Genomic DNA, 72089 nt, shown 5'->3' with positions numbered 1-72089 from the left:
CCCTATTCGGGCGCCATTCATGTGGTAAATAATTTAATTACCGGGACTTAATTTGATACAGAACATAATAAAAATAGCTCAATAAATAAGAGGCAGAATCCGTGGTATTAGAGGTTAGGAACGGGCTTTATTCCAATGGACGATTTCGAAATCGTGGACTCCAGGTTCCATCACCACGGAGGCTCAGGAAGTGAAGTACATACATTATTGATAATTAATCACTTTTATACAATAGGCATTACAGTGAAGCAAATGCGAGAGGCGTAACAATTGATAAGGAAGATAACATTATACATGCGTAATGAAAAATGGGCGTGATTGAGCGTAACAAAGGAACGTCATCAGGCATGATGTCATAATGGGGTGGTTCCATGAAAGAATTTCGCAATGTCAGCAGAAATACTTGGCAGAAATGCGCGCACAGCAGCATGACGTGTGATTGACGTGCGACTAGGGGGTGAAGGGGACTTGACGTTTAGCTCTACATGTGGCGACAGATGTCTGGAGGGTCAAGTCAACCTAATCCCAAATCATATCTAACATCCTATGTTTAAAGAACTATGTTATCCAAAAGAGAGGTCTCTTAGAGTAGAATCTTATTCTATACTGACTATACTGACTGTTAGTGCGTGTACAAGCGTCTAAGTGTCTACACTAGATGCGAGGGCAGAAGTCTTCCATGGTAATAGGGCTATGAATTACTTGTATAAAGACAGAGAAGCCGGGCCTCTGCTCGGTAGCTGGCAGAATGTTTACTTAAACTACTAGACAGGAATGCATTGGGCAGGGAACGGAGCAGATAATTTCGAAGGTGAAATACAGTTCTTGGCAGGCAGCAAGCTGATGTCAGGCACTGTGAGCCGCGCAGAGGATGAGACAAAGTTCATGGTCACAGATGCGAGTTCAGACTGGAGCTTTCAGAGGCAGAAGGCAGAAAAGCTTGATGACAGAATCAGGGCCTACTTGCCTGGACTGAAAAATGGCATAAGTGAACCATATAAAGGCGGTGGCCTTTCGTACTTAGGAATGGAATATCCGGCCCATTCATGGCAGATCTGAAAGAGGACATGTTAACGGTGGACGCACATGTATTTGCGTCTTCATAACTGGAACTGGAGGGAACATACATGTACTTGTAACATGCGCATAGAACCGTTGGGGTCCAAGATAGGGGACATAACTGACCAGAAAAATCCATATTTCCACACTAGTGTAGTTTCAGATTCAACATTTAGAATCATGAGGTTAAGTGTAAAATTACCTAATCCATATACTTCATTTTCTAGATCAGTTCCTGTTCTTTTGGGAAGTCCCTCCTTGTTAGGATAACAGGCTTTAAGCAAAACTAAATTCAGGTTTCCCCATACCCAGTTGCTCTGGTATACTACAGTGTTTGAATCTAGAGAGTTAATCAAACTAAACCATGCTCCACAGGAACCATTGTGTGTAAATGGATATGGAAAGAGAGGCAGAACTCCTTTGTATTTCTGATAGGGAGGGAGTCGGCCACATATCCAACAATTTGTAGCATTGCTGGTCTGATGGGAATGATGTAACATACTAATGAATGTGTTGTTGCGCAGCGCAAATCTATAGGAAAACTCATGTGGAGGTAGTTCACTAAAAGAATGTTCGGCAGTAACATTGTAAGCACGCTTGAAAATAGGATAGTACATATGTAACAGTATACTTGCAGCAATAATAAAAAGACTTAGGAAAAACATAATCAACAATGTCACTATACAGTGACTATGAAGTGATTTGCAGTATGCATGTTTCTTGAGCTGTTTCTGTCTATTTTTCTCTTTCATTCGGTCTAGAGGATACATGTCAAAGACTTAATTCAACCGATTCACCTTGGAGAGGACTTAAACAATCGAATTGTCTGACTTGCTAGACCTTAGTTTCAGTTTATAGTTCTCTTTTTCTGACTTTTCAACCAGGGGGAGTTTTGAGTCAGTCGGTGAGGGAATGCAGGGCTGAACGTTTAAATCCGATGGTAGTCCATGAAATTTCTTGATATGACTCGAGTGTAACCACCCTTTGCGACCCTCAATCTTCACGGCTGTCCTTGTGGTGAGAAGAACGAGCTTGGGTGACTGCCAACGAGGCTCCAGCGGGCTCCTCCTGTCGAAGTTTCTCACGAGAACCAGGTCTCCAGGAACCACTTCATGGGGCTTTACCTCGGTGTTGTCGGGAAAGGCTGCAGCTACCTGTGAACGGCAAGATTGTAGTGCAGACATCAAGGAAGCAAGGTAATCTGTCAGCATATTACAATCAACATCAGTTATTTTACGAGGTATAGGCGTCCCCCACATATTTGGTGGCCTACCGAAGACCACCTCGTACGGGGATAGCCCTGTGCGAGAATGTGCTACCATTCTCATGTAAAATAGTGCAACTGGTAAGGCTACTATCCAGTCGACGCCTTTCTCTCTACATATTTTGGAAAGTCGTATTTTCAGGGTTTGATTATGACGTTCCACGAGACCTGCTGCCTCGGGATGTCGGACACAGTGGAATTTCCATTGATAGCCTAACAAGAGTGAAATGTGTTTCATTAGCTCGGATGAGAACGGCTGGCCATTATCTGAGTACACGATACGGGGCAAACCATACCGTGGGAAGAATTCACGAACTAATTGTTTGGCAGTAGTCGGGGCAGTGTAATCTGAAACGGGATACGCCTCTGTCCAACGGGAGAGAGCGCATACAACTACGAGGACATATTTGAATCCTCGACATCGTTCCATCTGGATATAATCCATCTGGAGGACTTCAAAAGGGTGATCGGGAGGTTGAAATCCACCCTGCTCTACAGGTACGCCTTTACCTGGATTAAACTGACAACATATCATACAAGTTCGGACTTTCTGTTTGGCTGCAGCTCGTAAGTGTTTGTTGAACCAAATGTGTTGAATACTGTCTATCATAGCTTTTTCTCCTAGATGTGCTGGACTATGTATTGTGTTAATGATAACTTGAACCATTGAGTCGGGGAGAAACCATATAGATTTTCCCTTCGTCATCCATCCCTGATCTGTTTGGATCCCTCCTAATTCAGTCCATTTCTTTATTTCCTCTGGTGTAGCATGTGTCTGTATGTCAATTACATCAAGGGCGGGATCCTTAACTGTCATGCAGTGTGTCGGCGTCGGAACTATTGTCTTTGTCAAGTCAGTTGCATGAGTCTGATTTTGTGCTGTTTGCTTAGCTGTTCGGTCTGCTAGGTCGTTACCCTGGGAAATAATATCGGTGACTTTTGTATGAGCTTTACACTTCATGATAGATATTGAAATAGGTAGATGTATTGCATCTAATAGAGCTTGAATAAGGGAACCGTGTTGAATGTTGGCACCGTGAGAAGTCAAATAACCTCTCTCTCGCCAAAGGACTCCGAGAACCAGGTCTCCAGGAACCACTTCATGGGGCTTTACCTCGGTGTTGTCGGGAAAGGCTGCAGCTACCTGTGAACGGCAAGATTGTAGTGCAGACATCAAGGAAGCAAGGTAATCTGTCAGCATATTACAATCAACATCAGTTATTTTACGAGGTATAGGCGTCCCCCACATATTTGGTGGCCTACCGAAGACCACCTCGTACGGGGATAGCCCTGTGCGAGAATGTGCTACCATTCTCATGTAAAATAGTGCAACTGGTAAGGCTACTATCCAGTCGACGCCTTTCTCTCTACATATTTTGGAAAGTCGTATTTTCAGGGTTTGATTATGACGTTCCACGAGACCTGCTGCCTCGGGATGTCGGACACAGTGGAATTTCCATTGATAGCCTAACAAGAGTGAAATGTGTTTCATTAGCTCGGATGAGAACGGCTGGCCATTATCTGAGTACACGATACGGGGCAAACCATACCGTGGGAAGAATTCACGAACTAATTGTTTGGCAGTAGTCGGGGCAGTGTAATCTGAAACGGGATACGCCTCTGTCCAACGGGAGAGAGCGCATACAACTACGAGGACATATTTGAATCCTCGACATCGTTCCATCTGGATATAATCCATCTGGAGGACTTCAAAAGGGTGATCGGGAGGTTGAAAATCCACCCTGCTCTACAGGTACGCCTTTACCTGGATTAAACTGACAACATATCATACAAGTTCGGACTTTCTGTTTGGCTGCAGCTCGTAAGTGTTTGTTGAACCAAATGTGTTGAATACTGTCTATCATAGCTTTTTCTCCTAGATGTGCTGGACTATGTATTGTGTTAATGATAACTTGAACCATTGAGTCGGGGAGAAACCATATAGATTTTCCCTTCGTCATCCATCCCTGATCTGTTTGGATCCCTCCTAATTCAGTCCATTTCTTTATTTCCTCTGGTGTAGCATGTGTCTGTATGTCAATTACATCAAGGGCGGGATCCTTAACTGTCATGCAGTGTGTCGGCGTCGGAACTATTGTCTTTGTCAAGTCAGTTGCATGAGTCTGATTTTGTGCTGTTTGCTTAGCTGTTCGGTCTGCTAGGTCGTTACCCTGGGAAATAATATCGGTGACTTTTGTATGAGCTTTACACTTCATGATAGATATTGAAATAGGTAGATGTATTGCATCTAATAGAGCTTGAATAAGGGAACCGTGTTGAATGTTGGCACCGTGAGAAGTCAAATAACCTCTCTCTCGCCAAAGGACTCCGAAGTTGTGTACAACTCCGAATGCATAACGTGAATCTGTGTATATGTTAACTTTTCTATTCTTGGCTTGAATACAGGCTTGTGTCAGAGCAATAAGTTCTGCTGCTTGAGCTGATAATGTGTCAATACAATTTGTTTCAATGACTTCGGTGTCTGTCGTGACTGCATAAGCGGCCACTAACTTTCCTGTACTTGTTCTCATACATGAACCATCTACATAAAGTGTCAGGTCTGGATCTGGCAATGGGACATCTGTCAAATCTTGTCTGGGTTTCGTCGTAATAGTAATGACTTCAATACAATCATGTGCCAGTGGGTCTGTTCCACTTAATGGCAAAAGTGTGGCAGGATTTAATGTACTACAACGTCTGATTTCTATGTGTGGCTGAAACAATGTGAGTTCGTAACCTGTCAGTCGTGCTATAGTCAAGTGTTGTGTCTGTGTCCGGTTCAAGGGAACCTCTACTGCGTGTGGTACTTGTACTGTCAATTGATGTCCTAATACTATGGAATCGCTTTGCCTAATCGCTAGAGCTGTTGCTGCGACTGATTTCAGGCACGCAGGAAGAGCTTGAGCTACGGGATCTAATGTGCTAGAAAAGTAAGCACACGGCTTGTGTGATCCTGCTTGTTCCTGAGTGAGCACTGACAGGGCAGTGCCTTCACGTTCTGTAACAAAGAGTGTAAAAGGCTTACTGTAACATGGTGTCGCTAAAACAGGTGCTTGGCATAAGGCTTTCTTTAAGTCTTCAAATGCTTGTGTATGTTCTGGAGTCCAAGGGAGGTCTGTCGATGTCGCTGCCTCCTGGGTTGTCAACTGAATGAGTGGTTTTGCTAAAAATGCATATTGGGGGATCCACTGCCTGCAGTACGAAGTGAGGCCTATGAAGGCCCGTAACTCCTTTTGGGTCTTGGGTGGTGGCATGTTTACAATTAACTGGATGCGATCAGGTGTGAGCTGTCTCCCCTATTTGGACAGCAAGTGCCCTAGGTACACAACTTGCTGGGCACAAAATTGCAGCTTCGAAGGGGACACCTTGTGCCCCTTGTCGGCTAAGAAATGTAAAACCGTCAGTGATGCTTTTTCACATTCGGGTTCGCTTCGGGCGGTGATCAGCAGATCATCGACATACTGAAGCAGTGCAGTGTTAACAGGCATGTGGATACTGTCAAGTTGTCTTTTCAGTGCTTGGCTGTAGATGCTAGGACTTTCTGTAAATCCCTGAGGTGCACGTGCGAATTTAAAACTTCGTCCATTTAAACTAAATCCGAACAAATATTGGCTTTCCGGATCGATTGGGACGCTGAAGAAGGCGTTCTTGAGGTCAATTACGGTAAAGAACGTTGCCTCTGAATCAATAGCTGTCAGTAATGAAGAGATATCTGGGACCACGGGATATTGTGGTACAATGCATTTATTTAATTCGCGTAGATCAATAACTAATCGATATACTGGGGGTGCTTTTGGATCAGTTCGTTTAAGAATCGGAATAATCGGAGAATTACATACATTGGAGTCTGTTTCTACAACCACTCCTTGTGAGATGAGCTCGTCAATGATTTGCAGTAAAGCCACTATAGCATCTGGAGGTAATTTGTATTGTCGCATTCGTGGTAATACCACTCCTGTTTTGAGTGTAACTCGATATGGTGTAATGTGCATACAACCTACATCAGTGGGGCCTTGTGCCCATAAGTGTGCAGGTAGATTCTGTAACCGGTGATCCATGTCTCTAGATACGTAGTGACCTTTAAAGTCACGCAAAAATAGTCGTACTCCGTCCGGAGAACAACATATTATAGCTCCTAGAGCTTTCAATGTTTTTATACCTAGCAAGTTTTCTGGACATGATTTCGTAAGCAATAGATCTGTAGTCCGTGTTAATGGACCAACTGTAAATGCAAGTGGTTGCGATACTTCGTTAATAGTGGGCTTTCCTGAAAAACCAAGGGAAATATTTTGTGAGCCTGAGAGGGGTGCCCCTGGGACTTCATCGTGACTTATAGTTGTTCTGCTTGCCCCTGTATCAAGTAGAAATTTTCTGTCTTTCCCTAATACTTGACTCTGCACATAAGGACCCTCTTGATCTACAGGAACCTCAATAAGGGGTAAGCCAACTTCCCTCTCTAGGCTACTTCATGTGTATCGCTGATACTCTGGATAGTCATTTTGTGCGTACTGGTACATCTGTTGTGTCGTGTTTTGTGTTGCGGCAATAGGCTGTGGCTGTTGTTGTGGTACGGTCTGTTGTGCAGCTTGCATAGGCTGTACATTCTGAGGTGCTTGTTGTTGGATCTGATCCTGTCTAGGCAGACGTGGTCTCTCCTTGGTTTTACCCGTAGCGATATTATGTTTCAGCACTGCACAATCGTTTATATAATGACCTGGCTGTTTACAATAGTTGCATGTCCCTTTAACGGGAACCGCTGAATTACTGGACTGTGTCGCACCCTTTTTATGACCGTCAGCTGGAACTGACTGAGCGACAAGCATTTTCATTTTTGTGTCTTTCATACACCTTGTTTCATGTTCTTGTTCTTCTCTAATTCTATTCTGGTGATACTGTAACATTTGTAACATTTGTGAAGGAGTGTTAGCTTGCCAAGTGCTCTCGACTTTCAATACTCTGTTTTTAACCTGCGGCAGAGAATTCTCGACTAGTTTTGTTACAAAAAGATGTGGATATGACTCACTATTTGCTTTCAGGCCGCTATTAATACCAAAACATTTTTCAAATCGGGAATAAAAATCACTGGTGTCTTCTTCGGGTTTCTGTTTACAGGCTGAGATTGCTCCCCAATCTTCCTTTTTCGTAGTTAATAAACGTGGCAATACTTGTACTAATAGACCTGGCAATGCTTTTGTTTTGTCCCCAAGCCCTACGCCTGCAGTTCGGTTATTTTCTTCATTTTCTAATGCGGTCCAATCAATCTTTTGGTCTCCCACCTCCCATTCTTTTTCCTTGAGTTTCTCATAAATACCGGCAGGCAATAATACTTTCAATATTTTCATAATGTCAGGATAGGTATAATCACCCATGAGTAACATGTCTTTTAGTTCACGGTGGAAACCTGCTGGATCTTTGTCATGGCTGGGCACTAATTTTTTCATTTCTAATAGTTCTATTTTCGTTATGGGCGTGTACACAAACACGCATCTAAACGTATTGTCATCGTTCCTGACTGGGTGTACTTCGCGTAAGGGATTCTGTCTGTCGATGTAATACGGGTTTCTCTCCATGGAAGGAGCTGGATCATGTTCTGGACACAAAAAGGCACTATATCTATGTCGGTATTCTAGAATTTCTTTAATTAGATCGGTACCTAGACCTCTCCATTTATTCGTGAGTAGTTCTACCAATATATCAGGTAGGGGACCAGGATCGGAGTGTTGGCCTTTATATAATGTAAGGAGATATTGTATCATGTATATACTAGCTAAACGCTGTTCGTCTGGGGCGAGATTCAGAAACGTGTGTGCCAGCGCATCATCACTGTATTTTTCAGAGCTGTCAGCCCATTGTACTGCTGACCTAGCTAATTCTTGTTCATCCATAGAATCGAGCACATGGTACCCCCTTCGTTCTCGAAGTAATTTATCGGTAGCCTGGAATAAGTGTTCAGGGCTCCTTGGGTTTGAGATAACTGTTTGAAAATTTCTGTTACATTCTGGACGTACCGAACGTATTGTTTTATTAAAGGATCTTCCTTTTCCTACATAAGCTATCCTTTGTCTAGCTGGTAATTCTAATTGTCCTGTGCCCATTTCTGACTGTTCCTCCTCTTCCTCTGATTCAGTTTTATCTGCTTCTACTCTGTTTTCATGTATTCGCTCTACTTCTTTTCTGATCCTTCGGCACATTGCTTCTATACACTTCTGTTTATCATGTCTCCCGTCTGTTATATTCTGACCCCATCTGGTAAGTGCTTGCATTTCCTCCGAATCTACCTCAGGCCTATCTCTATTTCTGATCAAACAGTTTATAAAAAAGCGTAACAGTAATTTTTGTATGTCTACTTTCTGGTATTCCATGGCTTCGGTAATACTTTCAGGACCTTGCCCTGATTGGATAAAGCGGTATATTTTGTCTAGATGTTCAACCATTCCTGGTAACGTCATTAAATAGTTTGCAGCTCGTCGCAAACGTACTGAAGACAGCAACATTCTGTCGTGTTTTCCTGGTACTGGATCATATCTACAATCGGAAAGAGGCTCGTTTAATATATTGTCTGATATTCTTTGGGGTGTACGTCGATATGCTAAATCTCTATAAGTTAATCTAGTTGTTGGCGGTGGCGTGGAAAAACCTCCTGTCGCACCCCCTGAGGTGCCAAGTCCAAAAGGATTTGTTGGGTGCAGGGTAGAGAGTGTCGGTGCAGGAAGGACTGTAGAAACAGATGGAATTGTTAGAACTTGAGTAGGAGTTTGTTGCTGCGGAGGTGAGTGCAGCTGGTTTTGGGGTTGAGTGTCGTTAACGGGTGGTGTGCGTGGCTGCACACCATTAGCATATTCGGGGGCTGCATCGTCTAAATAGGAAGAAAGGAAAATGTCTTTTGCGGTCTTGGGATGTACTTTAATCGGGAGTAATGGAGGTGGCAGGTCTTTTGGTACCTCCATGGTGGCTTTAGGCAAACCCTCGGCCAGAAGAGGATACATACCATTCATAAGAGTGTTTCGTTGTCTGTCTACTTGTTCTGATTTTACTCGGGTACCTTCGTCAATTAAAATGTGTTCTCGGCCTTTTTCGGAATCTTCCCTACTTCTCTCTTCCTTTCTGAGCGCTTTCTCTGTGCGCCTATGCGATTCTTTACGCCATAGTTCAATGGCATCTTTCTGTGACTGTCTGGCTTTCTTTTTCCATAACGCTTCTTCTATTCTCATGATGCAATCTGCATCCCATGTTCCGGCAGCGGGCTATCTCTGACTCTCTGCTAAATCCTTGGTGTAGTCCACCCATAAATCAAGGTACAATACGGCATCTAGGCCATGTTTATGGTACATAAAGTACCCTGGAGTGTCCCTAGGTGGGATGGGAACAGCTTCCTCGAGTATCCCTTTTCTAGTTTTTATCTGTCTTAATTTTGAAAATAACGGCATCTTGAACCTTGTTACTTAATTCTTACTTGGTCTTGAACACAATAATTACAATAAACACAATAATGGAGATCGAACAATCACTCATACCACGACATTTAAAACATATCAAAACATTTCAGAACGAACAATAATAATTAGAATAAAACTAGTTAACTGCATAATACTAAATATACTATATGTACTGCTAAACAGTACAGATACACTGCTAAAACAGTGCAGACCAGGTCTGTGTACCCAGACCCGTCTTGACCGGCACAAACTAATGTGCACGTCTAGATGCGTCCCCAGCAACGGTACTCACCGGGAAGCACGGAACGGAAGGCCTCGGAAGTCTGGACTGGACTAGACCAAACTGGACTGGACTCGACTCGTGACTTAGATACTTCGGAACTTCGGAATCTGGTGGGCCTCCGTATACCTCGGATCTTGCTCTCTCAGCTAGGCTCTGGTTGGGATTCTCTGCACTCCTCACCGCCTCGTCTGGGTGTTGATCGCAGCCTCAGTCGCCCCCGTTGGCCTGAGGGAGATACAGGAAATCCTGCGGGTACGCGTAATTGTCCGTCCGGCTGTGGCAGGAGACCGGGTCTGCAACGCACCTCCGGCGCGTGGGGTGTGAGAGGTGTCCCTGTTCGGGCGCCAATTATGTGGTAAATTTTAATTACCTAGACTTAATTTATGCGGTAAAATACAATACGAATAACTCAGTAAAAATAAGAGGCAGAATCCGTGGTATTCGAGGGTATAATAGGGTATTTATTCCTTACAAAGGAATGATGGTTCGAACCAGGCAATCGAGTTCCGTCACCACGAAGGTTCAGGAAGGGATCAGCAATACATTATTGACAGGTTAGCATATTTATATTAAAGTGCATTACAGTAAAGACATATGCAGAAGGCGTGACAGCTGATAAGAATATACATACGTAATGAAAAGGGTGTTACAATAGGCGTGCATAGAGGCGTATACTAAAAACGTCATTATGATGATGACACAAATGGGTGGATCCATAAGAGAATCCTGCGAAGTCAGCAAAAATACATGGCAGAGATGCGCGCGCAGCTGCATGACGTGTGATTGATGTGTAACTAGAGGGTGAAGGGAACTTGACATTTAGCCCTACATGAGGAGACAGAAGTCTGGGGTGTCAGGACAACCTAGTCCTAAATCATATCTAATATCTTGTGTTTAAGGAACTATATTATCTGGAAGGGAAGGTCTTCTCGGACAGATCCTATTCTATACTGACTGCTAGTGCGTGTACAAGCGTCTAAGTGTCTACATGAGATGCGAGGGGGCATGGGCCTACCATGGTAACGAAAGTCATGAATTACTTGCATGGAGACAGTAAGGCCGGGCCCTTTGCTCTGCAGCTGGGGGGATGTTTACCTAAGCTACTAGACAGGAATGCATTTCTTGAGGAGCGGGACAGATAACTTGAAGGCTGAATACAGTTTTGGCAGGCAACAGGCCGGGCTAAGCACCGTTAGCCGCGCAGGAAGTAAGACAAAGTTCATGGATACAGATGCCGGTCCAGGCTGGAGCATTCAGAGGCAGAAGCAGAGAAAACTCGATGGCAGGATTCAGGGCCTACCTCGCCAGAGCTGGAAAACGTGAAAAGTATATCATATAAAGACGGTGGCAAGGCATACTTAGGAACGGAATATCTGGCCCATTCATGGCAGATATGAAAGAGTACATATTAACGTTGGACACAATTGTATTTGCGTCTTCATAGCTTGAAGTGGAGGGAACATACATGTACTTGTAGCATGTACATGGAGCCGTTGGGGTCTAGATAGGGGACACAATTGACCATAAAAATTCATATTTCCTCAGTATAAGGGCGGTAAGCCGAAGTAACATTGGCCACAGTGGGAAATGTAACCCAGGAGTAAAAAACCTCGAAGCGGAGCTCAGGGCCCGCTTCAACTACAAAGATAACAGGCATCCCTGCATTGGGGACTCCATGTTGCAACAAATGTTAAGTAACCGCTGCATGGCAATGCCCCAGCATTGCAACGGGCTGAGACATACAGAAAGGAGTCAACCGGTAGCACAATAAAGCATCTGAACCTTTTAAAATTCGACCTTGAAAAATCTACAGCAATAGGATATCCCTACATACTGAGGAGGCAAAGCCCCCACACCACAGACGTTTCTGGTGCGAGGGGATTGTGAACATGCACAAGCGCTACTCAGGCGTCCTGCAAATAAGTACCTGACCAAACGCTGGTGGCGCCATGCTGTAGGGATTCTGCAGAGGCACCAAACTATGCTTGGGACTATAGAACCTTAGTAGGCCTGAGTTATCTTACAACCTTAGTACCCATGAGCCTGGAACCGACTAGCTAGAGTGTCTCACTTGCCCTCTTACTCAGTCACAGAGGAACAAGTGATTAGGACACACCTTTTCACTCTTACACTCGTATTTGTCCTCAATAAGATCTGACAGAGACACAAGTAAAGTTCAAAATATTTATATTAACTATCGTGCTCTAGTATGCAGTATACGTGCCACAATAAGTAAGAAAATACCTAACACAAATACGGTCAGCATAGTAAGTATTCCATAAATCATAAAAGGAGCTGTCATGATATTAGACAGGGTAAACTAATACCTCCCCCCCCCTTTCTACAGAAGTAAGGTGATTATATATCAGAAGATCTCTGGGTGTTTGCATCGGCACCCGTGCCTTAGCATGCACAGATGAAAGTTCTACATCTCAGGTCTAGTCGCGATCTCCTCTCTGAATCTCTCTCCAATTGTGTATCAGCATGTCTAGAAAGAAAAGAACGCTAAAACAACAGCAGGTTCTGTGTGAAAGTACAGTGTTGCATGAAGCAGCATATGTTTGTATAGTAACGTGTGCAAAGCAGAGAGCAGCCTGGTACTTGCTCAGGCTAAAATAAGGGAACCAACAATGGGCCTGCACAGGACACATGACAGTAGACCCAACCTACTGCAGCACCAACCCTTTGGCTGCTGAATTATAGTACCACATTGTGGATCAAGAAAGGGAATGGACTGCATTTAAGGCAATATTTGTGACCATAGCTTAATGCTGTCCGAACTTGTATTTATGGTTCATTAATACAAATCCTTTGTTATTGGGGTGAGGGCTCTAAGGAAATGTTGTTATTTCAGACTGCACTGCTGACAGTAGTTCCAGTATAAAAATGTGTACACACTTTTGTAAAGTTGAATAATATGAAGTTACAAAAATATTGCTTCCAGGAAGCTCTCTGATTAGATACAAATATATGCAAAAGCTTGAAAGCAAGATTGAGGATTGAACTTTCAAAATGAAATATTCTTAAAAAAATGCAAATAGAAACAAAAGGTTTTGCTAAACTACTGTGAAAATTTAGATACCATTTCTTTGAAGCATGATTTAGTAAAATGTGTTAATGCATGCCAGTATTTATCAAAAAATACTCATAATGGAAAATCAGAGTAACCAGTTTCAACAAAATTATAGGAAACGTGAAAATTACAAGCATTGGCAAAGCCAATAGGTATGATAAAAAGAACTCCTCTCTTCTGGCTTTTGTTGCATTAGAGAGGTCTTGAGAGATGAAAATGTTGTGGAAAGACCAAATGAGGCAACACTTTTCCTTGGAGGCTTTCAAGACATGAAAAACATCAGTGAATTCCAAACATAGCATGATGATACCTCTATATCTAGGAGAATGAGGTTGAGGCAGCCGCGGTCCGTGCAGGTAATAGCGGTGGGGCTGTGGGGCCGGGTAAGGGGGGATTTCGAGGGACGATACAGAGGGAAAATTAAATAAATATGGGTTGAGGATGACCAAGACGGTGTGCCTGTTGAATATTAAGAGGAGGAGCATTCAAAAGTCCTAGAAGATCAGGTATAAATTTCTTCAGGAAGACAAAACGGTCAGGACCCTTAACGTTCTCAGGTGATCTGTATAAGTGAATATTATTCCACCTATTTCTGTTTTCACGTCCTCAGTATGCATTTTAAGTTTTTGGATTTCCTGTTTGAGAAAAGGAATTATGGTAGTCACATTTTGAAGATTGCTAACACGTTGCTTCATTTCAAACATTTTACCTTCCATAATGATCCAACGGTCCTCTATTTGTTGGAGTTTTTCATTAGTGGCACGCATGAAAGGTTTTAGACCCCTCAACCTCATTAAGGATAGTGTCCAAGACAGGATAGTGAGAAGACATAATAGGTGATGGAGAATCATGTTTCACCCTTTTAGGTATGGTGCTAGAATAAGTGGGTTTAGCAGTTGCAAGTAGATCACTAGCTGTAGAGAAGTAGGATCTGCTTCTATGGTTACCCCCACTTTTTGCCTGGTGCTAAGCTGTGGTTTGACATGTCAGACTGAGATCCTGCTAATCAGGATCCCAGTTTATCTGCTTTCTCCGTAAATTGTTATGTTCAGTACTTAGGTACACCCCGGATTGGATACTGGAGTACCCCTATAAGTCCCTAGTATATGGTACCCATGTACCCAGGACCCAGAGGTCTCCCACGGGCTAAAGTATGTATTATATCACCTATGAGAGACCATTCAAAATGGAACTACAGCCCTGCCATTGCAGCCTGTGTAAGGTGGTGCTTGCACCACTTACTAAAGATATAGGTTCCCTATATCTAGGGTCACTGCGTGTGAGACCTTGGTTCTAAGTAAGAGGGTATCCTTGCATGAGCAGGACACCCCTACAGCCTACGGAGTCCATTCTCCCGGGTTGTCAGTGAAGCAGCCATATACTATATAGAGGGGCACCGGGTAATTACGTGATGACCATCTCAAAACTGGCTGCAGCGAATCATGTCATGTTTGGTCTCAAACATTTTGGAATCATATCCCCACACTGTAAACAGTGTGGAAGGTATGATTCCAAGGACTGGAAGAGCCTTCCGATAGGCTCGCAGTTTTCCCAGTACCAGCCTTCTTGACCTGGACAGCACAAAATAGTTGCTGCCGACCAGAGACACAATTCTGCCCTCCTGCTACTGAGCCAAGCTTGAGCAGGAGAAGTCAGAACAATAGGCTCATGTCCCAGGGAGGTGTGACCATCTCCCAGACAGGATTTAGTGTATTGGGGTAGGGTGGGTGCGCTTGCCACCGCCACTCAGTCTGCATGAGGACCACATTTGGTGTCCCCATGCATGGTCCAGTTCAAACCAGTCCTGGGAGACGTTGGCTCCCGCCCTGGTGCGAAACTGGACAAAAGACATGGGAGTAACCTCCCCCCCGTCCAGACCCTCCCCTGGGAGGGTCCCCTGAATCATCCCTACACTTTCCCTAGGGTACTTTAGGGCTTATCTGGGTGTAGGTCCCTAGATTCGTCGTGGGACAAGATTCAGATCAGACACCATATCTTCTTCTACCATCTGGGTACTCTGGACTTCGCTGGACGTCGTTTGGGCTCGACTTCGTCTCCCTTCCAGTCTACTGCATCATCTGTGCCTGTGCACCATACAGGAACCTTCCAAGGCATGTGGGCATCAAGGACACCTTAAGGAATCTAAGTCAACCAGTCTGCTGATCCTGAGCTCCTCAGAACTCCGTAGGGTCTGCTACACAAATGGTGGTTTTCCACAGCTCCGGAGGCCTGCCCTCTGACCAAGTTTGAGGCCAGTATCCCTTATGGGGGTTGCAATAACCGAACCCCTGTGCACCGCGGCAATTTGCAGTTGCAAAGGCTTGTTGGCTTCTTTCTAAGAATATCTTTGGGCTTCAAGTAGCCCCAACCTCAAGCACCTCCAGTGACCAGAGTCTTCAGCCACACCGCATCATGTGCACCGTGGCCTGCACATTTTGGTGAGCTGCTCGAAGTCCACTTGCGACTCCAGTGCATCTGGCCCGTGGGTCCATTTAAGGGTCACACTTGTTTCTGTTGGGCTCCCCTGATTGCTCGTGGCCTTCCCTTTCTCTCCTTCTTGTGGTGAGTCCCCTGGACCTGGCTGCTCCCGACGTTGCTCCTTCTTCACTTACTGCGTTGGTTGCATTTGCCAAGGCTTCTTAGTGCTCCTGCCGGACAACGACCCCTCAGCACTAGACATCCTTTGTGGAACAGCTTGTGCACGGCTCCTGGTCCTCTTCAGCATCGCCTGGTCCTCACAGCTGCAGTGTCAAGGTCATCATCACCCATCCTGGAACATCCGACATCGGAGGGCATTCGTCTTCCAAGTCTCCTGGTCACACCTGAGTGTCATACACTCTGTCCCCTCTGCTTGAAGGTACCTCTCATCTAGATACCACCTACATATTCCACTGGACACTTTCTCCTTAGTCAGCAGCTGCGCTTTCCTGAAGTCCTCCATTGGGTTCAGTCTGCGGTTTCCGACACCACTTCACATGTATGCAACCAGCTTCCCTGCTGTAGGTAACGTGGGTACTAGGGCCTCCACTAGTGGGGTGGGTCTCCAACCTTCTGTCTTCCACTGGGTTTTTTCAGGGTCCACTGGGAAGGGTCCTTAATCTTTAAAAATCCAACCACGACTTACATGTAGAGTTGTACGGAGCATGCTGTAGTGTTCCCACACTGCACACACTCTCCGTGGGGTTCCTGGTCATTCACCTTGGGTTGTTCCTTGGGTCACCAGCACTTGATGTCCACTCAACATTGTTTTGACCCGAGTTGTGGTTCTTATACCACTTTCTTAGTATATGGTTTGGTCCTCCCTGGGACCCGCTGTGTATTCTGTGCTATTTACTGTGTTTCTTTGCAAAGAATTGTGTGCATTGTGATTATCTTCGGGGAGGAGATATCTAAACGTGTTAGAGAGTATTATATAATAAATACATATTTGTATAAATACTTGGTGTGTTTTTTTTTCACTTAATCTATACTATAAGATTGCATTCTGGTGAAACAAGCCTGAAGGCTGCTCTCTACAGCTACCACTTGGACAGCTTTCTAAGGTTGATTCAAAGGTTGGTCGCACTCTGCTCGTCACACCAGCAAGTTTCCCCAAGGAACTGTGGTAGATGTAGTGGCGACGGAGAGTACGCCTATGCCACGATGTATGAAGAAAAGTATGTGTTGCATTAGCCATCCCTGGACACGTGTTTCGAGGTAGTTGCCTCTCGTCAGCAGGGAGCAGGTCAGTGTAAAGGGGTGCCGCGTGGACTGCCAAAATGTAATTAAAACAGGTGAAGTACCTCTCATGGCGCGCAGGTGCAGATCCAAGGCTCGTCAGCCCGTTGGCTCAAGGGAGCCGTAATAAATGATTCAAAGGTTGGTCGCACTCTGCTCGTCACACCAGCAAGTTGCCCCAAGGAACTGTGGTAGATGTAGTGGCGACGGCGAGTACGCCTATGCCACGATGTATGAAGAAAAGTATGTGTTGCATTAGCCATCCCTGGACACGTGTTTCGAGGTAGTTGCCTCTCGTCAGCAGGGAGCAGGTCAGTGTAAAGGGGTGCCGCGTGGACTGCCAAAATGTAATTAAAACAGGTGAAGTACCTCTCATGGCGCGCAGGTGCAGATCCAAGGCTCGTCAGCCCGTTGGCTCAAGGGAGCCGTAATAAATGATTCAAAGGTTGGTCGCACTCTGCTCGTCACACCAGCAAGTTCCCCCAAGGAACTGTGGTAGATGTAGTGGCGACGGCGAGTACGCCTATGCCAAGATGTATGAAGAAAAGTATGTGTTGCATTAGCCATCCCTGGACACGTGTTTCGAGGTAGTTGCCTCCCGTCAGCAGGGAGCAGGTCAGTGTAAAGGGGTGCCGCGTGGACTGCCAAAATGTAATTAAAACAGGTGAAGTACCTCTCATGGCGCGCAGGTGCAGATCCAAGGCTCGTCAGCCCGTTGGCTCAAGGGAGCCGTAATAAATGATTCAAAGGTTGGTCGCACTCTGCTCGTCACACCAGCAAGTTGCCCCAAGGAACTGTGGTAGATGTAGTGGCGACGGCGAGTACGCCTATGCCACGATGTATGAAGAAAAGTATGTGTTGCATTAGCCATCCCTGGACACGTGTTTCGAGGTAGTTGCCTCTCGTCAGCAGGGAGCAGGTCAGTGTAAAGGGGTGCCGCGTGGACTGCCAAAATGTAATTAAAACAGGTGAAGTACCTCTCATGGCGCGCAGGTGCAGATCCAAGGCTCGTCAGCCCGTTGGCTCAAGGGAGCCGTAATAAATGACGGTGTGACGAGCAGAGTGCGACCAACTTTTGATTCATTTATTACGGCTCCCTTGAGCCAACGGGCTGACGAGCCTTGGACCTGCACCTGCGCGCCATGAGAGGTACTCTACCTGTTTTAATTACATTTTGGCAGTCCACGCGGCACCTCTTTCACTGACCTGCTCCCTGCTGACGAGAGGCAACTACCTCGAAACACGTGTCCAGGGATGGCTAATGCAACACATACTGTTCTACATACACCGCGGCATAGGCGTACTCGCCGTCGCCACTACATTGACCACAGTTCCTTGGGGCAACTTGCTGGTGTGACGAGCAGAGTGCGACCAACTTTTGATTCATTTATTACGGCTCCCTTGAGCCAATGGGCTGACGAGCCTTGGACCTGCACCTGCGCGCCATGAGAGGTACTCTACCTGTTTTAATTACATTTTGGCAGTCCACGCGGCACCCCTTTCACTGACCTGCTCCCTGCTGAGGAGAGGCAACTACCTCGAAACACGTGTCCAGGGATGGCTAATGCAACACATACTGTTCTACATACTCCGTGGCATAGGCGTACTCGCCGTCGCCACTACATTGACCACAGTTCCTTGGGGCAACTTGCTGGTGTGACGAGCAGAGTGCGACCAACTTTTGATTCATTTATTACGGCTCCCTTGAGCCAACGGGCTGACGAGCCTTGGACCTGCACCTGTGCGCCATGAGAGGTACTCTACCTGTTTTAATTACATTTTGGCAGTCCACGCGGCACCCCTTTCACTGACCTGCTCCCTGCTGACGAGAGGCAACTACCTCGAAACACGTGTCCAGGGATGGCTAATGCAACACATACTGTTCTACATACACCGCGGCATAGGCGTACTCGCCGTCGCCACTACATTGACCACAGTTCCTTGGGGCAACTTGCTGGTGTGACGAGCAGAGTGCGACCAACTTTTGATTCATTTTTTACGGCTCCCTTGAGCCAACGGGCTGAAGAGCCTTGGACCTGCACCTGCGCGCCATGAGAGGTACTCTACCTGTTTTAATTACATTTTGGCAGTCCACGCGGCACCCCTTTCACTGACCTGCTCCCTGCTGACGAGAGGCAACTACCTCGAAACACGTGTCCAGGGATGGCTAATGCAACACATACTGTTCTACATACACCGTGGCATAGGCGTACTCGCCGTCGCCGCTACATTGACCACAGTTCCTTGGGGCAACTTGCTGGTGTGACGAGCAGAGTGCGACCAACTTTTGATTCATTTATTACGGCTCCCTTGAGCCAACGGGCTGACGAGCCTTGGACCTGCACCTGCGCGCCATGAGAGGTACTCTACCTGTTTTAATTACATTTTGGCAGTCCACGCGGCACCCCTTTCACTGACCTGCTCCCTGCTGACGAGAGGCAACTACCTCGAAACACGTGTCCAGGGATGGCTAATGCAACACATACTGTTCCACATACACCGTGGCATAGGCGTACTCGCCTTCGCCACTACATTGACCACAGTTCCTTGGGGCAACTTGCTGGTGTGACGAGCAGAGTGCGACCAACTTTTGATTCATTTATTACGGCTCCCTTGAGCCAACGGGCTGACGAGCCTTGGACCTGCACCTGCGCGCCATGAGAGGTACTCTACCTGTTTAATTACATTTTGGCAGTCCACGCGGCACCCCTTTCACTGACCTGCTCCCTGCTGACGAGAGGCAACTACCTCGAAACACGTGTCCAGGGATGGCTAATGCAACACATACTGTTCTACATACACCGTGGCATAGGCGTATTTGCCGTCGCCACTACATTGACCACAGTTCCTTGGGGCAACTTGCTGGTGTGACGAGCAGAGTGCGACCAACTTTTGATTCATTTATTACGGCTCCCTTGAGCCAACGGGCTGACGAGCCTTGGACCTGCACCTGCGCGCCATGAGAGGTACTCTACCTGTTTTAATTAAATTTTGGCAGTCCACGCGGCACCCCTTTCACTGACCTGCTCTCTGCTGACGAGAGGCAACTACCTCGAAACACGTGTCCAGGGATGGCTAATGCAACACATACTGTTCTACATACACCGTGGCATAGGCGTACTCGCCGTCGCCACTACATTGACCACAGTTCCTTGGGGCAACTTGCTGGTGTGACGAGCAGAGTGCGACCAACTTTTGATTCATTTATTACGGCTCCCTTGAGCCAACGGGCTGACGAGCCTTGGACCTGCACCTGCGCGCCATGAGAGGTACTCTACCTGTTTTAATTACATTTTGGCAGTCCACGCGGCACCCCTTTCACTGACCTGCTCCCTGCTGACGAGAGGCAACTACCTCGAAACACGTGTCCAGGGATGGCTAATGCAACACATACTGTTCTACATACACCGTGGCATAGGCGTACTCGCCATCGCCACTACATTGACCACAGTTCCTTGGGGCAACTTGCTGGTGTGACGAGCAGAGTGCGACCAACTTTTGATTCATTTATTACGGCTCCCTTGAGCCAACGGGCTGACGAGCCTTGGACCTGCACCTGCGCGCCATGAGAGGTACTCTACCTGTTTTAATTACATTTTGGCAGTCCACGCGGCACCCCTTTCACTGACCTGCTCCCTGCTGACGAGAGGCAACTACCTCGAAACACGTGTCCAGGGATGGCTAATGCAACACATACTGTTCTACATACACCTTGGCATAGGCGTACTCGCCGTCGCCACTACATTGACCACAGTTCCTTGGGGCAACTTGCTGGTGTGACGAGCAGAGTGCGACCAACTTTTGATTCATTTATTACGGCTCCCTTGAGCCAACGGGCTGACGAGCCTTGGACCTTCACCTGCGCGCCATGAGAGGTACTCTACCTGTTTTAATTACATTTTGGCAGTCCACGCGGCACCCCTTTCACTGACCTGCTCCCTGCTGACGAGAGGCAACTACCTCGAAACACGTGTCCAGGGATGGCTAATGCAACACATACTGTTCTACATACACCGTGGCATAGGCGTACTCGCCGTCGCCACTACATTGACCACAGTTCCTTGGGGCAACTTGCTGGTGTGACGAGCAGAGTGCGACCAACTTTTGATTCATTTATTACGGCTCCCTTGAGCCAACGGGCTGACGAGCCTTGGACCTGCACCTGCGCGCCATGAGAGGTACTCTACCTGTTTTAATTACATTTTGGCAGTCCACGCGGCACCCCTTTCACTGACCTGCTCCCTGCTGACGAGAGGCAACTACCTCGAAACACGTGTCCAGGGATGGCTAATGCAACACATACTGTTCTACATACACCGTGGCATAGGCGTACTCGCCGTCGCCACTACATTGACCACAGTTCCTTGGGGCAACTTGCTGGTGTGACGAGCAGAGTGCGACCAACTTTTGATTCAGCTTTCTAAGGTTGTTTAAGACCTCTTAAATCACCATAAGGGTTGTCTGGTCTGGTGCAAGGTGCCCACTTACATTAGTGGACATCATATACCAGGCCAGCTTCTCACACTAGCCATTTTGGCGCAATGTATAGAAGGATATGGTATCTTCTGGGAGGGCCTTGTCCTGCCCCTACAAGGTGATGTTGGTGTAAGCAGAAAGTACAGTCAATAAAATGTAGCGCAGCAACCTCAAAAAGTTTGTAAAGGCATTAAAAATCCATTAACTTTAATATTGGATGACCAAAGTAAAAAGGGAGAAAACTTCTGCAAGGACTTAGTATTTTCAGTCCATCCAGAAGAAACTCACATTATTGTGTCACATTATAAATATTGGCATTGAGGTAGCAGGATTGAAGGAGGACTCTACTGAGAAGCTTATCCAAAATTTTATTTGGAGAGAATTTGAGGTGTGAGCGGTGTGCTGACAAAATGGAAGCCGCTTGTTAATTATGCAAATTCAATGCCACAGTGCCTGGGAAGAGAAAATCTCCACTAGTAATAGGAGTAGAAGTATTTGAAGCGCTGGCTCCATAGGGCATACATTTGCATGGTTAAAGTATTGTCTTGAACATAATGAGATAAGGCAGCAGAGTGCAGACAAAGCAGGCGGCGAGCTGCTGAAAAGGCGGCCACTCGCATCTGACAGAATCCACTGCCACAGCTCCGGGGCACACAGGAAGCTCCTCAGTGAACACCCGCTGGCTTAAAACAATGCTGGGATAAAAGGGAGCATGAAAGAATAGCCAAGTTGGTTAAGCGCAGGGTGAAGATTGCTATAAAAAGCTTCTTGCTTTGTGTTGCTACAGAGCTTAAGGGTCCGCCACATTCTTGCTCGGCGTAGAAGCTACGTCCCTATGATGAAGATTGTGAGGGTGACGTTAGGAGAATCTTATGGGAAACGTTGTCCTCGGCAAGATTTAAAGAAATTACCAAGGGAAAACTGATTTATCTTACCTTTCCTCTTACTTACATGATGAAGAATCTGAGATACTATCCAGAAATCTCCAAAATATAGAGTTGCCAGTGAAAAAACTTTCATCATCTTCTAGCGAGCCAGTTTGGCACCTAAGTTTACAAACAAATGCCCTTTCTTTGCCCTTACATCAACATTTCTTAGATGTCATCTTATCCAAATGGAAAGATCCAGGTAAAGTTGGCGTACCTGGTTATGTCAATGCTGTACCGATTTGAGGAGATGGAAAAGATAATACCAAAGTCAGTCGCTGTTGATTCTTTGGTGGCAAGCCTTGTAGAAACATCCTCTATCCCAAAGGAAAATATTTTAAAGGATTCTACTGATAAGAGAGTAGACTCTGCCTTGAAAAAACTTATGATGGATCTGATCTTGCTATGCGAACAGGAATATATGGAGCCTATTCTAGCCAGAGCCATATCTCTGACTTCAAGGAACTTTTTAAAGCTACCCATTACAGTACTGAATGTGCAGAACTTCTAGAAAGTTGAGAAAAACTAACGGAATTTCTTTCAGACATCTCTGTTTAATGTTGTTTGAGCAGCTGCTCTTTCAAAGTGCACAATCATAGCGGCCCAACGTAGTATCTTCCTTGGGCATACTGGCTCTGCACAAAAGAATGCATCTTCATGTCTTCCATTTGAAGGTAACAAACTCTTTGGAGCAGGACTTGAAGAGAGACTTATTAGGATGTTTAAGAAGAAGAAACACTCTTTCAGACAGACTAATTCTACTACTTCATCTGGTCAAAATATATCTATGCGGGTGATTACCAGTTACAGTGGTGGTGCGGCTACCACAGCACCGGTGGTCCAACCGCCGTATTATGAATTTGGTGGTCAGACTGCCATAGGACTGCTGCTGCCGCAAGGGATCCACGATCTTGCAGCAGTCTGACGCCCGAAATAGCAGCAGCACCACCAAGCATATTAAGAGTTTCCTCACCGCTACAGTTTTTATGGCAGTAAGCCCGCCCTGGAAGTGTGGCAGTGAAGAAACTAAGAGGGACCTCCAGGGCCCCCTGTTGCCTCTGGGCCAGGGGATGCATGTAGGGGGTGCATGGTGTGCCCCCATATTTGTATGTACCCCCTTTTCCACTACGGCAAGGACTTCAAAGTCCCTGGCGTGCTTGAACGCGCTGTGGTGGTCCCATGGAGCTGCCTGTCTAAGGCTCACATATGAACCTTTGAAAGGCACAGTGTGCCAGCTGCTGCAGGACCGCCCAACATGTACTCCAATCAGGGTATGTCAGGCAACCGGACTATAATCAGGCCCTAAGTCTTCAGTCATACAACCCTTGAGATCACAATAATATTTCTACTCCAGGAAGCATAAAGGGAGGAGCTTCAAGAGTCAATCAGATCAGAATAAGAAATCTTCTTCTAAGAGTTTACATCAGTCCAGGCTATGCCAGAAATGGCCCAAAGTGACAGGTTGGGGGAAGGACCAAACAATTTCTTCCAGAATGGGAAAAATCCACTTCTGACTCAGATCAAGTTTTGAACCACTCCACTTGCAACTGGGACCATTCAAATGGAAAAACCTCAAGACTGTCTGATGCTGGAAGCTATAAAACCAGTCATTCCTTAATTCTAAAGGAGCTATAACTCGAGTTGCCAAAAACTAGGAGAGCAAGCAAACTCACTTATGAATATTTTTAGTTCCAAAAGCAACTGGAGGTTTCAGGCTGATGATAGATCTCAGGAAACTAAACAAATGGATAAAAATACTTTCTCTAATGCAACCTCGGGCATTTTTAATGTCTCTCTGTCTAATGGACACTTACTTGCAGATTCCCATAGCTGTTGCTGATTAAAAGTTCCTAAGATTTGCCATCTTTGGGAAACATTATCAGTTGTAGGTCTTGCCCTTTGGCATATGATCTGCCCTGAGAGTCTGTACAAAAATGATGGTTCCTTTTGTCTCTCTTCTACACCTTAAAAGCTTCATGGTTTTCCCATATCTAGAGGACAGGCTGCTGGCAGCTCTGTCCGAAAAATAAGCCTTAGATGTTTCAAGAATAATGATGGATTGTCTGTCCAAGCATAGTCTACTTCTGAATGTCCTAGTGTAACCCCCCTCTCAGGATCAGATCTTCAAAGGTGTACATTTCAGAACAGACCCGGATGGTGGTTCACCCTCAGAAAAGAGCAAACAGACTGAGGCATGCTCTGACCCACCTCTTATCACAGAGTCAAGCATCAGCAAAAGTCTTAGCGGAGGAGCCCCCACTGCATTACACATCTGAAGAAATTCGGCTCCCGGTTTCCAACACCAGGTGCACGTGGGTGGGTGCTCTAACTATTCCTTGGCTTTCTTTTCTTTATGCTTTTCATCCCTTTCCTTTACTACCTCATCTTCTGACCAAAATCCAGAAGGAGGCAGCAGAAGTAATTGTGGTGGTACAATTCGGTCCCAGAAGATCATGGTTCCCCCTTCTTCTATTTATGGCACTAACTCCTCCTTCAAAGATTCCTCTCCTTCCATCTCCAGGTCTGTCCATGTAGACCCTTCCTCTATGGAACCTTGCTTTACCAATATGGAAGTTCAAAGGACTTGGCTATTAAGGAAGGATATTCTTGGTCCTTTAGCCCTTTCCATACACAATCCAGATGTCCCTCCACTCTGAAGGCTTATACCAACCAGTCGATCACAAGCTACCAGTAGCTGACAAACATATTCAGAGCAGCTCGCACTCAAGTTAATTTTTAAATAAATACAGGGTTGCATCTTCCTTTTGAAGTTAAGGGAAGACTGTGCTTATTTTACATTATCTTCAGGCTGCAGATAGCAGGGTCTGATAATGAGCAGTGCTGGAGTCAGATTTATGACCTAGGGCACAGAGGTGAAGAACTGAAACACTGAGGTATTTATATCTTAAATAAAAGTCCCTGTCAACTCAGTATTGGAGCAGGAGAACAAAATGATGTTTCTGAATGCTTTTAAATGGGAGAAAATGAATGAAGAGTTAACCTAATGATTAAGTTAACTCTTCATTTAAATTTTATCCCATTTCAAAGTGTTGCATTGACTATATTTTACTGTTATAAATATAGCACCGTGTCTACAGGCCGCTCAGTGCAAGATGCCTGCTGTTTGTAAATGCGACACTATGAATAGTAGACAGTTTAAATGAGGAGTTTTATGGAATCCATTAAACATAAAGTTAACTCTTCAGTTGAATTTTCTCCCATTTCAAAGTGTCACATTTACACACAGCAGGCATCTTGCTCCCAGTGGCTGGTAGACAAGGTGTCCTATTTATAACTAAAGTGTAGAATTGTTTTCCACATTATGAACATTTTTTGCAGAACATTTTTCTGCACTTTAAATTTCTCCTAATAAAAAAAATGGTTGTATGTTTGTAAACATAGAACAGTGCCACATATGCCGAAAGGCACATTCTGTGCCACAAGCTTTTATTCTCCCTTATACATATATCCCATTCATACAAACACATGTTCAAACGTCCTCAAAGACCATGGTCTCACTGACACACATGGCAACCCTGTCATAGTGCCCGAAGTCAAAGTATTTTGTTCAAACCATAGTCTTTGGCTCTATGGACATTAGGCTTAAATTCAATTAAACTGGGCGTGGGGGTGCCTGGTAACATTGTACAAGTGACTTCGCCTTCAGTAGCTTACAATGATTTTCACTGATCAGAAGTAGCTGTCACTAAAGAAAAGGTTAGAGACCCCTGCTCTAAACACTGGAAAAAGTTTCAAGCGTGGTGCTGAGAGAGATGTTTTCTCCTGCTAAATGTGAAATCAAGATTGTCTCAGAGGAGATGGCACAAGCTTTGCAGTGGTGGCTGACTGATTACAATTTGCCCTGTAGCAGGCAACTCTCCCTATTTCACCCAGAGCTGACAATGGGACAGATGCGTTGCTCCATCAGGGAAGGTTGGTGCAGGCTCTCACAGACAACAGGGATGCCATGTGGTACTTCAGCCAGCAGAGCTGAGTGGGGTTGTAGGTCCTCTGCCAAGAGGCTCCATGTCTCGAGAGTCCATGAATGCCAGAGCAGACGAACTGAGCCAACATTGCCTGGCAGATCATGAGTGTTGTCTACATATCATGGTGGTGCAGGGTGTATTCCACCAGTGGGTGAGATCCCTAGCTAGACATTTTGTTTTTGCCACCATTGAGAACGCACTGTGGCACCACTGGTTTTCATGCTAAAACGTTTTTAAGAGTTTGTAAATTCATTCTTAGTGATAGACTTTGAGCCTCAAACGCGAAGGTCCGTGGCAAATTCAAAGTTTTAGACCAACTGTGATGGAACTCTGGACCGGATGCATGTGCTAGGTTGGTCCTTGTCATAATTTTACCTTCCCACTTAGAAACTTTTCTGGTTCTTTTTCTTATCGACTGTGAGGTCAATGGGGTCCTCTGCAGCATGAGTCTGGTGTTAGGTTTGATGGCAACAGACGGACGAAGACCCGTGGTCCGGCGAAGCCTTGGTTCTTAGTAACGTTCAAGGCTACCCACAAACTCACATGTAGAGGTAGTCTATGACCATCAGTTTCTGGGCTCAGAAACCATTATCTTTGGCTTGCAGTTGTGTGGAGAGAAAGATTACGCACTAGCCAACGGTCCAAGAGCCTGGGCGCACCTCTTGGGGACTAGGTCTTGATCTCAAATCTACACCAATCAATCAATCAGGACTTGTAAAGCGTGGCTAATCACCCGGGAGGGTATACAGGTGCTGGGAGCCGTGCTGTTTCAGAAGCGATTGTTTGAAAATCCAGGTCTCGTGCCCTTTCCTAAATTCCAAGAGAGTCTCACTAACAGAGTCCAGGACAAGTCCAATGTTAACTGGTCAGCTGGGCACCATGTAGGTGCAAGGGTTCTTTAGCTTTTGTGTCCCTGAAGCACAACAGGAAGCTAGCCAACTAGCCCTAGGATTCTACTCAGTGGTCTATGGCACAAGTGGGAGCAGGTCTGGCCCTTGGGATCTCTCGCCATGGCTTCAACTGCAGAAGCAGCCCTTCTCTTTCTGATGACCTGTCTTGGCTCAGCAGGTGCAGTCTTCCTTGGTGCAGCCTGTCTTTCAGAGGTCCACAGGTTCAGCTGGTACAGTCCTTCTTCTGTTCTTTCAAAGACCAGTGGTGTTCTGAGCTTGGTAGCCAAGTGTGCCATTTGTATGCCAATTTTGAGTTTGCAGGTGGGGAGAAATCGCTAGCCAATGCGGCAAGTGCTAGGGAAAGAAAATGCTGAAGCGCCCACCATCAACTACAGCTATTGGCAAAGTCTGTCAAAAGACAGAATCTTATACATCCAAACCCAGCTTGACAACTGTCAGAAATCTAGAGGAGAAAGATGAAGAGATATTCCTCATCTCATATGTAAATAGCTGGCAAAGGACGGAAGGGCTCCAGCTGAATGCAAGGTAGCAGTACAAGGATTCTCTGCAGCCACCCTCATTGCCTCACTATAAAACCTCTGTCATTGTAATGGACAGGGCTTATTTCCAGCTGAGACCAAGACTGCTTGCCAGGAAAACCAGAATATTTGCATGTAAGACCCATCTCCCTAACCCAAACATTCTCCATACAAGTCATCCATGTTGGCATGGCAGTTGAAAACACTTATTCAATGCAACCAGGAAAAGGCCAGAAACATCAATCACTTGCAAGACAGCCAAGGACCTAGGGCTTAACTTTTTTGTCAAGAGTGTCAGTGAGCATGGCCTTGATAATATCCTCAATGAAGTTGCTTATCTCTTTCTAGGATTAGAGTGTATCAAGACAACAATCATCAAACAATACATATACAAGGCTTTTAGGCCAACAGCCCTAAACCCTGGGAGAGTTCGGTTTTATTTAAGGCCACTGGTAAAGGAAGAGATGGAAAAACTGGAAAAATGGACGTGATTGAGAAGGTATTTCACCAAACCCATGGAATTCCATCCCAGAAGTCACAATATACATAAACATGTGGTTGCCAACAAGGCTATTAAGAGGGAATGCCACAGACCCCTCACAATTGATGACATATGTGCTGATCTCAATAGAGCCCAGTGTTTTTTTTTTTAATTAGGCCTCAACTCTGGGTACTAGTAGTTTCTCCTCGATGCTGAAAGGTGGCACATCACAAAGTTTTCTACACATGTGGAGCCCCAAAGATATAAGAAACTAAACTTTAGGATATCGTTGGCTGTCTGAGTCTTCCAAAATGCCATTTTAAAGACCCTACACAGGCTGGATGGCATCCTGAAAATCAGTGACCATATACTTATCTCCGCAAAAATAGTCACAGCCATGATCAGGAGGTTGTCCAAGTGTGGGCTCACCTTACACAGATCCAAGTGTGAATCTTGTAAAAACAAGGTCCAATTTTTGGGTATGGGATTTTAACAGAAAACATCAACGTAGACCCCAAGAAACCATAATACAACAGAATGCTTCAGTCCTACTGATCTCCTCTGCCTTATGGAATTACCTTGTGAGCCAAATTCTGTGGCCGATTCATACCAAATTTAGCTATCGTGATGAAGCAAATTTAAAATTTGTTGTGGGTGATCTTGAGCCTAGTGCTTGAGAATGGAATGTGTGAGCGGCGGTTGGGACATGAAAAAGAAGACTGTAGCCAGAGAGAGCACATCATTGGTGATGGTATGGGTGATCCAGTAAACTTTACAACATTGTACCCGTGTTGTTGTATTTTGTCGGATGCACCACATGGCGATGATGACTCTGCGCTGGGGGCAGGCATGCCATCCCCACCCTAGAAGAAAAGATGAGGGAAAAAACTTTGTGGAAGCTACTCAAGACTGCCGGTTCAGCTGAGACAGCAGTAGCGGCTGCCCCGCAGCTTTAAAAGCAGAGGTATTATATCCCCATGCTAGGCCGCCCCATGTCAACTATTCGGACTAGTGCAAGTTGTTTGGTATTTGGCTGAAGGTGGAGCGCGCAATTCCTGCTGATTGGCGCTGGTGCGAAACGACTGAGTGTGCAAGGATTGGGTATTCTAATGTTACGTGCTGCCATATTTGTTTGGACTAATTGCAGCCATTAGATTATTGCTGATTTGGAGAGACTGTGAAAGCACGCAGTTGGTCAAACTACACCACGCACAGTATAAATGAATTAACATAAACAATGAAGAAGGAAGAAAGAAAGGATAGTCAACATTGAGAATTGGTTGCCAGTGCTTTATGGGAGTTGTATTCCCATAACATGCCTTCTACAGCTACCAGCTTCTGAAATATCCTCTTCAGTAAGTTTTTGTTATATTAACTTTTTATATTAATTAATTGTATTGTCTTGTTGTTTTTGCTAGTTATTGTTAATTATTTTATCAGTTAGTTATTTTGCATAATGGCAGCAGCAAGCATGTCACAACCCCCTTCCTTTTTATCAGAAGCCGGCAAGCGCTACTAACATGGAAAAAGTGGAAAAAACAATTTAACTCTTACTTAATTGCCATTGGAGGAGAAAAATTCACAGCTGCAAGGATGCAATGCATTTTGTTACACAATCTCAGAATTGAAGAAAGGAACATATATGAGGGTTCAGGTGAGGTTTCAATTGGTCAAGGAGAAGGAGAGCGAACTGACTTTTATGAAATGTTGGTGAAAATGTTAAAACCGGTTTTAACAAGGGAAGTAATGAGGATAAATACATTCATATTTTTCTAAATTAACTTGTAATACAATTCGCAACATTTCAACACGATGACATCCGCTTCACATTCAAATTGTACGTAGCGATGGCAGTTCCCACAGTCGCTGTTGTATCTTAAAACATAGACAATAGGACATCGGTCAACACGGCCTTCACATGGATTACATCTGCTGGTACACACGGCAGTTCGTGAGCAGGCCAAGCTCTCCAAGCATGCGCACTTTTGTTCAGACCAAGACAACAACATGCAGGCTCGGACAAGAGGTCATTTTCATACAGTCCCAATCTTGTACTAAAGTAAATAAACACAAAAGAATATTAATTGATGAAATAAAACCCATTATGTTTACCTCCCACCATACTATTACCCTGTATTAGTTATTACCTAGTGAAAGCTATTAATTTAAAGCAGCTTTTCTGTTATTCGTGCACAACATGCAAAATGTGCAATGTACAACATAACATAAACATGCACTAGTATAATTTTCCACAGCGTAAATAGTTAATACGTGCTCATGCCATAATGGTTTAATTTTTTAAGTAAAATGCGTTTGCCTCACGTATGTATTCAGAGTTGGTTAGTCCGTGCAGTTAATACATTATTATGGAGGTGCTTAACTTCATGAGGGTGTAATTTTACAAACCTCACTCCATCAATCCCCCCTTTGATGTTTTACCATCATAAAATACCTAATCATATCATTTGTCAAGTCATATTGCTGTTATTATCTATTCTGGCCCTTGCTCCTTACATTTTACATATAATTTTTCTTTGAAGTCCTCCAACTCAATCTCTTCTATCTCTCTTTTCCTTTCTTTACGTTCCTTACTTAACGTCCTTTCTTTCTTTTCTTTGCGTCTTTTCTTCATACAAATATATGCCATTCTCATTGTGGATATTATAATTGCTACAGAAACTACTGGTACTATTATTCGTCCTACTAAGGAACTACCTATGGAAGAAAAACAATTGCTTATAGTAGAGAAACTCTTACTTAATCTTTCCCAGACACCGTCAACCTCCAGTTGGGCTACTTCCTTATGCAAATTTGTAATATTCTGAATATATCCTTCCTGATTCTTACTTTTATCTGGAATGTAAGTGCAACAATGTTGAATCTTCAACATTCCACAGACTCCACCCTCTTTTGCCAATAACATATCAAGGGCAAGTCGATTTTGCATAACCATAGATCTTATTGCAATCATTTGAATGTCAATCATCATAAATCCTCCAGCAGTATCTGTTGATAAATGATCAACCACTGTGGACAATTGACAAATTTTATATGCATTTAGTGTAACCCCAACTCCAGGTATCAATGCTCCAAATATATCACCTACAATTTCAGAAAAACGTTCTCTTTTCACACGTGTTAGTCCTTGCTTTACTTCATGGATTCCATTTGTGCTTTTGTCTACATGGTAGACTTTTGGAAAAACAATCACAAGATAACAAGTTCCATACCAGTGATCTGGTAACCGATAATAAGCTTTCCTCCCACAGACATAATATATGCCTGGAAAAACAGGGTCAGTGCCTCCCTTTAATCCCCAACCGCCAATTATTTTATAGGTATCTTCATATTCACTGGAACCAATGAAGTAATTGTTATAGTTAGTCCTTTCCCTACGTAAGCATAATTTTCCCTTCTGTGGCCAATCCAGGGCCATTGCAGCATAAGTCTTCCCTTTATCAGAATTGTCTTCTCTGAAAACCCAAGGTGGTGACTGTAATGTTTCTTCAACAGCTTTTCTCTGAAGTTTAGCCCTTCTCTCTTCTACCATCTCTAAAAAGATCTTCTCCTTCTTCAGCTCAGAGGTTAAATTATTCTTATACGCATACTCTACATCTAAGGGTTTTGTTGTCAGGAAGAAATCTCCCATGACATGTGCAGGTGCTATCTTATTTAACTTAGGTTCTACAGGGAATTTAGCAAAGATTGTATCTTCATTGGAATAATAGTAATCCAATTTTCCTGTCTATGCAACAAACTCGATAAGACACTACAAGTCACACCATATGTCAAAGGAAGGTGATGGTAAGTCACACCTTCTGAAACAGCCGATGGTAATTGCATACACACATAACAATCACTCAAATCCATGGTTTCTACATACTCATAGAGTAATTTGGTGAATATATTCAGGGAAAAGTTATTAACTGATCTATTGTGATGGATACTACTAGCATCTATCTGATCCAGGTGAGTAATAGGAATTTGCTTCGTGTCAGTGTCTAATTTTGGGCTTGTCAGGTTCCTAGAATGAGGTGTGTCTTCTTTTATTAAATGTAAAGGTATGACAATTGTTAGTATCACCCAAATCACTATTAGTATACAAATAAAACACAAACAAACTTTATAACATCTACGCATAAAACTACATCTAGGTCTGGTTACTTGTGTATTTGCCATAGCAAAATTAATCTTAAGTTAAGTTCTAAGGTAGTGTGATCCACACTTCAAAGGCTTTCTTCTTTACCCGTTCTTTTATTTTAACTAATCCAATTTTCCCGGATGTCTTCTGGATCTTTAGGAATTGTTTTCAATTAACATCGTTGTGCCTTAATTTGTTTACAGTCTCTTAAGGTGGATTTAAATCACTCCTTTCACCCTGTTCGTTGTCAGTGCTGTTCCTTTCTGTGTTCAGATCTTCTTCTTCAATTTCCTCCAACACTATGTAGGTCCAGTCAGGTGACTTAAACTTTTTGATTTGGTTTTCTCACTTTCTTTGGTCGCAGCACTGATTCATCATCTGACTCTCCCAGTTCTATCTGACTTGAAACTTCCTTTATCTGTTTCAACCTATCCTCAGGTCTTCCTTGACACTACCCTGTACTTCAGTCTTTTAACTCAGCTTGGCCAATGGTCGTCTTTTCTTGCCCTTTTTGGTTGAATTACTTCTTCTTCTTTGCTCAATTTGTATGTTCTTTTCTTTGCTCCTACGCTGAATTTGTTTTCTTCTTCACTTTCCTTTTCTGTATTTCTCTCTCCTGTCTCTATTCTAAACTTTCCCTCTTTGTCTAAAATTTGCTTTTCTTCTTGTTCAATAGCAGTTTCTTCAGTCCCTGTAGCTGATGCCCACTCTACTTGACCTGTGCTAGGCTGCTCACCATCAAACTGCTCTTCAAAGTCCTTCTGTTGGACTGACCAGTTTCACAGTATATTGCTCTAGTCTCACCAGTCTCCTGTACCTCGACTTCTGATTCCAAGCTCGGATCTGAAATCTCCAGAGGCCGCTCTACTGGTCTTTTGGGTGGACTTGGGACTCGCTGAGTATGACTGGCGTGTATCCAATTAGGTATGCCAGCACACTTTACTGCTGTAGTTGTCACCAATATGACCTATTGTGGTCCTTCCCAGCGGGGTTCTAGACAAGTTTTTCTTCTATGCCTTTTCACGTGAACCCACTCACCAGGTCTTAGGTCATGGACTTGAGTCTGCTGTGTTGTGGTCGCGTCTGCTCCAACCTGATGAAACACAGAACGCACCACGTCAGCTAATCCTTTGCAATAGTCAAGGATGAGATCATCAGATATATTTATCAATTTGTTGGCAGGTATAAATGCTTGTGTGGTATTCCACATGAGGTGTTGCTAAGTAACATGCATCATGTATATGTCATATTGGAATCCCTGAGGTCATAGATTGTTGTAAATAGGAATGTTCTGAAAAGTCAGTTGTTACAAGATATGCTGGCTGATGGATGGGATCTTCTTTCTTGAAATAAACTCACTACAACTTCCATCTGAGTACCTGTTTCTTCTGACTTGGAGATTACTTCACTGGCGTAGTCGGCACAGGAAAGAGAAGAGAAGATCTCAACAACAATTTTGCTGGACTTATTACCTAAAAGGATGAATTTAATTTTTGACCTCCTACTAAAGACAATTTAAAATTTAAAATTGTTCCTGCAATTGAAGAAAGGTGCAGTTTCATTCTTCACAACGGAGAGCGCTAAGGAACCAAAGGAATTCTTCATTGATAACAACGGTGTGTCATTCTTCGCAACGGTGAGCACGAAAGAACTCAAAGAGTTTCTCAAGTGGTCTCTGTTTTATCATTACATTGGCAAACGCTACGAGTAACGGGGGAATATCTACACACTTTAAACGGAAGCTGTTTGGCATGTAGTTACATCGTGGACGTACATGAAGGATCAATATTCATGTGGTGCGTAACGTATTTATACTACTCGTGTATTTTGCCAATGACTGTATCCTGAATGTGCCATGCAGGCTTAGACTTCTTCTACGGTGAAAATTGTGGTGAAGGAAATTGTGAGTAATTCCTCGTTTTGATCGTTCCCAGCTTGTGAGGACATTTGAAAATATTTAAAGATAAACATTCGTATCCAAGGTGTAGTGGCATCCGCCTACCTGGAATTTGGATCTTCTTCTTGTTCCATGTTCTACTCCTTCGTAGTTGTCGAGAAGTAGAATCAACATTTCAGAGTCGCGAGTCTTCTTCTACGAGTCAAACTTTCAGTCTCTCAGCGTCAGCAGTTTCAACGCTCTGGTGTGTGTCATCACGCGTCACGCTGTTGTGCGTGGTGGCCATCTTGGTTACGGTGTTTTACTGTATCCTAGCAACGACACAGACTGCATCGTCGAGCTACGGACGGTTCACGGAGTGTTATCTTCGTTTCAAAACAAGTGAAAGAACATTGATCTTTCAACATAAGGGAAGCACACAGAAGTGATCAAGAAATTGTTCATTTTCCTTTTATTTAATTTGCTCGTGATGAAATTCTTGGGCACTTTGGAATTTTATAGTACATATAAATCCAACAGTTTTTCTTTAGTAGGAATGTAAACTTAATATAATAATAATTGGCATATTTAAAAAAAAAAAAAAAAAGGAATAGGAGAGAGAGATTAATATACATTGCTGTACTGTATCACATACTTGACAATATAAGAGATTCTAGAAAGTGTGACTTTAGAGTAAAATGGTTAATTGCATGCAACTTTGAATTATCTATCACACTAAGTAGAGTTATAATACGCAAGCATGCAGAATGTTACTGCCGCTCCTTTCTTTCTGTCGTCTCCTGGGTCACCTCCCATTAAGTGGAAAAAATGGAAGGTAGTTTTTGAGAGGTATGCCAGAGTGTGTGGACCATCGTTGAGCGCAGAAAGAAAGTCATCTCTCCTTCTGCATTGTTTAGGTTCTGAGGGTCAAGATGTATTTGACCATTTACCAGAACTTCCAGATTCAGAAGCGGGGAGATTGAATGATTATGAAGTATGTATAAAGAAACTTGATAAACATTATCTCCCTAAAGTCAGCACAATTCTGGAAAGATACCAATTTGCAAAAAGGATGCAATCAGCTGAGGAAACTATTGAGGATTACATAACCCAACTAAGAAAACTAGCGTCATCATGCAAATTTGACAACTTAACTGATGAACGTATAAGGGATCAATTTATGTTTGGGTGCGCTATTGAGAAGATTAGGGAGGAATTGTGGTTAAAAGATGAACCAACGTTGGATGAGGTGTTAACAATTGCAAAACGAATTGAACATTCGTTAAAGTGTGTTGCTGTTATTAAGAAGGACTCTGAAAAAGGGTCTAAAGTTGAATCTGTTAAAGTAGAGCAGAAAAATCGTAATAGTGATGTAAAAAGTAATCCTGAGAAAGTGTGGTCTGAAAGAAAATGTTACAGATGTGGTAAAGTGGGACATCTAGCCAATGACAAGAAATGTCCTGCGCTCAATCAAACATGTTCCAAATGTGAATTAAAGGGGCATTTCACGGCGTTATGCAAAACAAAATATAAACCTAAGGTAAAAGAAGTTGAGATATACCAAAGGGAGTTAGAACAGTCGGAGGATCATGTTTGTGGGCAGATAGTGATACAGGTGGACAATAGAGGCGGTACTAAATCTTGCCCCTATGATGAAATTGTAGTAGATGGAGAAAAAACGAGAGTATTATTTGATTCTGGAGCAAAGATTACCATTGTCTCTAATGAATTCTACAACTCAAATCTCAAAGGAAAGATGAAATTAATGAAACCAGATATCATTCCTTTGGCATATGGAGGAGAGCCGATAAAACTTCATGGATATTTTGTGGGATTGATTGAGTATAAAGACAGGATGGCATCGGGAAAAATTTATGTGTCAAAGCGGGGAGAAAGCATTATTAGCTGGATTCACCAGGGTGATTTAGGAGTGTATTTAGACCCCAACGCTAATCCATGCATACAGTTAAAGGATAGGATTCAATCAGTGGATAGGAATGCCAATGAGGAGTATGTTCAGAAATTAAAGATGGAGTTTCCTAATGTGTTTAAGGAGACTTTAGGCTGTTTAAAGGGGTATCAACATAAAATTCAGTTAAAAGGGGATGCAATTCCCGTGTGTTGTAAAGTGAGAAGTGTGCCATTATCTGTTAAGGAAGACATGAAGAAGGAAATACAAAAGTTAAGTAGTGGTGGAATAATCGAAGAAGTAGAGGGATCGGAATGGTTGGCCCCGGTTGTAGCAGCACGCAAACCCAATGGCAATTTACGTTTATGCATTGATTTAAGACAACTTAACAAAGCTGTAGTAGTGGATAGGTATCCATTGCCTAACATAACTGAATTGTTGACCTTACTTGATGGTGCTAAAGTCTTTAGCACCATAGATCTCACTTCGGCATATCACCAAATAGAGCTAGATGAATCGTCACGGGACTACACATCTTTTGTCACGCACTTTGGGACGTATAGGTTTAGAAGAATGCCTTTTGGATTGGTGTCTGCCTCTTCAGTATTTCAGAGGGTGATGGAAAGGGTGTTAAAAGGCTTACCAGGATGATGCCACTTCTGACTATACGTCTGATTGCTTAAGTTCCCCTCCTATGGAGGTTGTGTGGGGTCTCTTGGGGGTTCTCCCTCCTCCTCTGGGGGTCTAGTTAGTTTAACTATCTATGGGGCGACAGGCACACTGCACGTTGGGGGGGCTGTCTGGGCTCATGCAGGGGTGCAGGGAGGGGGGAGTTTTGTTGGGGTGGGTGGGCAGGGATGGGGTGTTGTTCGTTATTATCACAAGGCAACCCTTTTTTTGTGTTGGTTCTACTGTGCTCTCGGGGGGACGAATGATGGTTTCCGTGTATGATGGGGGGTAGGGAATTGACTTTGTTGTCTTGGAACGTCAATGGGCTGGGGGACAGGATCAAACGAGGTGTGGTCCTACAGTATCTGAAGCGACTCTCGCCTGATGTGGTCTTCCTGCAGGAGACACACCTTATTGGCAATTCCTTCTGCGCCATGAATCGGCGTGGCTACCGCCTCGTGGCCCACTCGGGCTTCACGTCAGGCTCGAGGGGTGTGGGTATCATGGTAAAGAACTCGCTCCCGTTAGAAATTGATGAGGTGCTCCATGATGACAGGGGACGTTACACTGTCTTGGTGGGTAGAATGGAGGGCAAAGTGGTTGTCTTTGTGTCAGTGTACGTCCCACCGGGGTTGCAGTCGACCACCTTTGCAGATCTGGGGCGCCTCCTCCTTGGCCTTCCGGGGGGGCTTCTGGTGGTGGGGGGGGATTTCAACGCGGTGGTTTCTGGGACTGTGGATCGTCACCCCCCTAGGGACCTCCCCCGGGCACAGGCGTGGCTATCCGGCCTCTTGGATACACTGGGATTGGTGGACTGCTGGCGCTTAAAACATCCCACGCAGCTGCAATACACTTTCCACTCGGGGGCCCATGGTAGTCTCTCACGGCTAGATTATGTCCTTGTCCCGGCGGCCCATGTCGGGAGGGTGGGGGAGGTGCGCCATTTGGCACGAGGTTTTTCGGACCACTCCCCGCTATTGTTGCATTTTGATGTCTTTCCAAGGGCTGAGAGCAGGGTGGTCCCAATCAATTCCTGGTACCTGCGCGACCCCACTATTCGCGCTGACTTGATTAAATCCCTCCAGCGCTATTTTGAGGAGAATGTGGGGTCAGTGCCTTCAGCTATCCCCCTGTGGGAGGCCTTCAAGACAGTACTTAGAGGGGAGGCCCTGTCCCTTATTTCCCACGCCCGGAGGCGCGATCGGGAGGAGGTGACCCGGGTGGAGGCTGAAATAGCTGAGCTGGAGGGTAATCTGGAAGATGGGGTGACGGATGCTGCACTACATGTCCTCCAGCTCAAACAGGCGGCTTATAGGGCCCTCGTTACGGAGGCGGCCAGGGGCCTTAGTAGAGAGCAACAGGGGCGACTGTATGATGTGGGTGATAAGGCTGGTAAACTGATAGCGTGGTTGGATAAAAAGGAGAGAGCGAATCGTGTGGTCCCGCTGATTGAGAAAATGAATGGTGTGTGTGTAACTGAGCCAGAAGAAATTGTCTCCTGTTTCGCGGAGTATTTCCGCGAGGTGTATTCCCCGGTCTCTTCTTGCTCGGAAGAGGATTCCCGTGCCCTGCTCAGGGATATCGCGCTGCCTTCCCTGTCCGGGGAGGACAGGGTGTCGCTGGACGCCGCTCCCACCTCCGACGAAATCGCCCTCGCCATACGCTCGGTCGCTTCTGGCAAGGCCATGGGCCCGAACGGTATCCCTATCGAGCTGTATAAGCTGCGACCGGATACATTGGCGCCTCACCTCCGCGCAATGTTCCTCGCGGCCCACTCGCTGGGCTCCCTCCCGCTTGACCAGCGTCTGGCTACAATCGTGGTGATCCACAAGGAAGGGAGACCTCGGGATCGGGTTACTTCTTATCGGCCTATCTCATTACTGAATGCGGAGCCTAAAATTCTCGCTAAGGTACTCGGCAATCGGCTGGTCGGTGTGGTGGGAGATCTGGTTCATCAGGACCAGTCTGGATTTATTCCCCATCGCAATACAGCCCTTAATCTGCGGCGTTTGCATGGGGTGCTTGCGCGCGTCCCATTTATACGGGAACCGGCCATTTTGGCGTCCTTAGACGCCACCATGGCGTTTGACACGCTTGAGTGGCCATACATCTGGGCGATGCTTGCGAAGTTCGGATTTGGCCCAGGATTCATCAGTTGGGTCAAACTGTTGTATGCGGGCCCATTGGCGCAGGTGGTCGTGAACGGAAGAGTATCGGCCCCGTTTGAGCTGGGCCGGGGCACGCGGCAGGGCTGTCCCTTGTCGCCGCTTCTTTTTGCGCTTGCCTTGGAGCCCCTGGCGGAGTGGCTGGGGTGGGAGCCTTCCATCCGTGGTCTCCGTTGGACCCCCGAGTATGAGGACCGCGTGTCCCTATACGCTGACGACATCCTTCTGTACCTAGCCTCCCCACGTAAATCACTTATAGTGCTAGTTGATGTTTTACACTCGTTTGGTCGTAACTCCGGTCTTGACATCAACTGGGCTAAATCGTGTGTGTATGTTCTCTCAGGGGAGGCTCCTCTTCTCCGGCGGGGCTGTCCGATCCAGATCGCCCCGCAGGGATTTCGGTACCTGGGTGTCTTCATTACTCTGGACCCGGAGGCCCGGTATGAACGGAATCTGCTTCCCCCCCTCCAGCGTCTGCGGGTAGATGTCGCGCGCTGGCGGCGCCTGCCGCTTTCGCCGCTCGGCCGGGCGGCATTGTTCAAGATGATGTCTCTGCCGCGTTTTCTGTACGCTTTGCAGAACACTATGGACTTGGTCCCGGCGCGCTACTTCCGTGAGGTGGAGAGTCTGCAACGCCGCCTGTTCTGGGACGGGAGGCCGCGCATTGCTCTGGCTAAACTGACGCTCCCATGGTTTGACGGGGGGATCGCCCTCCCGGATATTAAACGGTACTATTGGGCCTCCCAGCTCGCTGCCATTAACCATGACCTCTACGGGCCCGCCTTAAACCCAGCATTTGAAATGGACAAGATGCTCCTGCCAGGTGGCGACTACAATCGAGCGCTCTACTCTAGCGCGCCCGACTCTCGTCTGACGGGCCCCACGCGTGTTATGGTGCAAGTCTGGCACGCGGCCAATGCAGCTATGGGGTGGAAGGACCGTTTGACCCGGGCATCACCTCTATACGCGTCTGAGCGGTTAGGTTCCCTGTGGACCTCTAAGGGCTTCGAGAAGTGGGACATAATAGGTATCAGTAAAGTGGGGGATCTTTGGACGAGGGGAGGATTTAAAACGTTCGATATGCTGCAGACGGAATTTCAGTTGCAGGGCAGTGAATACTTTCGGTATTTGCAGGTCCGTCATGCGCTGGGCTCCGTCTTCTCGGACGCTGCCTCCATCCCGGAATATTCCCCCCTGGAGGATAGAATGCTGGATGGGCACGTCCCGGACAGCACGATCTCACTTATATACAAAAAGCTCATAAACGACCGCTCGGGCCTGTTGACTGCCCTTCGTGCGGCTTGGGTTGCCGACGGGCTGGAGTTGGACGACGAGGACTGGACCTCCGCGGTGGCCTCCCCGAAGGAGGTGGCCATACCGGCTCGCCTTCGCTTCGTCCAGCTCAAGATACTCCACCGGGTCTACATGACGGGGCCAAAGCTTCTGCGTATGGGCTATGCTGGAGATGGGTTGTGTAGGCGTGGGTGTGGTGCTTTGGGGACCTTTATGCATATTTTGTGGGAGTGCCCGGAGGTAGAGGGGTTCTGGCGTGGTGTACATGAGGTGCTGCGACTGGTTACGCATGTGGCGCTGTTGCCTGAAGCGAGGAGATGCCTGTTGAATGTGTGGGAACCGACTGATTACTCGGCGCCGCAGACGTGGTGGGTGACTCTGGGATATATGATAGCCAAGCGTGATATTGCTCAACTGTGGGGATCCCAGAGGCCCCCGACGGTCTCGGCCTGGAAAGAACACATGGACTGGTGCATGTTTCGCGAAAAGGTGGTGTATGTGGCGAGGGGTAAGCCTGGGACATGGGTGAAAGTATGGGGCCCCTGGAACGCCTACCGAGGGGGTATCTGCGCACCACCGCTGCTGCCTGATGCCTCGCCAGCCCCATCCCCTTAGCCGACTCATTCCCTCGCTGCCGGGCATTGGGTTCCCCCAGTCCTCGCTCTGTTCTCTTCCCCCTCCTCACACTTCTGTGTATAGTTGGGATCCCCCCTCTTGGGGAGCACGTGCTGCTATTTTTGATTGTGGGTTGCCTTGTGGGTGTGGTTTTAATTTTTGTTGTTCTTAATTTAAAATGAAACTGCATAATGGGGCCTGGATGATGTGGCTTTTGACATTGTTACCTACTGTGAAATGCTCCTCCTGTAACGCCACGTGTTCCATAAATGTATGTCGTATGTTCCTACCATTGCTAGCGGCCGGCCGGAAGGTTGTGGGCCCATACTTGTATACTTTTAAGACTTGTAATAAACGGTTTCAAAAAAAAAAAAAAGGCTTACCAGGGGTATGTGTTTACCAGGACGATATCTTGGTGTTTGCAAAAGATGAAATGGAACATGACGTTAGGTTGAAATCCGTTTTGAGGAATTTGTGCAAATATAACCTTACAGTTAAGGTGGAAAAGTGTGAGTTTAGATCAAATAACATCAATTATCTGGGACTTAATATTTCTGGGGAGGGAGTGAAACCTACATCTGATTTGATTGACACTATTATGAGGATGTGTTCTCCCTCTGACAAAACTGATTTGATGAAATTTCTAGGCATGATAGAATATTATGCAAAATTTGTTATGGACTTTGCTGTGGCAACAGTGAATATGAGGCGATTATTGAGGAAAGGGGAAGAATTTGTATGGTCTGATCTATGTGAGAATGAATTTATGGACATTAAAAAGAAGCTTAGTCAAGCTCCTTCTTTAATAAGTTTTAACCCTGCAAGTAAATCCATTTTGGTGACTGATGCGAGTGAAAAAGGTCTTGGAGCAGTTCTGAAGCAACATGGGACCGATGGCATGCGCACAATTTTGTTTTTGTCAAGGGGTCTCAGAGATCCTGAGACACGATATTCAGTGGTGGAAAGGGAAGCTCTAGCGGTATCTTGGGCTGTCAAGAAGTTGAAGAAATTTTTGTGGGGTGTTGAGTTTGAAGTTCATACAGATCATAAACCCTTGATTGAAATATTCAGTAAAAAGGGGTTAGACCTTATTTCTGGAAGGATAACTAGATGGATTATTGGATTACAGGAATATAATTTTGGTATAAAATATATTCCTGGTATTGATAATGGAATTGCGGATGTTCTTTCACGCTTGGTTCCAAATAGTGAGCGTGTAGACTGTTCTGATGACGGTGAGGAAGATGAAATAGTGTGTGTAGTAGATCATGATATTATTTCAGAAGAAAGGTGGTTGAAGGAATTGAAAGGTGATGTGACATTGAGTGAAGTGACATCTTTGTTGAAGAAAGGGTGGATGTCTAGTAGAGAGGGGTCTGAAGGCACAAGATCTTTTTGGAAAATACGTAATGAATTATCTGTAGACAATAACTTGCTGTTTAGGGGAACAAGATTGGTTCCTCCTACTAGTCTTAGAAAAGAATTAATTGATCTGGTGCATGTGGCACATTCAGGTATGTCAAAAAGTAAAGAGAGACTTTGCATGTCATATTGGTGGCCTGGAATGGACAATATGATAGAGCGGATCATTAGGGACTGTGTTGCTTGTGCAGTGAGTGATAAAAATAAATGTGTTCATGTGCAACCTATGGTCTTGAGGAAACGTCCTAATGGTCCATGGCAGGAAATTGCTTTGGATATTGTTGGTCCTATACATGAGAAAGGATCGCAAATTTACATTTTGGTTGTTATTGATATGTTCTCTAGGTGGCCTGAGATTTTCTTTCTATCAATGATTAATACTTCCAAGGTGATTGAATGCTTGAAACTCTTATTTGCTAGAGAAGGTTTCCCAAAATCTATATTGTCGGACAATGGTGTTCAACTGGTGTCGAAGGAAATGGAACAATTCTTAAATGCTAGAGGTATTATTCACAAGACGTCCGCTCTTTACCATCCCGAAGCCAATGGGATGGTGGAGAGATTTAATAAGGTTATTAAGGAAACCATTGCATTGGCTAAAGGTGTGGAGTTGGACTGGAAAAAACAGGTCTTAGAGAAAGTTGAAGAGTACAGATTAGCTCCTCATGCAACAACAGGGAAGTCTCCTTTTTTGTTGTTTCGTGGTAGGATACCCAATACTAGTCTTGAACCTTATTGGGTCAACAAGTATGAACTTGCTAGAGGCAAAGAGAGTGTGTGTGATGGTGATTGTATGTTGAAGCTAGAAGATGAGAAGGCTAAATCAAGGAAGGCATATTTTGATGTGAAACATGCAGTAAAGGTAACCAAAGTAAATGTTGGCGATTGGGTCAGGATTAGATGTCCTGGGTTCTTGGGGAGTTCTGGGTCTAAATTCATGAAGCCCATCAAAGTAATTAAAACATTTAACAATGCTATCCAAACGCAAGACCATAGAATTTGGAATTTGAATAAAGTTATAGAGTGTAATGATATGCACATCTTGAATAAAGGGTTAACCTCTGCTAAGGGAGTGGAGGACAAGGAGTTAAACTCTCAAAGAAAGTCTTCAAGGTTGGTTAAAAAACCAAGTTATCTTGCTGACTTTGTTTGAGGTAATATATGCAATTTTATTTTAGGAAGGGTGATGATGGTTTAGGTATAAAGGTTAAGCTGTGTTGGAATAATTTAGAGATTATCATTAAGTTAAGTTTCTTTTGATGTTTTATTTATTTAATGTGTTTTTATGTTCTCTTATGAGGAAGGGAGCTGTGTGGTATTCCACATGAGGTGTTGCTAAGTAACATGCATCATGTATATGTCATATTGGAATCTCTGAGGTCATAGATTGTTGTAAATAGGAATGTTCTGAAAAGTCAGTTGTTACAAGATATGCTGGCTGATGGATGGGATCTTCTTTCTTGAAATAAACTCACTACAACTTCCATCTGAGTACCTGTTTCTTCTGACTTGGAGATTACTTCAGCTTGTCTCATTGCTCTTCCCATCAGGATCTCATGGGGACTCAACCCTGTCTTTTTGTCCAGAAAGCTTCTGAGACTCATTAAAACTAGAGGTAAAGCGTCAGGCCAAGTCAGTGCTGTGGATTTGCACACTTTTCCTAATCTGTTCTTGATCAAGCCATTTATCTGCTTTTTTATTCCAGAAGCCTCTGGACGATAGGCACAATGAGATTTTGTTGAATGCTCAATGCTTCACAAATCAGTTTGATTGTTTCACTAGTAAAGTGTATACCTCTGTTTCCATAGTGACTAGAAAACCATATCTAGGAATATATTCCCTCAATAAAAGTTTTTACCACCGTTAAACTGTCGTTCCTTCTTGTGGGATGGACTTCCACACAATGGGGAAACAAACACACAACAACTAATACATACTCAAGCTTGTTACATGGGGGTATCTCGATAAAATCGAGTTGTAGTCTGGTAAAAGGACCTCCTGCTCTCCCTATTGTTCCCATACTAACTATGTTTTTTCTTCCTGGGTTTTGCTGTTGACACGTGAGGCATCTCTGACCAAGACTCTTTGCAATTGTCCTGAATCTGGTATTAAACCACATTTGTTTGAATAATCTGACCATGGCGTCTCGGCCAATGTGTGTCATTCCATGATACATACTTGCCATGTGAGAAAGCAAACTGTCTGGCATGACTGGTCTCCCATCAATGTATACCCATACATCATCATCTCCCTGTCTCCTACATCCTGCTTTTTCCCACTCTTGCTTCTCTTCTTCACCTGCCTCTTCCTGCAATTGTCTCACTTCATCCCATGTGTCAAAGGTGTTAGTAAATATAAGTTGAAAAATCGTATTTTCTCTTGTTTTTCCCCGATTTACGGAAGGCTCATTATTTGCACAATATTGTGCTACCTGGTCAGCAAATCTGTTGCCTTTAGTCACATAGTCATCTCCTGACTTATGTGCGGCACATTTGACCTCTGCAATTTGTTTTGGCAATTGTAAAGCTTCAAGCAACTCCTTTACAAAGTGACTATTCCTGATGGGGGACCCTGAAGAGGTCAGAAATCCCCTTTGCATCCATAATTCTCTGAAATCGTGCACAATGCCAAAGCCATATTGGCTATCTGTAATTATAGTCACTTTCTGATTTCTTCCCAGTTTGCAGGCTCGATTCAGAGCCACCAATTCGGCAACTTGTGCTGATTTTACCCCTTTTAAACAGGATGCTTCCAGGATTGCCGCTACAGTTCATCAATTGTGTGTCTTTTGCTTTCTCGCCCTAAGTGCGCCAGGTATGCCCAGACGTGGGTCCTGGGCTCACTGTGCCACTGGAATCAAGCTATCCTGGCTGAAGAGGGTTGAAACCCCAAAACTGGTCCTAGGATGCCTGTTTCCGGTCCAGGGAGGACCTGGCTTGGCAGTTCGGGCTGGACTGTTCCCATGAGGCACAGGGTCAAGACTGATTTGCATATGGCCAGGTCTAAACTGGGGTGGCATGGTGAGCAACTGAATGATGGATTTAACCCAGATCTCTTGACTGGGGGTGAATGTTTTGATTTGTTCTAGATTCTGTCCATCAATTGTGTGCCTTTTGCTTTCTCGCCCTAAGTGTGCCAGGTATGCCCAGACGTGGGTCCTGGGCTCACAGTGCCACTGGAATCAAGCTATCCTGGCTGAAGACGGGTGAAACCCCGAAACCGGTCCTAGGATGCTTGTTTCCGGTCCAGGGAGGACCTGGCTTGGCAGTTCGGCTGGACTGTTCCCATGAGGCACAGGGTCAAGACTGATTTGCATATGGCCAGGTCTAAACTGGGGTGGCATGGTGAGCAAAAGAATGATGGATTTAACCCAGATCTCTTGACTGGGGGTGAATGTTTTGATTTGTTCTAGATTCTGTCCATCGATTGTGTGCCTTTTGCTTTCTCGCCCTAAGTGTGCCAGGTATGCCCAGACGTGGGTCCTGGGCTCACAGTGCCACTGGAATCAAGCTATCCTGGCTGAAGACGGGTGAAACCCCGAAACCGGTCCTAGGATGCTTGTTTCCGGTCCAGGGAGGACCTGGCTTGGCAGTTCGGCTGGACTGTTCCCATGAGGCACAGGGTCAAGACTGATTTGCATATGGCCAGGTCTAAACTGGGGTGGCATGGTGAGCAAAAGAATGATGGATTTAACCCAGATCTCTTGACTGGGGGTGAATGTTTTGATTTGTTCTGCATTCCGTCCATAAATTGTGTGTCTTTTGCTTTCTCGCCCTAAGTGTGCCAGGTATGCCCAGAAGTGGGTCCTGGGCTCACTGTGCCACTGGAATCAAGGTATCCTGGCTGAAGACGGGTGAAACCCCGAAACCGGTCCTAGGATGCTTGTTTCCGGTCCAGGGAGGACCTGGCTTGGTAGTTCGGAGTTCGGGCTGGACTGTTCCCATGAGGCACAGGGTCAAGACTGATTTGCATATGGCCAGGTCTAAACTGGGGTGGCAAGGTGAGCAAAAGAATGATGGATTTAACCCAGATCTCTTGACTGGGGTGAATGTTTTGATTTTGTTCTGCATTCCGTCCATCAATTGTGTGTCTTTTGCTACAGTACAGACGCCATAGGCAGAACTTAGCATACCTGTTTCAGTTCGCAAACATGAACCATCAACAAACATCACACAATCAGATTCTTCAAGGGGAACTTCTTCAATATCAGGACGCAGCTTAGTGCAAAACTCAGTCACATCCAAACAATCATGTTCTGCTTCATCTCTCACTTCTTCATTCAAAGCATCTGGCAACAATGTGGATGGATTCACATTTGTACATCTCCCTATGGTGACATTTTCCGCACCCTAAATCACTCTCTCATACCTAGTCAGCCGACTATAGGTGAGGTGTTGAGTCCGTGTTTTTGTTAAAAGGATCTCAACTGAATGTGGCACATACACTCTCACAGGGTGACCCATTATGATCCCTTTACTCTGTTCCAGACTCACACATGTAGCAGCTACAGCTTTCAAACATCCAGGTAATGCGACAGCTACCGGATTTAAAGTAGCAGAAAAATAAGCCACAGGACGTCTTGCCATACCATGTCTCTTGGTTAAAACTGCAAGCGCACATCCATCTCTTTCACTGCAATACAACACAAAGGGGTATATTCACAAGAACGTGTGATAACTACCGCAAGAGTAGCTTAACCAACTCTCAACATCGCAGCCTATCACGGGAAAATTTTCGCCGTGCCAACTAAGTATTCACAACGCGGCGGTAGCATGCGATAGTCACCAGATAACATGTCAAATGGCCGCGCAAAAATCAATGCCACGCTGCAAAAATGTGAAACACGAATGCAAAAAATCCTGCAATGAGGCCAATTGCGGTACAAAAAGTAGCGAAAACCAGCAACAGGCTTGCAAATACCATGCGTCTGGTGGGAAAATGCCCCATAAAAACCACAGAAACAACACAACAGAAACAAGCCAAAGCACGTAGCAACATGGAGGCACCCTGACCGAGCACAGAGGCCAACGCGAGCCCCACAACCCCCACAGACCACCAGCAAGGAACAACGGGGACGGCTGAGGAGAAGAGGGAGAGGAAGACGGGGTGCAGTCTGCAGCAAAACCAGATCAACGTTACAGAGGTGACAGAACACTACCATCAACTGACCCACAAGTAGACCACCTGGAATGCAGTCGGAGTGCCGAGGAGGCCAATCGAGGAGGCCAAGAGGCGCTGGCATGATGTGACAACCTAAACCAGGCACAAGCCCGCTGCCAACAGAAAAGCTGCAACGGCGACAGGAGGTGGCAGTCATGCGCCACAGGAGGAGCTGGACGAAACCGAGGCCACATTCATCAGTGTAGAGACGGTGCAAGGAGTAGGGAGTACGGTCACAGCTCAAGAGGACCTGACACAACATCAACAGGGTGAGTACCAACCAGGGACTTGGGGGACGGGGGGTGATGGGCACAATGGCACACATGCAAAACGAGGTGTAGCACACTGCACACCCAAAATTACCCTGGATCATGTCCCTCATTCCCTTTGCACACTGCAGCGCACACACATAGCAAGAACAGCACACTCACATTGACGATAATGTGGTACAATGCGCAAAGCCGACACTGCAGAACAGAGGACACAACTGGCTCCGCACATGCACAGAAACATGCCTACTACATCTGACAGAGCCGGAAACTGTTCAATGGAAATGTACGCATACGACCTCACATCCGTCATGTAGTCCAAATGTACACTGTCCCGCAGCAGTATTCAGCACCTCCCAAACAGTCACAATGTACATTGTCATACAGTCTGCATGTCAACCAGAACAATGCGCCAACATGTCAACACAATGTCAACATGCATCGCCCCTTCACATTGCAGAGGGGCACACAACACCTCTAGAAGAGCACAGAAGACAACACATCTGTGATGCTGGAGAGGTCCACCACACCTTCGACACCGACGCCCTAAAACAGCCCATGGACATCCCACGCAACCCACCACCAGGACCCGGGAAACCAAGCTACTCAGAGGAGAACACAGAGCCTGCAACAGACCACACAGCAGGAAGCACCTGCAAGCACAGCTAGCTCACAACACTTCACCCACCCACACATGGCACCCCAATGCCATGTGTCAGCATACCAAAAGGAGGTGGCCGAACAGGTGTGGGTGGAGTCCGAACCCATGGAAGGCGAACTAGATCACATACGTTGGTGTCTATTACCCTTCAGGGACCACCTACACCCCACAAAGGAGACCCACACTGCCATAGAGACACACACAGATGCACATTCACAGTACAGAACCACGCCCAGGGGCACGCAAATAGCAGTCACACAGCCACGTTGGCTCTGCGTACGATGGCCCAGGCCACTCCCCCTACGAATTGAGTGGGTGACGACAAAGCTACATGTCCAAGCTCTAACCCGCTGCCTGCGGTGACATGTCTGCATCCACTGTACAAAGCACAATGTAATGTCACAGGGCCCTGGGCCCTCATGCATACAACAAGACCACAGGGACACCCGCAGATATTATGTTGAACTGGCTACGGGCACGTGCATCCGGTCCCTGTATCGGCAGTGCCACATGTACTGTGATGCCTGTGCTGGATGGGTGTGGGGTGAGTGTAAGCCAGCACGCATGGAGTGCTTGGTGCTGGCAACCACTTGAACAGTGGACACCTGTGCAACGGAAACTGAAAACACCTGCATAACAGAGTCAACTGCTGAACAACATGGAGGGAGACGGAGAAAGTCCAGAGGACACCCAACATGTAAACAGAAGTGTCCGTGAGTTGCAGTGCACTGAGGTTGGGGCACTACAGTTGAGCGCGCCCATGTGAAGAAAAAATCTTGGATTGTCTCCCTTTGGGATATTCCTGATGCAGATGCAGTGGGGTGTATTAGACCTGCATCATCTTCCTCATCAACGTCCCAGGTCCCCCACACTGCTTGAGGTGACATTGCTCGCAACCTCTCCACAGCACAAAACTCAATCAGAAACAGACGATGGCTTGCAGTGCACTGAGTTAGTGGCACCTGGAGTGCCGAGCAGGGTATCAGTCTGATGATGGCATCCACGACAGGTGTGAGCAACTCCGCAAGTCTGTCAGGACCACCGTTTTGACTCTGGCATATGGCGGTTGGAGGTGGTCCTGGCAGTGGTGGCGTGTGCCTCCTGCGGTGATGCGACGTCCGGGCCGGTCAGGACTCGATTTGATGTGTGAGCCCTGGTGGGCTGCCATTGAGGCCGGAGGCAGCGGACATCGCAGGGCCACAGACACATGGCGTTGATGACCCTAAGGCCATCACCTCAGAGGCCATCCAATATCTCAGAAGAAGGGGTCCCGGAACTGACCAGCATAGAGTTAGTGTCCCCAGATGCATAGCGGCCGGCACAGGCACCCTGCCACGGGACGGTGACTTGCGGTGCACTGAGGTAGGTCCATGTGCAGTGAGCGGGTCCTCATCGATGTCGAAGGTGAATGTGGCAGAGGCTTGCGGGGGACAGAGGAAGGTGTCCTCCAGGGCATGATACGGAAGGTCTGATGTTATCCGGAAGCAGCAAATGGTGGAGTGGAAAGCGACAGCCTCGTTTTCACCACCAATTCAGTATCAGCTACATGAGGATGAAAACTAGCCCCTAGTCCTTAGACTCAGACGCCACCAATGTACGACCAGAGAGTGTCCATGAATGTCGGGGAACAGACTTAGTGGCACCGGTGCTGAGAGTGGATGCAGTCTGCAATGATGCCGGTATACTGATATGAACTCCGCCATCGCTAAATCAAGTCTCAGTGACCTACTGGACCGCAGTGTAGGCCGGAGGCAGCTGTCAGCAGTGGCCCACACCCACCTTTCGTTGGCTCGCGATGCACAGAGTTAGTGACACCAGGGCAGTTGTCGGTTGTGTTCGATCATCTCCATAACGAGCATCCTATTTCCTCTGGACTGCAACGCATCATCCTCTTACGCCTCTCCTTGCGTGCGATGATATGTATTCTGCCTTTGAATAATCGATGTTCAGTTCCAATTCTGTGACCTACTCATGCGCAGCATAGGCCGAGAGCAGTAGTCCTCTTAGGCCCACGGACACGTGTGGTTGTAATGCTATGCACAGACTTGGTGGCACCACATCGAAGGGAGTATAGTGACATGAACTCTGCCTTAAATAATGTTCACTGCCATGGTGTAATCAAGACTCCAAGTTCCAAATGTGTGACGCTCTTGACTGTGGTGTAGGCCGGGGGCAGCGGTCAGCAGGGCCCACAGCCACGTGCCGTTGGGATGCTATGCACATGGTTGCTGCCACCTGACCGAAGGAGTACAGTGAAGTAGAATCTTCCTTATTGTGCGTACACGGACAATGTATGATCAAGACTCAGTTCCAAATGTGTGACCTACTTGACCATGGTGTAGGCCGGAGGCGGCAGTAGAGTACGTCAATGAAAAAGGACTAAAGCGGGCATGTGTCGTGGAGGCCGTGATGGTCTGGGGAGTCTGCCAAGGTCGCAGGCCTTGGGCTTGGAGCTTGGAGCTTGCGCAGGCACGTGGTGGGTCCTCCTTGACACACGCCGGTGTCGGAAGGTGATCAGTGTGGCCTGTCTGCGCAGGGGCGGGCCTGACGGGTTCGGGGTCCAGTGGGCCGAGGTACGGCAGGCGCACAGGATCGCAGGCAACTCCGCTCGCGAGGACGGCGTCGGCCTCGTAAAGTGGTGAGGGGCGCCACCCTGGCAGAGACATTGGGCTTTCCAGAAGAGGACCACACCCAGGGCTACGTTCTTTTTATTCACACCTCTACGCTGGCCTGGCGTACACCGTGCCATCCCACTCCGCTCATGCTTACAGGGCGGACATAACAGGCAACATTTCCGCGAACTCCCCCACTGGCTGGGGTGACATGGTTGCGTCCACTGTCCACTACACTCCATACACCAGAGGTGTATGTCGCCATGGATATGGGTGTGTTCGGCATACTGCGGTCTGTCCAGCACAACTCCGCCACTCTTGGCATTGTGCACTTTCCCAATCATGGTTCTCTTGCATCCTTCACACATGCCTGGTTGCCACCTCTCCCCACATTCGGCTAATGTGTGGCTGAGGTGCCATGCCATTGATGGCTCATGTTCACGGCTTGCCCAGGTTACCATTGTGAGTTGTTCTGTCGTGTCTGGTGGGTGGGCATGTTGTTTTGCATGTTGGTTGTGATTTTGTGACGTGTGCATTGCCAGAGTTGTGAGTTGCATGGTTGTGGAGATGAGGTGAGTGGGGTGTTCATTTGGAACTTGCCAAGGGGCTGTGCATTTCCCTTGGTGCCATCCTGGGAACGCTGGTTGCTGATGGATTGTCGGAGGATGAAGGAATCATGCACACTGGCTGGGTATTTGGAGGCGACATTAGTGGAGGTTCCACGGTGTTCGGATGTTGCCTGCACATTGATGTGAGATGTGTGCTTTCTGTTGCGGTGATTGTGTGCTGTGTCACCAGGGGGCACAGGTAGGACATGAGTGCTGTGGATTGCCCCAACACGTGCGTGCATCTAGCTATGGCATATGGTCCTTGCTTGGTCTCCAGCGGATCCTGCGCATTGTGTTGGACGTATAGGGACTGGGGTACCAGGCTGATGGTGATATCCAGGACAGGTGTGAGGGACTTGGATGTGGCTGGCTGTGAGACTCCTCCGACTCTGGCAGGTGTTGGTTGGGGGTTGTCTGCTGTGTTGGTGCCGTCGGCCTGTTGGGCGATGTTGGTCAGGATGCGTACGATGGTTGTCCTTTTGAGCCTGTAGTGGGCATTGACATTGTCAGGTGTTGGGTCTGTGAGGCTGATGCGTTTCCCGGGGGTCCGCTGTCCTTGTGTGCCCTGCCTCTGTGGTGGTCCGGGGGGGGAGTTCCGGGTGGGGGTTGGGGTCGTGGGGTGGTGTGTCTTGTGGCCCTCTTGGGTGTCCGGGCCGCATGACGAGTGGCTTCATGGCATCTGTTGCCCTTCCGATGTGGCTGTGGGCTGGGCTCCCTTTTGTGGTGCAGGCTGTCGTCCGACTTTGCACCAGGTCTGAGCAGGTGTTCGGTTCCGGGTGCTAACGCGCCTTATGGCCTGTTTTGTGTTCTTATCGCCGATCTGGCTGATTGTTGAGAATGTTGAGGTGTGGTGGTGTTGCGGCTTTTCGCATGGGAACGCCTACTCTGCATCTCATTAGCGATAGCTGCGGGTTCATCTGTGGCGATGTTTTTTGCGGCTGCTATTGCGGTTATACTGGTGCTGTGGGCTGTTAACACCAGCTTGTGATTGGGGCGATAAGTTGATTGCAACTTTGGCTGCGATAAAGTGCCGTTAACTCGCCGATAGATCCTTGTGAATATTCACGAAAGTCTTTTGAATAATCAGCCATTCCCAAAGCCGGCACCTGACACAAACTGTCTCTCAATTTAAAGAAAGCTTGCATGCTTTCTTCATCCATCTTGATTGGGTCTTTCACATCATTCCTCGTCAACCTCTGGAAAGGTTTTGCAATCAGTGAAAAGCCACTGATTCACTGTCTACAATATCCAACCACTCCTAAGAACATTCGCACTTCTCTTAGAGTCGTAGGCGGTTTCATGTCCTTAATCACACGGATGCTTTCTGATGTTACCTTTCTGACTCCTTTTCGTCACGGCTGCCGAACGATCGGGAGCCGGAGCGAAGCAAAAAACTACCAAAATGGCCGGCGCCCGGGGAACGCGCATACGCAATGACCGAAAAGGTTAAAGCGCACTCCTCCCCGAGCGGCAGCACTTCGCGTTCCTGTCTCCTGGCGTAGGACTTACCTTCCGGTCGCCTCGTTCACCAACAGGTCGTCGCGTAACGAGTTCCTCTTCGTGGTCTCTCAGCCTTCGGCGCCCGGTCATCTCTTCCTGGACCTCCTTTCATGTTTTGTATTCGGCGTGCTGTTTTCCACTATCGGACCTCTGACAGTGCTCCAGTCTTCGGTGCGCCGCCTTTGCCTCCAGTCCTCTGTCTTCTTCTCCAGTTGAGCCGCCCTGTAAACAAGAAAAAGAAAGGACAGAAAGCTTTATTAAGCCAACATAACGGTAACAGCACTTTGCGCTGTCATTTACTAATGATTGAATGAACTCCTGCATACTTATCTGATTTGGTTTTCCTGTGGCTGTGGGCATCCGTCCCATCCTTAACTGAATTGATTTAGGAACCTGCAAGCAGACAAAGAATACATTAGTTAGACGCCTGATTTTAAGGCAGTGTTTACTTTCCTCCTTCTACACTCCGTTTATTGGAGTTTATTTTACGTTAAAGAGTTTGGTGAATAGGTGGGGTTCCAGTCAAGAGTATACTTATTTATGTATTAATATTGTGTTTGCTCTAACTAGGAATACCATATTATCTCTTCTATTAGGACCAGACACTTCTTCACCCACATGACTACATGATTAATTGACGGTTCACGAAGAAGGGAAACCATTAGGTATTTAATACACCCATTAGAGAGCTTAGATATTCTGACACCTTGTACATACTTACCAGTTTTTGTCTTCTCTCTTATGCAGATGTTATGCTTTGTCCATGCTTGGTCCTGTCGTAACCTGGAGTTCAACGTGTGAGCCCATCCTTCCTTGTTTTGTTTCCTTTCTTCCCCGAATTACCATTGTCACTTTGACCTTGTTGAGTGCAATTGGTGATTTGGCCAAGTAGTGGATTTTTCTTCATGTCCATGACGTTCCTGCGGAAAATAAAATAGGTGAGACCTGACAGAACGCAAAGCCAGAGAAAGGTTTTCTCTTCCACCCGGACGTCATGGAGATGAATCAGGTAACTCTAGCAGATTTAGCACACATGTTGGGTAGCCTTCAGAAGTTAACCCAAGCCTTATCGGCCAGGGTGGATTCCATAAAGCAGGGTATGAGGTCTGACCCAGGTCCAGGGACCCCGAATCCTGGTACTAGCTTCCCGGTTATACAAGTCACAACCCCACCATCCATTCCTTTGGCTCCTCCTGAGCGTTTTCTGGGGGATCCTGCTAAGTTTGCAGCTTTTATTAGTCAGTGCCAGCTTTACTTTATGTGCAAGGCCACCTGTTTCCCAACTGACCAAGCAAAGGTGGCATTCGTTATATCCTATTTGGGAGGATCCACTGCTAATTGGACCATACCTTTGATAGAAAGAAACAACCCACTGCTCCAAGACTATGACGCATTTAAAAGAGAACTCAGAAAATTATTTGACAGACACACCTTCACACAGTCAGTAGACGCTGAGCTTTTGAATTTAAAACAAGGGACTGAAGACTTGGCTACATATATTTCCATGTTCAATAGACTTGTAGCAGAAGCTGGTTGGCCCGAGGAGAAGAGTAGTCTCCTGTTTTACAAGGGGTTGAGAGAGTATTTAAAAGATCTGTTAGCACAGGTTGTTGACCCCCCTGAGTCCTGCACAGCCCTCATCGACCTGGTGGTCAAATTGCACCATAGAATCAGTGAAAGGAAGAAAGAAAGAGGCAGGTCAGACGGGCAAGTCCTTGTTTATAGGGAAAAAAAGACCTGACCCCGACAAAACAGCTGAAGAACCAGAACCAATGCATATAGGGAGTATCAGAGGGCCTCTTAGTGAAGAAGAGAGACAGAGAAGGCGAGACAAGAAGTTGTGCCTGTACTGTGGTAAGCAAAGCCATTTCCTTAGAGAGTGTCCTGTAAAACCAAGACAGACAAGGCGTTCGGAAAACTAGTAAGCCCGGAGTCTCAGGAGACAAGGTCTTCGGGTAATTCAGGATTGATTGTCTCACAAACGAAGGTCTTAGCATCTCAGCCTTGTCACTTTTTTCTCTCCTCGCGTCTGATATGGGAAAACCAGGTTGCAGAGGTACAAGTAATGGTAGATTCTGGGGCTTCAGGTAACTTCATGGATTCACAGTGGGCTCAGAGCAAAAAGATTCCCTGGGTGTCTAAATCCTCTTGGGAGGAAGTTACAACTATTGATGCTAGCAATCTGAAATCAGGTCTCATCACACATGGTACTGTTGAGTTAACCCTAGTCATTGAGAAAGAACACCATGAACGTATTGCATTTGATCTAATACAGTCCCCTCAGTTTCCGGCTATTTTAGGGCTGCCCTGGTTATGTCAACATAATCCTTCCATTGATTGGAAGGCAATGAAGCTTACCTTTAATCACGACTATTGTAGAGAACATGTTCTGCCAAACCCAAGTAATCCTGAGAAAATGATCCCTCTCACCAGTGCAAGTGAATCTGTATTACCTTCCATTTATCAGGACCTCAAGGACGTTTTTGATCAAGAAAAGGCTACTAGCCTCTCACCCCACAGGGTCTACGACTGTCGGATCGATTTAATGCCTGGAGCTTATATACCTTGCAGTAGGGTGTATTCCCTACCTGAAAAGGAGAACGTTTACTTGCGTGAATACCTTGATGAAAAGTTGAGGATTGGGTTCATCCGTCCCTCTCGGTCACCGGCATCATCTTCTCTCTTTTTCATACCCAAGAGAGAAGGGGGGTCTCAGATGTTATATAGACTATAGGGCTTTAAATGCCATAACCATCAAGAACAGGTATCCCTTGCCTTTGATACCTTCCCTTCTTGACCAGATAAAAGACGCTAAGGTGTTCACCAAATTGGATTTGCAAGGGGCTTATCATCTTATAAGAATTCAGGAAGGAGACGAGTGGAAAACTGTCTTCTGTACCAAGTATGGGTTATATGAATATTTAATGATGCCGTTTGGGCTGTGTAATGCCCCTTCGGCTTTCCAATTTTTCATCAATGAAGTCCTAAAGGACATGTTGGACCTGTTTGTCATCGCTTACATAGATGACCTTTTGATTTATTCCACATCCATGCAAGAACATGTAATTCACGTTAGGAGGGTCCTCGAACGTTTGAGAGATAATCATTTATATTGTAAACTAGAGAAGTGCTATTTTCACACACAACTAGTATGTTTTCTTGGATTCATGGTATCTCCCCAGGGAATAAGTATGGACCCTCAGAAGGTAGAAGCCATCACTCGTTGGCAAGCACCACAGACTGTTAAAGAGATTCAGAGTTTCCTAGGTTTCGCCAACTTTTATAGACGTTTCATTAGTAATTTTTGTGACTTGGTTTCTCCGATAACTAGGCTCTTGAAAAAAGGGGTTAAGTTTCAATGGACTCTCGAGGCAAATGCATCCTTTCTTCAATTAAAGGAAGCCTTCATACAACCTCCCAAACTAAAACATCCAGATCCTTCACGTCCTTTCATAGTTGAGGCAGATGCATCTCAAGTGGCAGTTGGAGGGGTCCTTTCTCAGGCAGATCCTAGCACAGGATGTCTTCATCCAGTGGCTGATTATTCACGGAAAATGGCTCCAGCCGAAATGAATTACTCAATAGGAGACAAAGAACTACTGGCCATAAAATGAGTCTTTGAGGAGTGGAGGCAATATCTGTTAGGGGCAAACCATAGAATAACAGTCCTCCTAGATCACCATAACTTACAGTTCTTGAAATCTGCAAGAGCTCTATCCATGCGACAACTACGTTGGACTCAGTTTTTTAGTGACTATGACTTCATCATACAGTTCCAAGCAGGGAAAAAGAACGGGAAGGCTGATGCATTATCCCGCTTAGGTTACGAACCCATAGACCAATAAGGCGAGCCTCCCCTTATAATAGCCAGTGAAAGAATAATTGGAGCTCTTTATTCAGAGGATGATTTTGTAAGGAAAATTAGGGAGGCACAGGCATCCAAATACATGAAAGAGATCGTAGGTACCCAAGAAGTCACCAAAAACAAGACCTATTCTATGTTCAAGAGGGTTTAGGGCTTCCTACTCACGGTTTGAGGGTACAAGCTTTAGAGTGGTGCCATACTCATCCTCTTGCTGGACACCCAGGGTATAAGAAAACACTGGATTTACTACAGAGATACTTTTGGTGGCCTAGCATGGGGAGGGACGCAAAACTGTATGTGCAAACATGTTATGTGTGTGCCCAAGGTAAGGCCTCTCACCAAGCCCCTGTGGGACTGTTACAGCCATAACCTACTCTGCCTAGTCCCTGGCATACAGTTTCTTTAGATTTCATAGTAGAATTACCAAAGACATCTCAAGGGAACACTACTCTCCTGGTTGTAGTAGATTTATTGACCAAGATGGCCCATTTTATTCCGCTAAGGGCACTTCCCACGTCCAAAGAGCTAGCTTATGTGTTCGTTCAACATGTTGTACATTTACATGGTCTTCCTTCTATTCTGATAACTGGCAGAGGGGCTCAGTTTATTTCTAGATTCTGGAGGGCATTGGGAGCCCTGTTGCAGATAGACATTCGGTTAACCTCAAGCCACCACCCTCAGACAGATGGTCAAACTGAGTGAGTAATTCAGTGTTTTGAACAGTATATCAGGTGCCAAGTTTTACACTCACTTTCTGATTGGGATGAATGGGCATGGATAGCCGAATTTTCATACAATAACAGTTACCACTCTTCCACTGCCTATTCCCCTTTTTACTGTACTTACGGTTTTCCTCCACGAACCATGCTGTCTCAGTTTCCTTCCACAAATTCCACCCCTGCAGCCATAGATTTAGTGAAAGAAATACAAAATATATACAGATCAGCTCAGGTGAATCTAGACAAGGCTAAGGCAAGATATAAGGAGGGGGCGGATTCCCACAGACATACAGAGTCTAAATATAGTCAAGGAGACGAGGTGTGGCTTGCCACAAGAAATCTCGCGCTGAAGGGGTTTCGCAAATTTAAACCCCGTTACATAGGACCATACAAGATATTGAAAGTGGTGAACTTCGTTGCTATGAAACTTGACCTTCCAGCCTCTTTGAAGGTGCACCCGATATTTCACGTCTCCCTTCTGAAACCAGTAGTACCAGGTACGCGTCGCCCTACAATCCCAGCCCCAGTAATGGTAGATGACGAACCTGAGTATGAGGTAGGGGCCATCATCGATTCACGTAGGCTCCAGTACTTGATACATTGGAAAGGATACAGCATTGAAGAACGGACTTGGGAACCAGCTAGTCAAGTACTCCTCGATTGGTACGTTTGTTTCACAGGCGTCATCCAGATAAACGAAAACCTGTTGGGGGAGCCATGGGGGGGGGGGGGGTGTACTGTCAAGGCTGCCGAACGATCAGGAGCCAGAGCGTAGCAAAAAACTACCAAAATGGCCACCGCCCGGGGAACGCGCATGCGCAATGACCGGAAAGGTTAAAGCGCACTCATCCCCGAGCGGCAGCGCTTCGAGTTCCTGTCTCCTGGCGTAGGACTTACCTTCCGGCCGCCTCGTTCTCCTACAGGTCATCGGGTAACGAGTTCCTCTTCGTGGTCTCCCAGCCTTCGGCGCACGGTCACCTCTTCCTGAACCTCCTTTCATGTTTTGTATTCGGCGTGCGATCTTCCCCTATCGGACCTCTGACAGTGCTCCAGTCTTCGGTGGGCCGCCTTTGCCTCCAGTCCTCCATCTTCTTCTCCAGTTGAGCCACCCTGTAAACAAGAAAAAGAAAGGACAGAAAGCTTTATTGAGCCAACATAACGGTAACAGCGCTTCGTGCTGTCATTTACTAATGATTGATTGAACTCCTGCATACTTATCTGATTTGGTTTTCCTGTTGCTGTGGGCATCCGTCCCATCCTTAACTGAATTGATTTAGGAACCTGCAAGCAGACAAAGAATACATTAGTTAGACGCCTGATTTTAAGGCAGTGTTTACTTTCCTCCTTCTACACTCTGTTTATTGGAGTTTATTTTACGTTAAAGAGTTTGGTGAATAGGTGGGTTCCAGTCAAGAGTATTCTTATTTATTTATTAATATTGTGTTTGCTCTAACTAAGAATACCATATTACCTTTTCTATTAGGACCAGACACTTCTTCAACCACATGACTACATGATTAATTGACGGTTCACGAAGAAGGGAAACCATTAGGTATTTAATACACCCATTAGAGAGCTTAGACATTCTGACGCCTTTTACATACTTACCAGTTTTTGTCTTCTCTCTTATGCAAATGTTATGCTTTGTCCTTGCTTGGTCCTGTCGTAACATGGAGTTCAACGAGTGACCCCATCCTTCCTTGTTTTGTTTCCCTTCTTCCCCGAATTACCATTGTCACTTTGACCTTGTTGGGTGCAATTGGTGATTTAGTGAAGTAGTGGATTTTTCTTCATGTCCGTGACGTTCCAGAGGAAAATAAAATAGGTGAGACCAAACACCTTTTTCAATCTTGTGACCTAAATATTGACTTCTTGCTGACAGAATTGTAATTTTGCAGGGGACACTTTGTGTCCACCTTCTGCCAAATGGTTCAGTAGGGCAATAGTATCTGTAATACAAGCCTCTTGAGTATTTGATGCCACCAGTAGGTCATCAATATACTGAACCAGAACAGAACCTTCAGGCATTCTCAAATCTTCCAGCTACTTTTTCAAGATCTGGTTAAAGATTGAGGGACTCTCAGTGTACCCTTGAGGAACTCAGCACCATGCCAAAACACGGTCCCCGAACCGGAAAGCAAATAGATACTGGCTATCCGGATGTAAAGGAATCGAAAAGAATGCATGGAACAGATCAATTACAGTATACCATTCTGCATCATGGGGAATTTGATAAAGAATCACTGCTGGATTTGGTACAACTGGGCAACAGGGCACAACAATTTTATTCACCTTTCTTAAATCTTGCACTATTCTATATTTTCCGTTTGGCTTTCTCGGTCCCTTAATATGGGAGTTGCAGGGATTGCTCATTATTTCCTTCAAAATTCCTTGTTCAATCATTTGATCAATTACAGGAGCTATTCCCGCTATTACATCTGGCTTCATTTTATGCTGTGGTGTATTCGGATATTTTGCACCATCTTTCACTGTAACTTTAATTGGGTCTACTTTTCTCATTAACCCAATCTCTTGTCCTGTGAAATCCCATACATCTGAATTCACTACCTTTATCAATTCTTCAGGCACACTTTTATCTGTCAAAAGTGAAAATAACTCATTCACTTCTGTTCCTTGCTTTGCTTGCACTATTTTAAAAGCGATATCCTCATCAGGTGTCTGGAATGCAATACAATCCGGTGTGCAGTAAATGGTACCGTTCATTTTGCATAGCAAGTCTCTCCCTAACACTCGAGTCACACACTACGAACTGATGCATTTCTTTAAATGGACCAATTTGTACTTTGATTGGTTTAGTAACTGGAGAACTAATCTGTTAATGTGAGACTCTAACTACTCGGATAGTTTCTTCCAAGAGGGGTAGGTTTGGAATTTTTGCTGCTCTCACAGTAGAACGGGTAGCACCAGTGTCCACATGAAAGGTGATATCATTACCTTCCACTTTTCCATCAATAAATGGACCTGTCTGATCTACCTCTAGAGTAGCGCCAAGCACGCACTCTTACTCCCCCCTCAAGCACCGCCATTGACTCAGCTCATCATCACTTCAGTCACATGGCATCCAAAACTGGGGAATCACATTCGTGTTAGTATTTTTACCAACCTGGTCTCCTCCGTGGAACCCTGTATCCACACTGTATCTTTGAGCATTTACATTGTGTGGTAAAGGTGGTTGCGGGATCTGATACTGGGTATTGACTACCTGCTGCTGCGGTGGTAGTTGCACCCCTACCTCACTCCGCACCTGTGGAGTTAAAATTTGATTTCCTCCATTAGTTCTTTGCACTAATCTACACTCATTCTTCCAGTGTTCATACTTTCCGCACGCATGACAAGAACATTTCTTTTTTGCTTCTTCTCTGTTCATCTGTCCTCTACCTCTACCTCGACTGGGTCTTTGAGCATTCTGACTTACTCCTCCCATCTGATTCATGGACTGAGAATTCAACTGGGCTTCCTGCTGCTCTGCTACCTTTACTTGAGCCCACATCATTTTTTCTTTTAATTTACGACAACGTGACTCAATGTCATCGCTACAATACTGTGCATACCTTAAAATCTCATCTATTGTCTTAGCTAGCCAACACAACATGTGTTGTTGAATCATCTGACTAATCTCAGGTCTTAATCCATACCCAAATCTATACACAAAGTGACCCATATTTTTGTCTCCAATATTCTCAAATCCACTGTACTGCTTAAAAACTTGCACTAACCTTTCATAGTAAGCATGGACAGATTCCTGCAGCTCTTGAGTGGTTCTATCTATTTGTACCCAATCTGTCTCCTAGGGGGAAATTTTACTTTTCAAGAAGGTAATCACCTGATTGTACTTTTTCATTCCTTCATCAGAAGGCGCTCCTGTTTTAGAATCTCTAGGATATTCTTCTTTTGGCCAATCAACTGTAATTTTACATTCTGTCCATAAATTTGCAGGGACCACAATCTCAAATAATCCATCTAAATCTTTCAACAACACTTTTGAAACCTTCACAAACTTTTCAACTTGTTTGTACCATTCCACTGGCTTTTCTCTCAACCATGGGAAATCATTTGTAAAGGACAATATATCCTGTCTAGACCACGGAACATGCACATAACCTCCTCCTGGAACTTCTCTCATAGGACATTCAAGAGCTACATTTTCTGCTTCCCTTACTGGATGTAAATGTATTTCCTTAGCAGCTGTTTCGTCTTTCTTCCTCATCCATCTACCCTTCCATCTCTCCACATCTCCCCATTTTCTAAAAACAACTTTTAACTCTTTTATCTGCACTCGTCTACCAGACGTGTTCATATTTTCTATATCTTTTTCAGTAAAATCCACTCTATTTGTCTTCTGCAACACCTTTGATCTCCCTATGTCAACACCCAATTCCTCAGCAGCTTCTACTAATCTTTCATGCAATGTTCTCACTTTCCAAGTAATACTCTTACACAGATACATTAATTCATCATCCTGATAAATCTTTAATCTATCTGGACTTATAGTTCCAAGAATCATCTCTTCTAGATCTACCTTCAGCTCACTCACTTTTATGGGTTGTGGCTGTGTTTTTCTCCTTTGTAACCCTTTCATCCAATCATCTAATTCTTTAGGTGACAGACTTATTGACACTTCATTTCCCGGAATCTCTTCCAGCTCTATTCTTTTTGGATCTAAATCCATTGCTCCTCTAGGTGTTTCATTTACTGTTAAATTAGTCGGAGGGGTTGACCTAGTAACTGTAGTAGGCCGTTCACCTTGGACACCTACTGTATTAATTCCACTCCTAGCTGAAGATGCGGTAGTATTTAGTGGGATAGTCAAAGAAGGTTCATGAATAAGTCCATTTTCAAAAACAGGTATCGCCAGACCTATGGTTACTGGCACAGTTATTGCATCTATTTTCATATTCATTTGATTTTTCAACTAATTCTTTGGTTTTTATTACTAACACTGCTTCTTTTTCCTGCACTTCGTTACTTACAGTTGGAATTTGTGTCCTTTTTGGTGTCATTGGAATTTCCATTGACGGTGCATTTGGTGTCACCATCACCGGATTTTCCTGAAAAGGGGTTGGTCGTTTAACTAATTATCATTCAGTAACTCGTCATCAGATTCATTCAGGTTATATCAATATCCCAATGGCTCTAAATGTTTCTTTTTCTCCTTACATTTACTTTCTGCAGTCTCTCCTACAGTCAAAACTAGATACAATCCTTCGGTTATATCTCCATTTCTCCATCTTTTCATCCTGTCCTCATGCCTTTCATCATGAAATCTTCCAAACATAAATCTACTACTTCTGCCACCTCTGTGTCTTTTCCTTTCATACATTTCATCTTCCCATTCTACTACTGCTTCAAACTGTGTTGGTCTAGGTCTTGGATCTAATGTCATCATCTTGTCTCTCAAATTGCGCAAAACTGCTACATTAAAGGAACCACGCTCTGGAAAAGCTAATACCCCATCATTCTTTGTACATTCTATCCAAAATTGAGTGCTTGCAATGTTCAACACTCCGTCCATCATCCACTTTGGTTTTACAAAGATGAATTACAGCAAGGGGGATGACAAAACAACAGTGTTACAATAAGCGATCACGCAAGGGGGGCAGCGCAATACTAGTACCAGCACCAGCACGGTGGGCGCGAGGAGCAGAGCGGTCTCGAACCCAGCACGGGTGGGGCTTCTGGTGTCAGCGGCATAGCAGAGCACAGAGGAGTTGCAGGGGAGAGTGCGGGCCTTGGACTGATTTTGAGAAGAGCTATGTCAGAGTGAACTGCATGAAACCACAGAGTGCCTTGTGTACCAGAAGGGTCACGAGTGAACATCCTAGTAGGCAGCGGAGGAAGCCTGGGTGGATCTGAAATTTTGTCTAGGATTCAATTAATCTTATATTGTTCCATCCTATAGATGACCCTGCATTTCATGTTCATGGTTTTAATATTACAGTCACTGATGTGTTTGTAAAATGCATATGCATATATTTTCTCTTTATTTTTTTCATTATTTAGAATTGGAGTAGCTATTGCCACCTTTCGTTCTGATAGATTGCATGACAAGTTATGTTGTATTATGATTGATCAGTTTACATTGTAAGGTTTTGGTATTAATGCTTTTGTTTTGAGTTTTTTGGCTTTGATATACTGTACAATCGGTTATTGTTAAACTTTAATGTACAAAGGGAAATGCTTTGTGGTTGATCTCGAGGCTAGTGCACGAGAATTGAACGTGTGAGAGCGGCTGTTGGGAGCGTGGGAAAGCAGCTTGGGGGTGCTGGTGATGGTAGGGGTGATCCAATAAACTTTACAACAGCTTACCCATGTTGTTGTATTTGTCGGACGCACCAGAATGGTCAGAGAAGCACTGGAAGGCATTTGAGGACATCAAGTCTCCATTACTACATGACACTACAACAAAATACTTTAACTCTCAATAGGACACCGAACTGGTAGCCAAAGTCAGCCCAGTTGGCCTATGGGCAGTGTTGCTACAAGAATAATTGAAAGGCATGTGGTACTAATCGATTTCTTGCCCAGGGCCTTCACTGAGACTGAGACCCGCTACTAACAAATTGAAAGAGAAGCCCTGGCAATCAAGTGTGGGTGTATAGACTTCCACTCTCTGTATAATCATGGATTCAAGGTGATCATGGACCACAAACCCATTGTTCACCAGTTCTTTGGAGCGCTCCACCATGGTGTCCTGCACGTAGAGAGGGGGTAAGAAAGCTGCAAAAATACACTTTGACAGTAGCCTACCAACAATGAGTCGACAACCACGCTGTCTATCTTTCTAGTGACCTGGCTATCAATGGCGCCAAAGGGAGTCAGAAGGCCAGTGGTACTGAACAGCAGCTCCATCTCATCATTCAATCCACATGACCCAACAGAGTCGCTTGAAGAAATCACACAAGCTACAAAACAGAATGACTGCCTGCAGCTGGCCTGCCAAGCTATCAAGGATGGGCTCTTGGAAACACAATACACAAACCTATATTAGGAAGGATCCCTAGGTAGGTGAGGGGCCGAGAGGAACTCTGTGAGGGAGTACACCCTCCCGTGGGTAAACACTAAATCACTATAAGTACTCCCGTAATGGACCAGTCAGCAATTAAAAATTCTACTGCCAGCTCAGGTGTTGGTAAGCCCTGTTTGAAGTAAATAACACCACCTAGGCGTGGGCAAGGAGGCAAGTCCTTTTGTTATTATTTTCCCTCACACACCCTAGTGGTGTCATGCTTCATCATCGGGACACCCCGACGCCTAAAGGTCAGGGTGGGCTCGACCAATGTTTCAGGGAGCACTTGGTGAGATGATTTTTGGCCAGGGGGTATAAAGATTAAAAATCTGCGTCAAACCCCAGTTTCCCTTTATTCTTGGGATTGGCACTGATGTTAAAAAACTAGAAAAGAGGGTTACTAGGGGTATTATGGTCCTAGGACCCTATTGCCAACATGTTTCTGTCCTTATCGCCCCATGAAGGGTGCATGGACATTCGTCAGGGCTTGTACCCACTGTGGGATAGGGAAAGAGAAAGAGAAATTCCCTATACTAACATGCAGTAAGGGCACATGGCTGCTCCTTATTAAAATGTCGTTCTGTAATTGAATTCACTCCATCTGTGAAAAAACAAAAAAAGAGGACAAACAACATATATTGCGCGTCAATTCCTTTTGACAAGGAGACACACCAACATTAGCAATGTGATTGTCTCCGTCCATTCCACATCAGCATACGTGAAATCAAAGAATAGAATGTGCGCGTGATAAAGGCATAACCACTCGTTTACGTGACACACAGCAATTTGGCGTGTATCTAGGTTTTGGTGGCGGAAATTTTCCGCATTCTATTTGCACTCATAATTATGGCGTGCGAATATTAAAGTGGCGGTACTATACCGTATCCTATTCCAACACATACATTTGCGTGTGTATATAAGACAACAGTCTTATCAGTCGAACTTCCAAGTGCGCCAACACGAGTTTAAAACAAATCAATCCTTACTCACTCATATGTCATGAATATAGTTAACCATTCTCACTGTAATCTTATGGTAATGCTTACCCTAATTTAGGAGAGGATAAACATCATGTGGGACCGCTACACAAAGAGTAGCCCTGTAGTCACACTCTGTGTATTCGTGCCAAAGAAATTTACATACAGACCGGTGTATCACCGAACAGACGATCGAGATTGAGGATATTAATCGTTCATAGGGAGAGAATCCAGTCCCACACATAGTGGCCGTAATATGAAAAGAAAAGAAAACAGAGAAAAAGGAAACAAACATGAGGCATAATAGTCGCGCATTCACTCGTAATCATATTGCGTTTCAACTCGCTCTCCCATTTCCGTCTGACACACGTTCCCATATTACTCACGCCACCAAGGGTCCTGCCCCGTGTAGACACCTATTCGGTATTGGTTCCCACAGCTTGGAATCACTGCCGTACGCATCGCCATGTTTTTAAACCTTGTATACAGACCTTGATTGATGCTGCCGTCTCTTTCCGGAGTCTCGAAACCACACCCATGCGCGGAAGTGGATCTTGCGCATGCGCCGTCTCAAGGAACGTGGGACTTGTAGTTTTGTTTCAGACTGGGGTAATTCTGAAGGCAAGTACTCATTCTATTAAATACATCATGTTCCCATCTGCGTTAAAAAGTTAACGAAGACACAAGCTCTATCCTTAATATAAGGGGCTCGTATAAATGTAGTTTTGGATATTATAAAAAAAAAAATTTTAAATTATAAAAAAGACGGTATTGCATTTAGGCAAGGACTTATTATTTGGAGATCTTCGTGTTCCTGTCCGTATTAAAAAGTAGAGGAAGAAACAAGTTCTATCCTTATTTTCAGGGGCTCGTATAAATGTGATAATTGATATTGTGAAGAGTACGGTGTTCAGGTCTATTCAGAGCGGACAATGTACATCGATCAACATCACTAGAACATGTGTTGTGGGGATGTTATATTTTAATTTCATAAGCAAAGGGATTTGCGTGGAGGGGATTATTATATTTGGAGAGTGGATTCCACAGGTCAGACGTGATGTTTCCTTATCCATAAATGATGGAGTGACCATACTAATTGGGGTATATAAAAACATATATATACATAGGAATGTATGTGTATACGGGAATATTTCTCTATCCCAGGACCGCATTATATGGCAGGATGGGGCTCATTCTATATAGGACTCCGAAGTTATTATGACAGAGATCAAAAAGCGTGATACTAATAAGCCCAATCAAACGTATCAAGGGGGCAGGATTCCTTGTTACTAACGTGAGGTCCAAACATAAACTTAGTGGCAGGAAATTTTTCTCATAACTCACAGAGGAAGTCTAGATTAACTTCTCTTGTTAAGTTGATTCCAAGGTATATGGTCGTTGAGACCAGTTATGTGGGTTTTCAATCTATGGACCCATCTTTGTTCTCGTTCGAAGAGGACTTTGCACATGTTACCATCCCCTTTGACTTTCTCAATCACAGACCACCAGAGATCGTTGTCTGAGTGTTTTTTCTCTAAGTAATGTGCAGTAAGTCTAGTTGCTGTTATGGATCTTCTGATAGTACTTCTGTGTACGTTGATACGAATTTTAATTCTCCTACTTGTCATGCCTATGTACATAAGTTGACATGGGCATTTAATTACATAGATTACTCTCTCCGAATTACAATTGGTATGGGATCTCTGTTCCCATTTATAATGCATCCCCAGGTCAATTTCTTTGGTGTGTTCTGTAAATGTACATGCCACACAAGATCCACATGGTTAGTGGCCCACAACCGGTGGCTGATTCCATAAGGTACTCTGGTAGGTGGTTTTTACTTTCTGTAAGTCCGTATGGATTAATGTATCCCTAAGGCTTTTATTCCTTTTGAAGGAGAACATGGGTTTTTCAAATTTCAACTTATTCGAAGTTAGTATTGGCCATTTTCTGTTGATAATTTTTTTTAAATCATTAGATGATGCATTAAAAGTAGTTACACAGATCAGGGTATTGGGTTCCTCCTTCTGATGAGTCTCAAGTAAAACATCCCGTGGAGTATTCCGGGATCGTTTCTGTGCCTTTTCAATGATTCTCTTTGGGTATGATCTTTCCGACAATTTTTTAGTCAGGACTTGGGCCTCAAGTTTGTATTCTGTCAAATCTGAACAATTTCTACGTATTCGTAGGAACTGACCCACCGGTAAATTTTCTCTCAACGCACGTGGATGGGTGCTGTTAAAATGTAACAGACTATTTTTGTCTGTGGGTTTGGTGTATAGGGAACTGACAATACCATCGTTCCTAGCACTAATTGTGACATCAAGAAAAGATATATGATCTTGATCGTGGGTCATTGTGAATCTCAGATGTGGGTTTAGATTGTTAAGCCATGTATGAAACTGTCCCAGTGTAGTTGAATCTCCTTCCCATATAACAGGGACGTTATCAATATACCGCCACCATTTTTTTATGTTGTTTGAGAATGGATTGAGGGTCCATATATATTCATCTTCAAAGTGCCCCATGTACAGGCATGCTATGCTCGGCGCAAAAGTACTGCCCATAGATGTTCCGTGGACCTGTAGATAGAGCTGGTCGTCAAATCTAAAGAAATTTTCCTTCAGTGCCAAACGTAATAGAGTGATGATCCAGCTCACCGGAGCTTCCCAAGTCCAGTTCTCTTTGCTCAAGACAGTTTGAATCACCTCAATGCTTTCTTCTTGAGGGATGCTCGTGTAAAGAGCTTCCACGTCTAGACATACTAGTATATTTTTCTCAGGGTTGTATGGCACATCTTGGAGGATGTTCAGAAGATGTTTAGTATCCTGTATATAGGACCGGATACGTGTGACTAGTGGGCGAAGAAACCAGTCTGTATATTTTGAGAGAGGTTCCAGGAGGGACCCAATACCAGATACAATAGGTCTACCCGGAGGAGGGGACTTGTTCTTATGTATCTTGGGTATGGTATAAAAAATAGGTGTTCTTGGGTCCTCACAGTTCAAAAATGTGTGTTCCTTGTTGTTAATCCATCCTTCTCCCAATGCTTCGGCTGTTATGGAGCTTATAGTTTTCTTAAGCCGTGTAGTGGGGTCTCTAGCGAGAGGTTGGTAAAATTTAGTGTCGGCCAGGAGGTTCAGGCATGTCGTGCGGTAGGCTGTGGTGCTCTGGATAACCATTGCCCCGCCCTTGTCTGCTGGTTTTATTATGATGTCAGTCCTTGAGCTCAGATTCTTTACAGCTTCTCTTTCTTTTTTGCTCATATTGTTGTATGTGTCTTTCCTGATGGGGAGCTCCTCGATCTCTTTCGTGACGCTCTCTTCAAAAGCCAATATTTCGGGAGGCATTAAGGATGCTGGAGGAAAGAAATTTGATTTTAACCTCAATGGTGTGTGTGTGTCATCTTCATCAGGTTTTTCTTTGTCCATAAAAAAGGCCTTAACACGTATTTTGCGAAAAAACTCGCTAAGTTCACATCTCATCTTGAATTTGTCCATGTAGGTTGTTGGTACAAAACCTAGGCCTTTGTTGAGGACATCTGTTTCCTCTTTCGTCAGTTGGATATCCGTAAGGTTAACTACTAGTCCCGTTGGTTGCTTGTCCCTGCACTGGGTCCCTTCGACGCGCTTCGTGTACTCACTGGTGTGTCGTTGTCTTCCCATTGGACTTGTTTGTTTGTATTGTTTCTCCTGCCACGTCTCCCTCTTCTTCCGCCATGTCCTAAAAAACGATTCTGGTTAAAGCTTGGCTGGAAGAAAGGTCCCGGCTGGAAAAGTTGTTGTCCTTGAAATGGAGGTGGTGGTCCCTGAAAAGGCATCGGTCCATAGGGTCCTGGCCAGGGATACATTTGTGGGTGCTGGTAGCCTCGGTTGAAGTTGCCTCTTCTTGGTCTTCTCGATTTACCTCTCCAGTTCTTTTCTGACCCATCACTAGACCAACTGTCTTGTTCCGATTCTGAACGACTTGAATCACCTTGGTAGGAAGAGCCGGAATCTGTCTTTTCCTGGTGTACATAATCCTTTCTAATATAGGGGTATACCTTCTCATGTGCAAGTTTGAGAGATTTGAAGAGAGCGTCACGAAAGAGATCGAGGAGCTCCCCATCAGGAAAGACACATACAACAATATGAGCAAAAAAGAAAGAGAAGCTGTAAAGAATCTGAGCTCAAGGACTGACATCATAATAAAACTAGCAGACAAGGGCGGGGCAACGGTTATCCAGAGCACCACAGCCTACCGCACGACATGCCTGAACCTCCTGGCCGACACTAAATTTTACCAACCTCTCGCTAGAGACCCCACTACACGGCTTAAGAAAACTATAAGCTCTATAACAGCCGAAGCATTGGGAGAAGGATGGATTAACAACAAGGAACACGCATTTTTGAACTGTGAGGACCCAAGAACACCTATTTTTTATACCATACCCCAGATACATAAGAACAAGTCCCCTCCTCCGGGTAGACCTATTGTATCTGGTATTGGGTCCCTCCTGGAACCTCTCTCAAAATATACAGACTGGTTTCTTCACCCACTAGTCACACGTATCCGGTCCTATATATAGGATACTAAACATCTTCTGAACATCCTCCAAGATGTGCCATACAACCCTGAGAAAAATATACTAGTATGTGTAGACGTGGAAGCTCTTTACACGAGCATCCCTCAAGAAGAAAGCAATGAGGTGATTCAAACTGTCTTGAGCAAAGAGAACTGGACTTGGGAAGCTCCGGTGAGCTGGATCATCACTCTATTACGTTTGGCACTGAAGGAAAATTTCTTTAGATTTGACGACCAGCTCTATCTACAGGTCCACGGAACATCTATGGGCAGTACTTTTGCGCCGAGCATAGCATGCCTGTACATGGGGCACTTTGAAGATGAATATATATGGACCCTCAATCCATTCTCAAACAACATAAAAAAATGGTGGCGGTATATTGATGACGTCCTTGTTATATGGGAAAGAGATTCAACTACACTGGGACAGTTTCATACATGGCTTAACAATCTAAACCCACATCTGAGATTCACAATGACCCACGATCAAGATCATATATCTTTTCTTGATGTCACAATTAGTGCTAGGAACGATGGTATTGTCAGTTCCCTATACACCAAACCCACAGACAAAAATAGTCTGTTACATTTTAACAGCGCCCATCCACGTGCGTTGAGAGAAAATTTACCGGTGGGTCAGTTCCTACGAATACATAGAAATTGTTCAGATTTGACAGAATACAAACTTGAGGTCCAAGTCCTGACTAAAAAATTGGCGGAAAGATCATACCCAAAGAGAATCATTGAAAAGGCACAGAAACGATCCCGGAATACTCCACGGGATGTTTTACTTGAGACTCATCAGAAGGAGGAACCCAATACCCTGATCTGTGTAACTACTTTTAATGCATCATCTAATGATTTAAAAAAAATTATCAACAGAAAATGGCCAATACTAACTTCGAATAAGTTGAAATTTGAAAAACCCATGTTCTCCTTCAAAAGGAATAAAAGCCTTAGGGATACATTAATCCATACGGACTTACAGAAAGTAAAAACCACCTACCAGAGTACCTTATGGAATCAGCCACCGGTTGTGGGCCACTACCCATGTGGATCCTGTGTGGCATGTACATTTACAGAACACACCAAAGAAATTGACCTGGGGATGCATTATAAATGGGAACAGAGATCCCATACCAATTGTAATTCGGAGAGAGTAATCTATGTAATTAAATGCCCATGTCAACTTATGTACATAGGCATGACAAGTAGGAGAATTAAAATTTGTATCAACGAACACAGAAGTACTATCAGAAGATCCATAACAGCAACTAGACTTACTGCACATTACTTAGAGAAAAAACACTCAGAGAACGATCTCTGGTTGTCTGTGATCGAGAAAGTCAAAGGGGATGATAACATGTCCAAAGTCCTCTTGGAACGAGAACAAAGATGGGTCCATAGATTGAAAACCCACATAACTGGTCTCAACGACCATATACCTTGGAATCAACTTAACAAGAGAAGTTAATCTAGACTTCCTCTGTGAGTTATGAGAAAAATTTCCTGCCACTAAGTTTATGTTTGGACCTCACGTTAGTAACAAGGAATCCTGCCCCCTTGATACGTTTGATTGGGCTTATTAGTATCACGCTTTTTGATCTCTGTCATAATAACTTCGGAGTCCTATATAGAATGAGCCTCATCCTGCCATATAATGCGGTCCTGGGATAGAGAAATATTCCCGTATACACATACATTCCTATGTATATATATATATGTTTTTATATACCCCAATTAGTATGGTCACTCCATCATTTATGGATAAGGAACCATCACGTCTGACCTGTGGAATCCACTCTCCAAATATAATAATCCCCTCCACGCAAATCCCTTTGCTTATGAAATTAAAATATAACATCCCCACAACACATGTTCTAGTGATGTTGATCGATGTACATTGTC

Source organism: Triturus cristatus, chromosome 12 (assembly GCF_964204655.1).
Source record: "Triturus cristatus chromosome 12, aTriCri1.1, whole genome shotgun sequence".
Taxonomy (NCBI): domain Eukaryota; kingdom Metazoa; phylum Chordata; class Amphibia; order Caudata; family Salamandridae; genus Triturus; species Triturus cristatus.
This window is presented reverse-complemented; position numbering follows the sequence as displayed.